General features: G+C 34.8%; 3 protein-coding genes across 4 annotated transcripts; 1 reads left to right on the top strand and 2 right to left on the bottom strand.

Annotated features, from left to right (window-relative positions):
* Positions 1-14622: 14622 nt before the first annotated feature.
* LOC121367927 (copine-8-like) lies at positions 14623-42984 on the bottom strand. The gene is made up of 20 exons (XM_041492383.1): positions 42908-42984; positions 36202-36289; positions 35184-35287; positions 34540-34579; positions 32504-32580; positions 31509-31540; positions 30742-30770; positions 29845-29948; positions 28577-28681; positions 26420-26461; positions 25879-25954; positions 23553-23606; positions 23180-23241; positions 22267-22419; positions 20926-20998; positions 20268-20395; positions 19485-19587; positions 17689-17746; positions 17068-17141; positions 14623-16320 (listed from the first exon to the last, which is right to left on the bottom strand). Exons 1-20 carry the CDS (start codon positions 42982-42984, stop codon positions 15967-15969), a joined length of 1833 nt encoding a protein of 610 aa, XP_041348317.1. The 3' UTR covers positions 14623-15966.
* Positions 42985-46755: 3771 nt separating this feature from the next.
* On the bottom strand, positions 46756-51022 carry LOC121389912 (collagen alpha-5(VI) chain-like). The gene is made up of 3 exons (XM_041521573.1): positions 50800-51022; positions 49794-50366; positions 46756-47747 (listed from the first exon to the last, which is right to left on the bottom strand). Exons 1-3 carry the CDS (start codon positions 50906-50908, stop codon positions 46840-46842), a joined length of 1590 nt encoding a protein of 529 aa, XP_041377507.1. The 5' UTR covers positions 50909-51022; the 3' UTR covers positions 46756-46839.
* An 8256-nt stretch (positions 51023-59278) lies between these two features.
* Positions 59279-67955, top strand: LOC121367926 (deleted in malignant brain tumors 1 protein-like). 2 transcript variants are annotated; one of them, XM_041492382.1, is made up of 8 exons: positions 59279-59525; positions 60228-60335; positions 61089-61267; positions 63070-63269; positions 63837-64025; positions 65107-65375; positions 66188-66720; positions 67286-67955. In XM_041492382.1, exons 1-7 carry the CDS (start codon positions 59318-59320, stop codon positions 66334-66336), a joined length of 1302 nt encoding a protein of 433 aa, XP_041348316.1. In that variant the 5' UTR covers positions 59279-59317; the 3' UTR covers positions 66337-66720; positions 67286-67955. The 2 variants fall into 2 exon arrangements, 1 of the variants encoding a protein (XP_041348316.1); XR_005957454.1 differs by lacking the exons at positions 59279-59525; positions 60228-60335; positions 61089-61267; ... (2 more) ...; positions 65107-65375; positions 66188-66720 and adding an exon at positions 66727-66923.
* The last annotated feature ends 1874 nt before the right edge of the window (positions 67956-69829 follow it).

The following is a 69829-nucleotide window of genomic DNA, read 5'->3' as shown; positions in this document are numbered from 1 at the left end:
TTGTATAGACATGAAATATTTACAGATGTCCATGATTATATAATATTATATATAATTCATTTCACGTTATTTTCGTGCTTATATCCAAATAAGGTTCTAGCACGCTGTCCTGGGCACACACCTCAGCTATCTGGGCTGTCTGTCTAGGACGATGGGTTAGTTGTTAATTGTTAGTGGTTAGTGAGAAAGAAGAGAGTGTAGTGGCTTAACACCTACTCATTGACTCGTTAAAATTCGCTCTGGGTGGGAGCCGGTAATGGGCTGCGAACTCTGTACCTACCAGCCTTATGTTCGATGGCTTAACCACGACGTCACCAAGGCCGGTATTTATTATATATAATACTCAGATGTTATGTTTGGGCTTGGACATTTTAAAGTGCTGATTCCGATTGCTTTTAGAACAACTGCACTATTTTCAGTGCTTAGTGCTCAACATACACATCATTGTTTGGCTGTCACATTTCTTTTATGGCAGTGAATTGTGGGACCTTCCTCTATTTTACATTTTAAATTTTGTTGTTGTTGTTGTTGTTGTTCTTCTATTAAATATTGTTATTCCTTTTTTTTTAAATGTTTAGTATGAATTCATCATCAACTGATATACATTTTGGACTAAAGTTTGTCATAAGGTGTCCTTATTACTCAACATTTGTGTAATTAATGACAAAAGATATTTTATTTTGTCACCCTAACCCTAACCCTAACCCTAACCCTAACCCTCATTGATTTATTTAGACAATCCTTTTACCTTTCATTGTGACTATATCGGTGTGACTGAAACTATTAACAGTAACATATTCCACTACTGGTATATGTTAAAATGACAATTTTACATCTCAACGAGGTGGAAGGTAACAAATTGATACAATTCAGGGGTGCAGATAAATATTTCTCACTAAAAACCTTACTATTCCTTCAGAATTTCTACTAGTCCATCAGCTTAATATTAGCTGTAATACAAACTTCAAATTATCATTCATTTCAACTACCGGTACATTCAAGCATGTTGAAATCTTTTTATTACAGATTTCATATTGATATAATTTACAATGGGTGAAACGAGAGTAATAAAGTACAAAGAAAAGTAACCAAAATAAAAATAAATGATTTGTTTAGTTAGTCCAGAAAAGGAGATCACCCATCAGACTGGTGTGACATCTTTTATCTTTCATCTGTCAAAAAAAAAAAAAAAAAAAAATCAGTCTCTGGTCAGACCAAAGTTCAAGAATTGATGCAGCTTCTTTTTTTTAAAGCATAGATTGCACAGAAAAGGTTGGTATATTTGATACCGAAATAAGGGGCATATTTAAATTAAAACCAGAATGCACGTCCATTTTGGCTCCAAATGCGGTTTTATGTCCTGCACACGCTGACCAGAGACCACACATTCATTTTGTTTGGCCTTACATGTGATATTTTGAATAGGACATGATGTACCTTTAAACATTTTGATTAATGACCTCATTCCGATTGTGTTTACTCTTCCATTTAGTTTAGGCAGCAGATCTATAATGGCTGTGTCTTTTGTGATTATATATTCCTTATAGATTTTCATTTTTCATTTAATATTTCTCCATTTAATAGTTCTCCATGTATATTACTAGTATTACATGAACATTTTGTGCCTATGTATTGACTGCTTAACTTTTTAGAATTTAGCTTTTAGTTTTTCATGATTTAGCTTTTAACTTTTTAGCCAAAATGGCATCCAATACTTGCAGTATTGACTGGAGAGTGTACATTGTATGTGTTCCAAACTCTCAAGTCAGTAATAACCACAACTATAACTGCATCAGGAAGATGGAACCTTTGACTGACTGCATTGTTGAATCTTGCCAATATATTCAGAATGATAAAAACTACAATGTTAACAGGCAATGAGAATGTTCAGTTTTATAAAAAATTTAAATAAAGTTTAATGTAAAAAACAACAATCCTGAACTTGGTTTGTGTAGGCAAATTCAAAGATGTCTGTGTTTAAAATATTCTTCCCGACTTAGACGTGCCTTCTTACATTCTAAATCTTATTCAACCAATGACCAATAATACATTTAATATATTTTCCAAAAGTTTTTTTTTTAAACTGAGTTCATTCTCACATGTCAAACATTATATACTAGACATTTAATTTATTACATTCATTATGGCATTTTTTATAGCATTGATTGACATATATAGTGGTTTTACAAATACTCATTTTCATTCAAACATACCGGTGTATAATTTGTGTTTTGAATTGAAGCTGATCTTTTCCACACAAAAATCATCCACAAAGTCTGTCAAGTAAATTATGCTGTTTAAAATTTCAGTTTAATACATAACATTTTATTACTGTGATTATTATATTTAAAGCATCAATGTAAAATCATCATTTGTTTCCTGGATGGTATTGCAATAACTGCCATCATTTTCATCAGTATGTCAACCTACAGTAGTCATGTGTCACTACCTATACCAGTAAAGCATGATTTTACATACATGTGGCTGATTGGTAAAGTAGAATTTAATTTTTTTTAATTACTGCAAAAAAAAGAGAAGCAAAACACTTTGTTTAATGACACCACTGGAGCACATTGATTTATTAATCATCGGCTATTGGATGTCAAACATTTGGTAATTTTGACATACGGTCTTATAGAGGAAACCCGCTACATTTTTCCATTAGTAGCAAGGGACTTTTATATGCACCATCCCACAGACAGGATTGCACATACCACAGCCGTTGATATACCAGTCGTGGTGCACTGGCTGGAACAAGAAATAGCCCAATGGGCCCACCGACGGGGATTGATCCCAAACCAACCACGCATCAAGCAAGCGCTTTACCACTGGACTACATCCTGCCCCTAATTACTGAAAATTCATGCATTAGATCTATGGATTGTCTTTCCCAGCTTCTTGCTGGAAATTCATGCATTAGATCTATGGATTGTCTTTCCCAGCTTGTTGCTGGAAATTCATGCATTAGATCTATGGATTGTCTTTCCCAGCTTCTTGCTGGAAATTCATGCATTAGATCTATGGATTCTTTCCCAGCTTCTTGCTGGAAATTCATGCATTAGATCTATGGATTGTCTTTCCCAGCTTCTTGCTGGAAATTCATGCATTAGATCTATGAATTGTCTTTCCCAGCTTCTTGCTGGAAATTCTCAGACATTTGTTGTGACAGTGCTAAATGTTCACAGGTGCATTGTTTCAACGGCTAAGAAACACTGGTACCACTTTTGACTACCTATCGAGCATCTGTGGAATATTCGTGGTAAGATAGCTGCAAATGGAGATCAGGTACCGAGTTTCCTCCCGGATCTTTAGTGATCCCTATATATGACAATCAAACCTCTCCTCATGAAATGTGCCGTCATCTGTTAACAAAAATTATGAATTTGTGTAAAAGAGATTGATCTTTAATGTTTTATCATTATCTTAAATAAATTGGAAAAAGAACAAAACATTTATTTAATTTAAAGATGTGTTGTATTTAAGTATATTATTTAAATATATATATACCCTTCAAAAAAAGAAGGGGAATTCTAGTAAGAATTTACATTTGCCAAAATTGTAAGGTATATTAGCTGTGGGGAATGGTTATATGATAATAGTGAATTAACTGGGCAAACATTACAACTGGTAGTTCAGTATTACAGTAGGTTTTATGACCACCAAAGATCTTGAAAGACGATTGGGGTCAGAAGTGAAATTTGAAAGCTGATGTTTTGTTTATTAGTAAATGGCAAATTCAAACAATAAAAAGGAAAAAAACCCAATAACAACTATGATCAACAGAATGAAACAGATTAGCCGTAATAATGTTCCACGGTGATTAATCGACCTTCCTGGAAATTGTCAAAATCGAGAATGACACCCCATGCATGTGTACGGGGCAACACTTACTATGTGATGCATGTACAAACTATGGAATATGTTTCGGTGTGTTGATAAACAGACCTGAATGTTCTTTACTAAGATGTCTGTGGTCAAAACGTATGTTCGGTCTAATAGTTGATATTAACATTAATATTTCAGGTTCCCCTACTTTTTTTGAAGAGTACAATGTATATATCATATTATGTTACTAGAAAGTACTTTTTGTTGTTTCCATACAATAAAATGTGTTCAGTCATTAATTTGGTATCAAAACTATTTCTCTTAATACATGTGTATAAGAAAACTTTTATTTTATGTGCAAGTAAATGCATAATTACAAACAATGTATATGTATATATAAATACATGTAAAAAATATATAAAAACCATTGCTGATAAAACTGAGGATTGATTTTTGTGGTTAGTGATGCTGATGATCTTTGAGAGGTCGGCACCAACCAGCAATGTCACATTTAATATCCCTCACAATCATGCATGTATCTTATCCCAAAATGTCATCTGTGAAAGTTGTCAGGTTTATGAAATAGATCGAGTGTCTTTGAGTGTCTTTTTGGTTGACTAAAGTTTATTATTTTATTTTACTTGGAAGACTTCACAACTGCATATTACTAACCCTTTAAGCCACTAATTAATACAGGTAAAAAAAAAGTGATGTCTTTTTTTTAAAACAATAATTTGGAGAAAACTATAATGATGTGCAATAACGGTGGCTGGTTGAAATGTTTCAGAAGATTGTGGTTCAGCCAGCATAACTTGTGGCCTTCCACTACAGAGGATGGTCAGTGGATAAGTCCAGGTTATGCATGTACAGTGGATATCGTCACACCAAAACATCTCGCAATGTTGCCAATATTAATTCCTTCTTCAAGCATTCCAACCGCTCTCGTGGTTATTTTAGGTCAACTATGGTGATATGGCTAAAATGAATGTTATTTGTTTTTAAAGTGTTCAATCCATTTTCAAGGAAAACAGTTGGGCTTATGTGCAGGAAAACATTCATTCCTAGCCTGGAAGTCATCAATTTACCCTTCTCCTGATCACCAGTTCAGCATTTCGACTCAACCATGCATGTGCAATATGTCCTCAGATGCGTTTTAGAGCACTGAGTTATAACAATATGTAGAAATACATTTTTCTAATATGTATACTTTCTTTTTGTTAAGAACATATATGATTTAATCTTTTAACAACACTCATTTTTTTGTAAGTTTCTTTAAATGTTTTTAGTAAGTGATATAAGCGGACAGGCTCCCATTTTTGTGTTTGTATGTGGGGGATGGGTGAGGGGAGGGGGGATGGGTGAGGGGAGGGTGCAGGCCGATTTTTGCCCAAATTAAATCAAAATCCCTGAATCTAAATAACATTTATTCACATTGGCATTACAAATGAATCACTTGGCATTTTTACAAGTAATATTGTGCATAAAATGATGGAAATACATGGTGCAAATTATGGTTTCAGGCCACTTGACCCACCCCTACCCTTTTTTCTATGACACAATGCCTACATTATATGATGGAATCTCCTTCATGCAAAAACCATCTTATAATATGACCATTTACATACTTGATAAAATTGCACAACCTTCGCCAGTAAATGTTAAGGTGTTTGTATCTTTTCGCAAGGACTAAAAGAACAACAAATACAGGTAAAACAAAAAGCAAAAACTAAAATTAAAACAATAAAATAACCAAAAAGCAAAAAAACGATAAAATTGTAAAAGTAATTTATTAAATTTTTAAAAACATATTGAATAAAAATGATTACTGTACATAAAAAAACCCAGTACTTAGATCTTGTATATATGAACCATGATAAAGATAAGGAATTTGTCCAAGTCATTTCATATCTCTCTCTAAAAACTGGTCTGTGTAAGTATATTTCAGTCTAACAAAATTTACAAAATATGTCAACCATAAATAAAACATTTCCTAAAACTTTTTTTATTTTTTGCTTTTTTAAAAAATATTTTTGATATTGCAGCATAAAGTACATTCATATTGTTTTTAACAACCAGTTACAGGTAAATGTACATTCCTTCCAACAAATATGGGCATCAGAGCCTAAAAAGGGAAATACTTTTTCTAAGCATCAACTGACTGAAAATATTTCAATAATTTAAGAATCTGTAAAACAAGAAATAATAATACAAGATAATAAGTCATGTTCCTTCTATTTAAAAGAAAATTATTGTTATTACAATTATAATAAAATGATAAACCCCCCCCCCCCCCCAAAAAAAAAAAAAAACCACACGTTTTATACATTATGATGCATTCAAAAATCCCAAAACTACATTTGGTTCCAACATGACACCATGTACCATATTTTTAAAGATTATGAAGGCCACATTTTGTTAGTTTTATTTTTAATATGTTTATGCATCATATTTTTTGTTTATTTTTAACTGCTATTAAATATATATTTAAAAATAGTTTAGTGATCTAGTTGTATGATGATCCTGCACCATTTTTTTTTTTTAAATTTGTCAAATACACCTTTAATGAATTGGCTTGTTTCTGCTAGCATCTTTTTGAATGATGGTGAAAAGTGACACCATGTCAACAATATATTTAGAAGCAGGTATACCACCATGTAGTGCAATCAGATTATCATCAACACAATATTTGCTTGAACTGTTAATTAAAACTGACCACTGCAGGCCAAGACTTCTATTTTTTTTTATCTACCATCAAAATAAATGTACTAGTTAAATATAGTCTTGGCTTGCCTAGAGGAGTTGGGGCTTTTTTTTTATGTGTTCAGTTTTTGATATAGTACAGACACATATGCAAATACTACTACTGATAACCACAGAACCATTTATTTTAAAGCATCTTTGTTTTTTTATGTGTTCAGTTTTTGATATAGTACAGGCACATATGGAAATACTACTACTGATAACCACAGAACCATTTATTTTAAAGCATCTTTGTTTTTTTATGTGTTCAGTTTTTGATATAGTACAGACACATATGGAAATACTACTACTGATAACCACAGAACCATTTATTTTAAAGCATCTTTGTTTTTTTATGTGTTCAGTTTTTGATATAGTACAGACACATATGGAAATACTACTACTGATAACCACAGAACCATTTATTTTAAAGCATCTTTGTTTTTCATCTTTTGCACAACTCCAAAAACTATTCATATGGAAAACAACACTTACAATAACAATACCAAAAAAGCCCAACAGGCTGCTATTTTACATATTACAAGCCGGTTATAAAAATGTAAGTTTAACCTATTAATTCATACATTTTTGTATGTATAAGAGTTTTTAAAAATGTCAGCATGAAGGATTAAAAGCACTTCGGAAATAAAATGAGTATTTTCTGACATATAAAACAATTTGAGCATTTTAAAAATTTTATTTTAGTTTTAAAAAGACACGTACAGTATGCTGTGTATTTTAACACGTACCAAAATGTATCTGAACTTGCAAATCTTGCAAGAATTGTACTACAGGGTTAACACCCAAAAATAGGGAGGTGGCTTTATGACTAACTAAATAGCAGTTTCATAAAACACAATTCGCTAACAACCAACCGAGCACAAAAACAACAGCATTGGATAACACACACACAATTTGTGTTAAAAGTCACAGTTAAATATAAATGAATAAAATTATCACAAAATACAACTCCTTAATTAAAGAGACTGTCCTGAGTGATGCCACTGAAATAGATTTTCAACCAATACAATCTTTTTGTCGACTAAAATTACATATTAAATAGATTTTCTTGTTTGTTTCAGTGTTTGTGTATTCAATGTGTAGTGTTTTCCCTAGCTTGTTTTAGCATGGTGCAGCACCATGCCTCACTAGTCTAGCATCATCTTGCCTTAATCAGCACCATGCTGCACTGAGATTAAAAAAACCTTTTTCAATAATTAATTCTAGAATTGCCTTGATAAAACACTAACAAAAATGTATTATTAATTAATAAAAGTATCTGTGTTATATATGTTGCCATTCATTTATTAAAGCAAGAACATTAATTACATTTATGTTTATTTCAATTAGTTTTTTTGTCTTGAATGCAAAAAAAGTGCCCTGAAAATGGTCAAAATTGCCACCAAAGTGTTTTGTCTACCATGCCTTGCCAAATTTCTAGGTAAAACACTAATGTTTTTTTTCTTTTTCATACTAATGTTTGTAGTAGCTCAAACTGGATTTTACCCACATAACATTTGGTGCATGCCGTAGTCCTAATAATTAAATCTTTCACAATTTGTTATTTATCCTAACTGACTGTATATTATAAAGTTGATTGATTGGTATAAACCAATTGTAGCCAATGATGAAATTCCAATCAATTCCTAACACAAAAAAAAACAGAGAGTAAAGTTTGTTTTATTTAACGACGCCACTAGAGCACACTGATTTTTTATCTTATCATCGGCTACTGGACGTCAAACATATGGTCATTCTGACACTGTTTTTTAGAGGAAACCTGCTGTCGCCACATAGGCTACTCTTTTTATGACAGGCAGCAAGGATCTTTTATTTGCGCTTCCCACAGGCAGGATAGCACAAACCATGGCCTTTGTTGAACCAGTTATGGATCACTGGTCGGTGCAAGTGATTTACACCTACCCACTGAGCCTTGCGGAGCACTCACTCAGGGTTTGGAGTCGGTATCTGGATTAAAAATCCCATGCCTCAATTGGGATCCGAACCCAGTACCTACCAGCCTGTAGACCCACGACACCACCGAGGCTGGTCCTAACACAAAAGGTCATAAACATGTCCAGACTAAAGTCACCAATAGGGAATTCATGCATAATGTCCTTTTAAGTAATTAACACATAAAAAAGTAAATTTTTGATACAGTGTCATGTAATTAAATAAAACAAAACAATATCTTTACTTTCTGCTTGTATCAGAATATTGTGAAAGACAGGAAAACATTTAGTATTAAATCCCAATTTTGCCAGGACAAAGGCAAAAATGATATTATTTCTTTTATTATTAAAAGCAGATGGAAGACACTGGGAGGGGGGATTGTGGGTAGGGAATGCACCTCTTACCCTACAACCTTTGATTTTGCCTGCCACCTCATGACATACTTAAAAAACAATCGAGTGCCCCTCCACAATATAAAATTCAGACTATGCCAGTGTATGAAATACAAAATTATCTCCTTTTTTTTTAACTTTGGCAGAGAGTTCTCAGAGACAGATATGTTAATGTTTGTTTTGTTTAACGACACCACTAGAGCACATTATCTATCAATCATCGGCTATTGGATTTCAAACACAAAGATGAAGATGAAGATGAAGTTTGACATACCTAACCAGTGTTAATGTGGTTTTATCAACGGTTTAAAAGAAATATGTCCCTCATATATTTGCATGACTACAGATCCTAAACTGATGGGTAACCTGGGTGAATCACTATTCCTGTAAAGACGGCAATTAATCACAATGTATCAATAATTATCATAATGTCCACGTGATTATGCCAATTTAAATTCTGAATAAAGTTTACTATGGATATTGCCCACGTCAAGACCATGATTATCACAAAGAGTTCTTGATAATGTTCATACACCAACTGATGCTCACATGGAGATGGAAATTGTTCTTAAAACACAGACCATGGTACATAGTGATATTCCCATTATTAATCCTACAAGTGACTTACCCATACATAATTCACATAACATCAGAGACACAGACTCTTACTTTACTTAACCTGGTCATGATAAAACTCTTGCAGACTGGCCAGAACATGGTGATCACTATTCCTATGTACATACATATAACCGAGTTGACAAAGTACATGACCATGTTAATGAATATATAACAGTAGATAATGAACTGGTTACTAACCTCTCCCCAAATGTATATACTGATACTTACCCCAATCATCACACTGATATAGGTACAGGTATACCTACACACAATGAGCCAATAAGTAACAACACTGCTAATACATTATCAGTGAGCAAATTTCAAACCCCTTTACATACTGATAACTACCTTATCCATTCTAGTTATCAAAACAATCTCACTAACGCTATATATGTTAGTAACTCACACCCTATTATAAGAACTGATACTTAACCAACTACATGTACCTATCACAGATGTAATAATGTACCTGAGGGTAATCCACAATACACTTTATGTAATGAAGCTTGCTTTAATTATTCACAAAATATAGTGAATATTGATACTGATATTGCCCATGACAAGTGTCAAAATACAGATATGTTATCTCAAGAGTTAATTATTAATAATAACAGTATTAATAATGAACTTCTTGTGAATATGTCACATAATCTTGTACATGTTGATACTCATCTTTATAATTACTCACAATATAGTAATAGAGATACAAATATGATCTCACATAATAAATTAACCATTAACTGTGATGCTAGTGACCTTGTGAATAAGTCAAACAATTCTGTACATATTGACACTTACCCTGGTAATTATTCACAAAATAGTGTACATGCTGATGCTGATATTACCTATAGCTACCATAATAGTCATGCAACTATGATTGCAGATAGTAATACTACTTATGATTGTCAAAATAGAGACAGATACCATTCCACATAATGATTTAATTTTTAACAGTTCTGCTACTGACCTATTTGTAAATAATTTACCAAATGTTGTACATACTGATGCTTACTTCCCTAGTTATTCACAAAATAGAGTACATGTTGATACTCCTTACAACCATATAGGTAAAGATAGTTCACATAATGAGTTAATAGACATTAATGCCTACACTAACTTACACCATTCTGAACAGACTGTGATTTCTGACCTCCATGTTAACAATCCAATTAGCATTTCAACTGTGAGTTACTCACAAAATCTTGTAAATACAGCTACTCACCAGAATCTTGGTTATGCAGAGCAAACTATCATATCTAACCAATCTAGTAGTATCACTTACCAAAATAATTTACCTTTCATTGTAAAGCAACCCCATACTAATAGTAATACTCACTGCAGAAATTTACGTCACACAGAAAATCAGCCCCAAGATAGTATTCAGAACAAGAAGACAGAACATTCTGTTGAAAATACACAAGTTACTGATGGGACAGAATACCCTGATATTAACACTGATTGTGTCAAGTTAAAAATTCTAAGTTTGAATGTCTGTGGGTTAAAAAGTAAACTAATTATACCTGACTTCTTATTCTTTATTTCAAAATATGACATTTTATGTTTCACTGAAAGTAAAACTGATGACTCTGACAGTATGCTAAAACTTATTCCAGGATACACAACTTATTTCAATAATAGAAAAGGTATAAGGTCATCCGGCGGCATTGTTATTGGTGTAAAAAATGAATTATCTAATATTGTCAAAGTCACCGAACAAATATCCTCTCAATATACATCTTGGTTTAGTATCACAGACATACAAACTCAGAAAGGTGATGGTAATTTCTTAACAGTAGGTGTTGTATATATCCCACCTACTGGATCACCATATTTTAAAGAAGACACTTTTGACATTATAGAAAATGAAATCTCTCAAAATGTAGAATCAGGAAAACCTTTGCTGTTATTGGGTGATTTCAATGCCAGAACCAAATGTTATCCTGATTATATTACTCTTGATGATGATATCTTTATTGATAATATTGATATGGAAAATTTCCTAAATGATATATCAAAGCTGGATAATATCGATATTCCTAGAGATAGGGCAAGCCAGGACAAGGGAAGGGTTAATGGACATGGGGCAAAACTTGTACAGCTGTGTAAAGTACATAATATATATATTCTAAACGGTAGATGTGGAAATGATAAAAACATAGGGAAAGTAACCAGCAAAGACTCAAGCCTGATCGATTACGCAATCGGTACCTACCATGTTTTTGAAAATGTAACTGATTTCGATATCTGTGATTTTGACCCACTTTTCTCAGATATTCATTGTGCATTAGCACTTACATATAAATGCAATACTTACTCAAGTACGCATGTTTATATTAGGAAGAATATAAGTGATGAAGTCGCGTCCAGTAACATTCGTAAGTGGATCCCAAGTAAACGAGAGGAATATATCAATAATATCGATAATAACTTAGTTCAAACAATCCTCTTAGTACTGGACGATGAATCTGTTGATATACAAACACGTGTTAACCAAGCAGCCGACACGCTGAAAAATCTATTTTTAGACTCTGCAGTCTCAACATTTGGTCAGGTGCATGCTTGCGCTAACAACCGTGATAAAAAGTCCACTGCTAATAAGAGACCCTGGTTTGGGGTAAGATGTCAATATTTGCGAAGGCAGTATCATGAATCAAAAACATTATACTCAAAACACAAAACAATAGAAAATAAAAAGAGGTTAATTAATGCCAGTAAGTCCTATAAGAAATGTATTTCTAACGCATACTCACAACACAGATTTAAAACTGAAAGAAAAGGAGAACATTATGACTAGACGATTCCAAGGGATTCTATAAAATATTAAAGGGACCATGCAAATCGGACATAAACATTCCCCCAGTAAATGAATTCTTCAATTTCTTCAGTAATTTAAACAAGGGCGAACCGAATGAGGATAATACACCCGAATTTAATATGGACGAAGCACTAAATGAAGTAAACAATGACAGTATTATTAATGGACAAATCAGTGGAGATGAAATTTTAAAAGGCATAAAACAACTTAAAAATGATAAAGCTGCTGGTATTGACAAAGTCGTTAACGAGTACATTAAATCAACCGCAACAATTCTCTTGCCAGTTTACGTTAAACTTTTTAACATACTCATCGAGCAAGGTGTTTTGCCGGAGGAATGGCTCAATGGTATCATCATACCAATTTTTAAAAATAAAGGAAACCGCCTATCGCCTGAAAACTACCGACCGATCACATTGCTTTGCTGTTGTTCTAAGTTATTTACATCTATACTCAATAACCGTTTAAATATATTTATTGAAGAAAATAATATCATGAGTGAAGTCCAGGCTGCTTTTCGTAAAGGCTACTCCACAACAGACCACATATTCACCTTACATAATTTGATAGATATCTTGAAAAAAAAGAAAAAAGAAGTTGTACTGCACGTTTGTTGATTTTCAGAAAGCTTTCGACATGGTTTCACGAACTAATCTATGGCAAAAGTTAGTATATAATAATATAAATGGCAAATTCTTTAGAATCATACACCAGATGTACCAAGGCCTTAAATCACTTATATATGTAAACAACCAACACTCCGGGCTATTTCCATGCAACAACGGTATCCGGCAAGGCGAAAATTTATCACCTGTTTTATTTTCTTTATATTTAAATGATTTAGAAGACTACTTATTCAATCATGGATGTGAAGGGCTTTCCCCTATCCCAGATAATCCCGAAAACCCAACTGACGTTGGTCTTCAACTTATCTGTCTGCTATATGCTGATGATACAGCCCTCTTAGCAACAACTGCATGTGACCTACAGCATACGTTAAACACTTTTTATGAATATTGCAAGACATGGAAACTTAAAATTAATATCACTAAAACGAAGGTAATTATTTTTAACGGTACAGCTAAAGACTACAGACATATTTTCAAGATAGGAAACACTGCTTTAGAAAACATTAAAGAGTATAAATATCTAGGAATTACATTTACTAATAAAAATAACTTCCGAATTACAAAGATGAGACTTAAACAACAAGCTACCAAAGCAATGTATTTTGTACTTGCAAAAGCCAAAGAACATTTTCTGTCAGTCGACTGTAAACTTAAAATGTTTGACTCGATGATCCTTCCAGTTTTACTACATGGGTGCGAAATTTCGGGACATGAGAAAACTGATATCTTAAACACTGTCCAAATAAAAAATTTCAGACATATTTTACCAGTAAAAAAATCGACACCACTATTTATGTTATATGGAGAGCTGGGGAGAATGCCTATCGAGCTAACTATATATATACAGACGAATGGTCTGTTATTGGGCACGAATTGTATCGGGGAAACAATCTAAACTATCTTTCTTATTATATAGAGCAATGTTATTAGACCATCTTAGCAATAATACCAATTATAACTGGATCACTACAGTAAAAAATATCCTGAATAATTTAGGAATGAGCGATGTCTGGCTTTCCCAATCTTTTGTATCAGTTAAGGTCCTCTCTCAACAAATAAAAAATAGACAATATGACCAATATTTACAAACATGGAGTAACGAAATAGAACTCTCATCGAAAGGCACTACATACAGATATTACAAAGAACACCTCAGTCTAGAAAAATATTTTACTATTATCCCTGAAAAGATGTGGACAATTATTTTGAAATTCAGATTATCTAATCACTATTTGCCTCTTGAAACTGGACGCTGGAATAACATACCTAAGAAAGACAGGCTATGTAACCTATGTGATGAAATAGACATTGGTGACGAATACCATTATATTTTCGTCTGTAAATTTTTCATGATTTCAGGGTCCAGTTTCTACATCCATATTATTATACACGACCAAATACTTTCAAATTCAAACAACTCATGAACAGTAAACGAATCAGTGTATTAAAGAATTTATCAAAATTAATAAATGTTATTACTAATATCTTTAAACGCTCAAAATGCACCCAAACTAACAGTATTTAAGGATTGTACTGTTTATACTGGAAAATAACTTATTTACTGCATATATTGTCAACCACCATCTTGTCATGTGTATATTGTGAAGTGAATGTGTGTACATATATACATTTATATTGTAAATCCCAAATTCTTCATGTATATATATATATATATATATGTTCCTTTATATTATGTAGCCCTCCTATGCTGTTGCTGAACGGCCAGAGTGTAAATAAATTCTGTTCTGTTCTGTTCTGTAATATAATCTTGAACTAAACTGATCAACAAAGATCTAAACCGAGTGACTGCCACCCCATGTTGACCATGATTATTAATAAGTGTTCTTGGTATACACAACGATGATGAACATACAGAGATGGACTAGGCATGGTTAGATATTTATGGTCCCTGGGTAGACTAGTTATTCATTACATGTAAGTACCTTTAATGATAACAGCATTAAAATGATGGACAAAGCAGAAATTCATCATGTCCCTAAGGAGACTATGATTACCCATGATGTTCCTGATGATGCATTCACGTTCCTGATGATGTATTCACATTCTTGGTGATGTATTCACGTTCTTGGTGATCTATTCACGTTCTTGGTGATGTATTCATGTTCTTGGTGATGTATTAATGTTCTTGGTGATCTATTCACATTCTTGGTGATGTATTCATGTTCTTGGTGATGTGTTCATGTTCTTGGTGATCTATTCATGTTCTTGGTGATGTATACATGTTCTTGGTGACATACATGCCCATGGGACTAAAATGATGTACAAGGCTTAGTAGAGTAAGTGGTTACCGGTACCTCTTAACAATACCAGAAGTAACATCTGAACACACTTTGATGTGGTCATACTAAGCTCACAGCAAAATCTAATCGGAAATAGTGAATGTATGCCACATATCACTACAAGACACAAGCACCTGCTGTAGTTGGAGAGACAAGGACTGGTTTGTGGGGGAACAGCAAACCAGCTGCAAGATAAAAGACTTGCTAGACTGGGAAGAAATGATATGGATTTCAGAGAGGAAAAAAGGAAAGAAAACAAAATTAACAAGGAATATCTGGACCTTGTCCTACACATCCACGAACATACATAGCAACTTTGATCCAGTCTGTATCTCTGTGGACAAAATTGACAGGTACTGGAGCAATGGACCTTGCTCCAAGGAAGACCATGATACTCCATGGTGTTCTTGATCCCCACAAGACTTAACCTGATCCCAACAAGACTTAAACTGATCCCCACAAGTCTTAACATGATCCCAACAAGACTTAACCTGATCCCCACAAGACTTAACCTGATCCCCACAAGACTTAAACTGATCCCAACAAGACTTAACCGTATCCCAACAAGACTTAAACTGATCCTCACAAGACTTAACCTGATCTCCACAAGACTTAAACTGATCCCCACAAGACTTAAACTGATCCTCACAAGATTTAAACTGATCCCCACAAGACTTAACGTGATCCCACAAGTCTTAACGTCCAGGGTAAGGTGGAGGAGGCCCTCCTTGTTGAGGATAAGGAGGTGCTGCTTGCTGTGAATATGGAGGTGCTCCTTGTTGAGGATATGGAGGTGCTCCTTGTTGAGGATATGGAGGTGCTCCTTGCTGTGAATATGGAGGTGCTGCTTGTTGAGTTTGTGACGGTGCTGCTACGCTGGCTGCACTGACCGTGCTGTCTTGTGGTATGAGTGGCGGCCTGGGTTTGATGTTGAACTTCTTCATGTAGGACAGCACCTGGTCGGGGATTTCGGCCAGAACCTCCTTGGCCAGGTGAGCCTGGCTAATCTGCTGGTTGCTGCTGTTCAGGAAATCACGGAACGGAACAAACTGGAAAGGAAAGAAAGGAATGCTTTCGTTATAACGAAGAAGAAGTAGTTTGTTTTGTTTAACGACACCACTAGAGCACATTGATTTGTTAATCATCGGCTATTGGATGTCAAACATATGGTAATTTTGACAGTCATAGAGATGAAACCTGCTACATTTTTCCATTAGTAGCAAGGGATCTTTTATATGCAACAGCCCACAGACAGGACAGCACATACCACTGCATTTGATATACCAGTCGTGGTGCACTGGCTAGAGCGAGAAATAGCCCAATAGGCCCACTGACGGGGGATCAATCCTAGACGGACCTCGCATCAAGCGAGCGGTTTCCCACTGGGCTACGTCCTGTCCTTTGTTATAACAAAACATCAGCACGTTTTAAAACCATGCCTACTTGGAAACTGGAAAGGAAAGGAATGTTTAACGAGTTAAAATTAGTTTAACGACACCACTAGAGCACATTGATTTATTCATCATCAGCTATTGGATGTCAAACATTTGGTAATTTGACAGTCATTGAACCATTCACACTTGTTTATTCTGGATGTGTTCCAAATGGTCTTGCCCTCTATTTTTGGAAAAAATTGAGGACTGACTTTGAATATTGAAGGCACCCTTTTTAAAATGCTGCTTCCCTCATAAATACTGTAGGTGTCCTTTTCCTCCCTGGAAAAATTCTGATTCTGCCCCTATATCCGATTGCAGATTTTTTTTTTAACATCTATGAAGTATTAACAATACCTGTACCTGCACTATATCACGTTCAGCGTATTTCCCATTATATGATAGCCTGACATCATCTCCATCAAGCATGTTCATAGCTAAAACAAACAGACGGAGTAGGTGAGAAAACATATTTTCAAAGGTATACATGTACATGTAGCTAGCTGTAAATCACAAGAGACTATTTATGCAGTTACATCAGTAAAGGCTCATTATACTTGGAAAGACAACAAATATTCTAATTTACCAATTCATTGTTATTGTAATCTTCATTATAAACACCATGCCAATTAGTTTTTGTTTTTCACATAACAATACTTTATTTTGACCTCATATATAAAAAAAAATTGCAATTACACACAAAAATTATAATCTGTTATACATGCATATTATTTATTTTGGTTTACACCATTTACAAAAGTTTATCTTTGACATACATGTCGTTACAGTAACTGTCTGCCAAAAATGTCTTAATCTGCTATGGTTATCGTCATAGAATATTCAAATATAAACTTTAAAAAGTCACTTTTTATTTAGTAAAAACTTTTTAAAAACCCCAAAACAATCAGACTGGAAAAATTTAAAAGTCAATTTGCATTTAATTTAGTTTGTGTAATTGAAATGTACACTATTACAATGGTTTACCTTCAAAATCAGCATCACCTACACCCACAATGATGATAGACAGTGGCAAGGTAGAAGCCTGGGAATGGAAACAAATATTGTAAATCTGTCTGTATATAAACCTCACCATTACAGGTTAATAATGTATATCCCCCTCCCCAGTCTGAGAAGTAAAACTGTTTTCTTAACATACAGAGGTTATTCAGGTCAATATGAATATAATTTAATCCAGTAAGTTACAAGTCATTAAAACAATCTGATTTGCAAACAACATACAGCATTAACATTCACTGATATCTTTGTGTCATTTAACTACTATAATTACAGTAGTTTTCTGATTTCATTTTTAACCCACCATCTCTTCTCCTACTGATAACGTTAGTCCAATTTCTTACTTTCACATAGCCTGCCAGTAGTCAGCAATATTCTAAATGATAAAACTGTTTGACTCCTTTCTTTCGAAGTGTAGCCCAGCCCATGAAGTGGCGACAGAGGGTTTCCTCTCTCTACATCTGTGTGGTCCTTAACCATATGTCTGACGCCATATAATCGTAAATAAAATGTGTTGAGTGCGTCGTTAAATAAAACATTTCCTTCCATCCTTCCCAAGTATGATCCCAAATTCCCAAGCAACATTGTAGCTCTTATTTCATGCTAACACAAGCTACATGTATGATTCTGACTGCACTGTCTTGTTTTAAGCCAGTCACAGATCCATTGCAGCAATGCTCAATATATGCATACTTAGGGTCTTCATGAGTACTCGAGTACGGGCCGAGTCTAGCAAGACTCGAGTCTGTTCACAGGACTCGAGTACCCATGCAATGAAGAGAACTCTCATTTAATTATATTGTTTTATGTTATTTTGCCATACGCTTGTCGCCGGTTACATTATAGAGCTATGAGACATGGAGGGAAAACAAAAGTTGAATGTGTGGAATGCAATACAATGATGTGCTTTGGCATTCACGTTCAGCATTGGAATTAACCTTCTGACTACTGCTGGCGAGATATTTTGCTCGATGTCACGCCAGTCGACATACTGTACACTGTAAACAGTGCATTCCCCAATTCATATTTCCCGCCGTTTTGCACACGACACTCACCAAAAAGACTTGTATAAATGGAAACAGAAGTCAATCCAGCTTCCTGTATCTTTATTTGGTGTTTTTTCTTTGGAAAATAACTTGTAATTTTGGTTTTCGACAACTATTTTCACTTGACAATAATGGCAGCATGTCGCGGTAATTTTTAGGGATCGATAGCCGATCGTGACAGCTAATTTGATAATAAATTTGATCATTTTACCAACAATGAAAATCAGCAAATATTGGGATATGAATCGTAGTTCGTTTCTTTAAAAAAAATCTGGTCAGAAAACCACTGTTATCGGGAATAATAGACATAAATACTGGACAGCTGGCCACAAATTACGGTAAGTAAATGCGACTTTTTAGATTTTTTGCCTAATTTTAGTCAATATTAACTGATCTAAAATATCATAAAAATTATAAAAACCCATGAAAATAATACTTACCAATTCATATATGAACTTTATTTTATGTATTTATAAATTATTTAAGTGAATATATGTGAGTAAAAATTATAAACTCGTACCCACTCAGCGTGGTTTTTGTCAAATATTAATCCAGTAGTCTAAAGGTTAAGATGCATAGGCTAAATTAATGCTATTTTACTTTATTCTTTTAGTCTCATTATCATCTATCGGGTACTCGGGTCTGGGTCGAGTCTGATCCTCGACTACTCGAGTCCAATATTTTGGCCCTAATATGCAGGTAAGTAAACAGTATACTCACATTAACTACAGCCTGCACGGTCTGCGGCATGTCTGTGATGATGCCGTCAGTGATGATGAGGAGAACAAAATACTGTGAGCCGTCTCGAACTGCTGCAGCAAACCTATGACGATTACATCACTAGAGTCTCAAGAAGAATTATCCAGTAGAATAAATAATCAAAATAAGCTTCTAATCAAATTGGGTTTTTTCACTGCGTTCCAATTAATAATTATATAATTAAAATGTTTTTGTGATTTTACAAACAACTGGATTCTGAATGATGTCTCTGAAAAATGAAATGTTATCCTTTAATAAACAGGGATGTGAGAGGGGCTGGATCAAAAAAGCTTACTGCAGGCGGGGTCCAGGGGCTGCTCAAGGGCCCCTGAAGGAAAATTGGTGCTTGCAACTCCTGGAACTGCCAAAAATTGCATTCATGCTAACAAAGCTAAACTGGTTATAACTTATAATATAAGGCAACACATCATAAACTTGAAAGCGTGAAAACATGCAAATGAACCTCGCGTGGTCAACAGTATTGAACATCATATTTGTGTTTGTTTTAGACGAAATGGAAAAGCACATTTACGTGTAGCTCTCACATACCTGTATAAAATGCCAACAATTATGGATCACAATTATGATACAAGAAAATTGACGTATATTTTTTACTATATTATTTATAATGTCAGTAATTATAATAATTATTGCCAGAAAAGTAACACCTACATGTACATGTGTATCTTGACTTTTATAACAATGAAACAGAAGGTCATTTAATACCAAATCAGTATCTCTCACCTTGCAACATGGTTAATGACCGGAGCGAAATTAGTTGGTCCATACAACTGGACATTCTGAAGACAACTGTAGTAGGCCTGCAAGACACCTTGGATGCCTTGACAGTAAGGGTTCGAAATGTTAAAATTCTGTAAAAATAAAGAAAAATTACTGCCCTAATAAAATTACATACATAGTAAAAACTGCAAAAAACCCCAGATATAAGAAGTCACCAGCACCATTCCCCCAAAACCTGTAATATAGTACAAATAAAACTACAATGAAACCAATATATAAACTGGACCCTGAACAAACCGGCCAAGTTTTAAGATCCCAAATGTTCTAAATTCTAAAACGCAACCCTCTAATCATTGGATCCTGTCTAAATCAGATAAATATTAGGTCTCTGAGGTGATCTGGTTTAGACAGGTTTCACTGTATGTGACAACTTTCTATTCCAACGCTATCTTAAGCAGATATTTCACACAAATTACAGTGTACATGCAGGGCCTATAGAACTGGGGCCTAATTCACTAAACTCTTGCATATTTGCCATCTCGCAGTGCAGTGCAAAAAGACTTGCAAAGAGGATGCTTTGTTGTCTAGCAGAGCCAAAGAGAGCTTTGTGAATTAGGCTCCTGAATTACAGGAATAACTTCACCAGCAACAGAATATTTACCAGAGCAAATTCATGGGACACGGTTTGATCCCTCAAACGAGCACCAAAGCCAAGAGCAGGAAACAGCTTGTCACTGAAAAAAATATATATTGTTGCTCAATGGACAACACATACAGTTGTGAACATGATTTCAGAAAATAAAGAAATGAAAAGAAAACCGACTTAAAAGTTTGTTTCGTTTAACACCACCACAAGAGCACACTGTCTAAGTAATCATCGGCTACATATACACAGCATTCGAAATTAGCACTTGTCTGTTTGTCCTGACAAGTAAAAATCTGCTCGAACAAACAAAAGGCACCTCTGTGGTTGTCCAGTGGACAAGTAAAAAATGTTCAATGCAGTTTAATTTTGCGTAATCAAAACCATGAAACCATATATTTGGACAAGTGGAAATACTGGCAGACAAGTAGACTTCTAGATGTATTTGTCTGGTGGACAAGTAAAAAATTCTGCTTATTTCCATCACTGCATGTACAATGTACCGTAGTCTTCAGAGGAAACACTTTTCCGTAAGAATCTTTTATATCCACATTCCCACAAACAGAACAGCACAAGCCCATCCTTTGATATACTGGCTGGGATGAAAAATAAAACTCAGTGGGTCCACTAAGGAGGTTAGATCCTACGACCCAAGCGAGCACTCTACTGACTGAGCTAAATCCATTCCCAACATAAAGTTATGACTTGGGGATCTCTCACTGCTGACATTTCCAGCCTGCCGAGAGAAGTGGGATGTACCCTTGTGGTAGGCCTGAAGTGTTCACATGCAGTTCTCTCCACAAACATTTCTGTATAATTAGAAATCCACACCATAACAGGCGCGAATGCAGAATTTCTGAAGGTGTGTTTGTGTGTGTGTGTGTGTGTGTGTGTGTGTGTGTGTGTGTGTTTCCAAATGTGATGACTGATATCTCCTTTTAAACAGGACACTTAATATAATCACATTTCCCCTTAAAGGTTATGGTTGGTTTTCAAAAAGGTGGGGGTCCAGACCCCCCTGGATCCGCTCCGGCATAAAAAAAATTGCAGAGAGACATTGTTTTTTTGGAAAAGTTAAAAAGTACTTTAAACATCCTGTCGGCTTTGCAAAGAGTCAGCGACATACAGCTGTGAAACAGTCTTCAGTCATCATTTTTCACCAAGTATGCAACATCTATCGCTAAAAGAAGAGGTAATGCTTTTTCATAATCAAGAAGGAAAAAACCTACCCATGCATAATCATAGAACTACCCTTCCAAATATTCCTGTAAAAATCCTGCTCTTGGGTGAACCCATCCAGATCCCTCTCCTCCACCCCCACCCCCAATTCCAGCACAACTAATTATTAATATATAATACCTGTCATAATCCTGTATTATTTCTCCCACAGCTGTTAGTGCCGAAGCGTACTGGTTCAGCTGGTATGGGTTTATGTAGTGTAAAGATGTCGGGGTCTGTGGGTTGCCATTGGATGCAGTGAAATCAATCGCAACTGTAAAGTTCATCTGCATTCTGAAGCAAAACAATAAATATAACTGCTGTTAAAATCATGATCATTCAGGATTCTTATCAAACCTTCAACTTTGAGTAACAGGACACTGTCTTATCAAACTTTCAATTTTGAATAAAATAGTAATATCTTATCACACCTTCAATTTCGAGTAACAGTAGAACAATATCTTATTAAACTTTCATTTTTTGAGTAACAGCAGTACAGTAGGTCGAATCAAACCTCCAACAAGTACCAGTAAATACACAGAACTTCACATACGTTGTTTCTGCTTCCTATTTACAGCACAAGTTTATTTTGAGCAAGAATATATACCACGAGACTGCATAGCAGTAGAGTGGTATGTTTTTTCACAAAATAAACAAGTGCAATAAATAGGAAGTGAAAACAATGTATGTGAAGTTCTGTATTTATTACATACTTTCTTTTATGTTTTACAAAAAACGGTTTTTAATTTAACATCATAACACTTTGTTAAATCTATGATCAAAACACCTTTTATGGATTCATTGAACATTAAGAATCATATTTAGCAGCAGCCTTGTGTAATGTTTCAAATACGATATGACGTCATTTGTATATCATATATGACGTCAGTAAATAAAAGGCGCTAACTGCAGTAAAAAGAACAAGGGAATTCCCCATTTAAAAGTTCCGATACAAAATAAATTTATCACGCAGTTTCAAAATGCCTTTATCACTATGGGTATGTAACAAAACACTTTTTAATAAATAACGATACAAGTCACATTCACAACTCACCCTCCCTTAATGTAGTCGAGGAATGAATGCTGTTTTTCTATTCTGCAGTTCATCAACAATACCTAGCCAAACAGAAAACAAAACCCTGAACATGTACACCTAACAATGTATAAAAACATCTAACTCTCACTATTTGTTCTGAGATGTATTCTTTATTTTTAAATGAAAGGAAGTTACTGTAAAAGCATCATTCAGAGTTAAAGAAAAAGATTGAAGCTGGAAATATATTTATTCCTAAGTTAGTACAAATGATTATTACTGAATTACCATTAAAATAAATATTATAAATGGTCTGATATTCCAGAAATTATCTATATATAAAGAGTTTCTCTAATGTTTTAGTCTTTGTTATTTACAGAAAACACATACTTACCATCCCAGAATGTTTATAACCTTTCTTCTTTTGCTTTTTATGTGGGTTTATCACCTGAAAGAAAGCAAAAAAAAAAGAGAAAAAGAGTCAAATTAAATATTTAATAGAAATTAATTACAATAGCACTCTTCAGAAATGAAGAAATATGCTAAAAATAGATTCATTCCCAAGATGCAACATGCAGTGCTGACATTATTTATGTTGAAACATTGGAGGAACCATCAAGTACATGTATGTCTGTAAAAGTTGCTGTTAAAACAAAACAAAAAGTTGCAACTGAACACTGCATATGGGACATGCACAGATGATTTGATGTGTCTGGAGAGACCAACAATGGAAGATGTTTTCTTTCGGAGGTTCCCAAATCCAGTAGAAAGAAAGAAAGAAAGAAATGTTTTATTTAACAACGCACTCAAAACATTGTATTTACGGTTATATGTGTTCAGACATATCGTTAATGACCACACAGATATTGAGAGAGGAAACCCGCTGTCACCACTTCATGGGCTACTCTTTTCGATTAGCAGCAAGGGATCTTTTATATGCACCATCCCACATACAGGGAGGTACATACCACGGCCTTTGATATACCAGTCGTGGTGCATTGGCTGGACCAAATCCAATAGAGTCCAAAATCCTTACCTGTGCTCCACAGCAGGACTAGCTCTGGGTCAGCAGAAAATTTCGCCAAATTATCTATTAAACTTCAAATATAGCAAAAACCCAGTTGTTTTGTATTAAAATATAAATTACTACATAAACTTATTTCGCCAAATTATCTATTAAACTTCAAATATAGCAAAAACCCAGTTGTTTTGTATTAAAATATAAATTACTACATAAACTTATTTCACCAAATTATCTATTAAACTTCAAATATAGCAAAACCCCAGTTGTTTTGTATTAAAATATAAATTACTACATAAACTTATTTCGCCAAATTATCTATTAAACTTCAAATATAACAAAACCCCAGTTGTTTTGTATTAAAATATAAATTACTACATAAACTTATTTCACCAAATTATCTATTAAACTTCAAATATAACAAAAACCCAGTTGTTTTGTATTAAAATATAAATTACTACATAAACTTATTTCACCAAATTATCTATTAAACTTCAAATATAGCAAAAACCCCAGTTGTTTTGTATTAAAATATAAATTACTACATAAACTTATTTCACCAAATTATCTATTAAACTTCAAATATAGCAAAAACCCAGTTGTTTTGTATTAAAATATAAATTACTACATAAACTTATTTCGCCAAATTAAAATAAAATTTGCCAGTTGTTTTTCAAATTTGCAACTGGCGAATTTGGCGAACGCCAGGGCTAGCCCAGCACAGGAGGGTCAATACATGCATGCTGAGAACAGTAGCCAGTCAGGTCAATTGTGGATTGACACTACATGAGAATATGTTTGACAGGTTTCAAAACTGACACATACCGGTATGACAATATATATAATAAATACACCAGAAAATAAAATTATAATAAAGGTCCATGTTCCAGCCACCAACCCACAATGTATTATGATATTCCAGAGTTAGCTCTGGCACTCGCCAGATTCGCCAATTACAAATTTTAAAAGCAGATGGGGAAGTTTATTTTAATTTGGTGAAAAAATTTCATGTAATAACAGACATTTTGTTAGAAAATAACTGGGTTAGTTTTCTGCAATTTTTGAAGTTTCATAAATTCTTTGACAAAACCTTTTGCTCACCCAGAGCTAGCCTCAACCTTGTTTGACACCCAATAGCCAATCTCTATTTTTGTGCTGGGGGTCATTAAACATTCAATAATTCCCTGAGCTAGCCATATATAGTCTTAGAGAGGAAATCCACTACATTTCCCCCATTAGTAGCTCATACCACAGCCTTCGATATACAAGTCGTGGTCCACTGGCTGGAACGAGAAATAGTCCAGTGGGTCCACCAACTGGGATCGATCGTTTTAGTAATGATACCACTAGAGCAAATCGATTCATTAATCATCGGCTATCGCATGTCAAACATTTGATAATTCTTACACATCAGAGGAAACCCACTTCATTTTGTTAATGCAGCAAGGGTTCTCTTGTATGCACTTTCCCACAGACAGGAAAGCACATACCACAGTCTTTGACCAGTTGTGGTGCACTGGTTGGAACGAGAAAAACCTCAATCAGTTGAATGGATCCATCGAGGTGGTTCGATCCTGCCATGCAAGCACTTAAAGCAAGCACTCAATCGACTAACTAAATCCCACCCCTCTTTTTTGAAGAGTGCTATTAACATCACAAGACAGAGAAATTGAATGAAAACATTCCAGGACTAACATACCTCATACTGATTTTCTGAACCCGGGCCTTTGGACAGAGTCCGCAGGTTTGTCGTGAATTCTCCAATCAGATCATGGCTATAATAAAAAATGGTTAGAACATTTTGCTTTGTACTTTTTCTCCCTTTTCAAAAAATAAAACAAAAAGCAAAACAATATTTATTTAATAAATAAAGAACATGTTTTATCCATATTTTCTTCTATCCATATTTTTCCGTAGACAGATAGTACATACCACAGCCTTTGATGTATCAATCTTGGACAGCTGGTTGGGATGAAGAAAAAAAACCCAGAAGGTGTCCAAAGATGGCCATTGATTCTGTAACCTATGACACCTCAGCAAGCATTCTACCCACCAGGCAAACTATTCACAGTTAAACCATTAAATGGACCAATAAAATTTTATATGAAAATATATACGTTTACTTTATTACAAAAAATACTTTATATAACCAGCCATACAGTTGTCATATCCCATTTGTTATAGATATGGCAATGTGAGAAAAAAACTAAAAAACACTGTTCATTTTGGCCAACACTTACCTGCCATCACTATTCCAGTCATAACATTCAACTTTTATAGATCTGTAACAAAGAAAGAAATGTTTTATTTAACAACACATTTTTATTTATAGATCTGTAACAAAGAAAGAAATGTTTTATTTAACAACACATTTTTATTTATAGATCTGTAACAAAGAAAGAAATGTTTTATTTAACAACACATTTTTATTTATAGATCTGTAACAAAGAAAGAAATGTTTTATTTAACAACACATTTTTATTTATAGATCTGTAACAAAGAAAGAAATGTTTTATTTAACAACACATTTTTATTTATAGATCTGTAACAAAGAAAGAAATGTTTTATTTAACAACACATTTTTATTTATAGATCTGTTACAAAGAAAGAAATGTTTTATTTAACAACACATTTTTATTTATAGATCTGTTACAAAGAAAGAAATGTTTTATTTAACAACACATTTTTATTTATAGATCTGTTACAAAGAAAGAAATGTTTTATTTAACAACACATTTTTATTTATAGATCTGTTACAAAGAAAGAAATGTTTTATTTAACAACACATTTTTATTTATAGATCTGTTACAAAGAAAGAAATGTTTTATTTAACAACACATTTTTATTTATAGATCTGTTACAAAGAAAGAAATGTTTTATTTAACAACACATTTTTATTTATAGATCTGTAACAAAGAAAGAAATGTTTTATTTAACAACACATTTTATTTATAGTTATATGTAAATAGATGGAAGGAAGGAAATGTTCTGTTTAACGTTGCACTCAACACATTTTATTTATGGTTATATGGCATTGGACATATAGTTAAGGACCACACAGATATTAAGAGAGGAAACCTGCTGTCGCCACTTCATGGGCTACTCTTTTCGATTAGCAGCAAGGGATCTTTTATATGCACCATCTCACAGACAGGACAGTACATACCATGGCCTTTGTTACATTAGTTGTAGAGCACTGGCTGGAACAAGAAATAGCCCAATAGGCCCACCGACAGGGATCAGGCAGATCAAGCAAGCGCATTACCACTGGGCTACGTCCCGCCCCATACACAAATGGTGTCATATACATGTATGTTAAAGAGCACACCGACGAGAGAGAAAACCCCCTGCTGCCACTTCATGTAATACTCCCGCCCCACACACAAATGGTGTCATATACATGTATGTTAAAGAGCACACCGACGAGAGAGAAAACCCCCTGCTGCCACTTCATGTAATACTCCCGCCCCACACACAAATGGTGTCATATACATGTATGTTAAAGAGCACACCGACGAGAGAGAAAACCCCCTGCTGCCACTTCATGTAATACTCCCGCCCCACACACAAATGGTGTCATATACATGTATGTTAAAGAGCACACCGACGAGAGAGAGAAAACCCCCTGCTGCCACTTCATGTAATACTCCCGCCCCACACACAAATGGTGTCATATACATGTATGTTAAAGAGCACACCGACGAGAGAGAAAACCCCCTGCTGCCACTTCATGTAATACTCCCGCCCCACACACAAATGGTGTCATATACATGTATGTTAAAGAGCACACCGACGAGAGAGAAAACCCCCTGCTGCCACTTCATGTAATACTCTTTTCGATTTAGCAGCAATGGATCTTTTATATCAAACACAGACAGAACAGTACATACCACAGCCTTTGTTACACCAGTTGCGGAGAAATAGCCCGATGGGCCCACTAATGGGGATCAATCCTAGATCAATTGTGCATCAAAGGTTAAAGTTAAAGTTTGTTTTGTTTAATGAAACTACTAGAGCACATTGATTTATTAATCATCAGCTATTGGATGTCAAACAGTTGGTAATTGTTTTGACATATAGTCTTAGAGAGGAAACCCACTACATTTCCTCCATTAGTAGCACATACCACAGCCTTTGACATACAAGTCGTGGTCCACTGGCTGGAACGAGAAATAGTTCAGTGGGTTCACCAACTGGGATCGATCCCAGATCGACCTAGCATCACTATGTCCCGCCCAACTTTGTATTCACTTGGAGTTACTGTTTGGGCCATTTTTAATATCTGCGTTTTTTTATGCAGTATGTGCCTGTTACCAAAAACTGTCACCACAGAATAGATGCGTTCCAAAATGTCCCTTACACAGGGTTTGTAAATGAAGTGTGACTGTAAACCTTACCTGTCATAGTCTCCATTACACAGAGACCTCACAGGGATTGTAAATGGCTGCCATGTTGGATTCAGAGTATTCTTGATTACTTCAGTTCTGTGAACCAGTGTAAAGCTGTAAAATATTAAACAGACATTTTTAGGATTTGGTTTCTTTGAAATTTAAACAGAGACTTTTTAAAAAACAAAATTAACATTTGAGTGTTATGTTTCAAAAATAGTTTTAGGGATTTATTTTTCAGTTAAACACAATCATATCATCAGGGTGTGTGTGTGTGTGTGTGGGAGGGGGGGGGGGGGACCACACTGTCTATCAATCATGTTATGGGGCTACAGGATAGAATAAAAGGTTGTAGGGAAAACAAAAGAAAGTAATTGCAGGGGCTATGACCCCTTTTCCATCCTCCGGCATTAGACTTAGCTATTTTGGACATTTTAACAATGGATTTCATATTATGTTAATTACATTATGGAGTACAGCACACTACAAAATGTTTTTGGTAGAACTTCATCTACTCTAAAACAATCTTGTTATATTTAAAGGGACAGAGTTTGCTGCAATTTTAAACATGTTATCGACTAACAGAGACATTTTAACGATTGTAATTGCATATCAAATATATTTTTCTGCATAAAATATTAGTGGCTGTATATTAAACGTGTTTCTGAACATTGTAATATTTGTACTAGGTTCAATTTTTTTTATTTTTTTTTTGTACATACAAAATTATTTGAAGACAAAATCCAGTTTTGGATTCTTACAAATGTTAAGACAAATGTTAAGACAACCAGAAACATACTGAATATACAGACACTGATGTTCTAATATGTAAGTCTAATCGTAGAAATATTTTATTAGTCGGAAACATCTTACAATGCTGCAAACTCAGGAATGTCCTTTTAAAAGCAGACCAAAAAAAATTAAAAATTCAAACGCTGTATATATCTTCTTTTGCATACTAATTTATGTGTAACTGTTTTTATTTTGGGTAATAACAATAACAGGGCTATAGCTCTGCTACTCGCCAAATTTGCCAATTGCGAATTTTAAGAACAGCCTTTTAATTTGATGAATAAAAATGTGTGATAATTGATATTTGTTGGGAAATAGCTTTAGGCTTTGCTTTTTTTAGATACTTTGGCTAGCCCTGAATAAATAGTTAAAAGTACATTTTAACAGTACATGTAGCACCAGCATCTGACAATTTAATCAAATTGAAATCAAATAGTGTACAATAGAAATGTGGCAACTACCACAATCAAATTGTGTTTCCTTGCCTTCCATCTTCGTTGGCTCGGTAGAACCAGAGGGTGGGGTCAGACTTGCCGAACCAGTCCATCTTGTCTAGTTTCGTGGCCTTCAGCTGAAGGTGACAGACTTCCTGTAAAACAGATATCAGCCAGCTCGTCTGTCAGCAGTTTTATAAAGACTGACAACAACAATTCATATTATCGATATATTTCTATAAAATAATGTACTAAATTAAAAGTTACAGTTTGTTTTATATAAAAACACCACCACTGGAGCAAACTGATTTATATAAAATATTTAATAATTCTAACACATAGTTTTAGAGAAAACCCACTACATTTTGTCATTAGCAGGAAGGGATCTGTTTGCAGCCCAGTAGCGGCTCTCACCCAGAGCGAGTTTTAATGACTCAGTGGGTAGGTGTAAGACCACTACACCCTGTTCTCTCTCACTAACAACTATAACCCACTGTCCTGGACAGACAGCCCAGATAGCTGAGGTTCCCAAAAGATGCCTCCACATTGGAAATTGTAGCTAAGTGTTTGCAAGGTATGCATATAGAAGGAAGGAAGGAAATATTTTATTTAACGATGCTCTTAACACATTTCAATTACGGTTATATGGCGGCAGACATACGGTCAAGGACCACACAAATATTGAGAGAGGAAACACGCTGTCACCACTTCATGGGCTATTCTTTTCAATTAGCAGCAAGGGATCTTTTATATGCACCATCCCACAGACAGGATAGTATATACCACGGCCTTTGTTACACCAGTTGTGGAGCACGGGCTGGAACGAGAAATAGCCCAATGGGTCCACCAACGAGGATCGATCCTAGACTGACCATGCATCAAGCATGCGTTTTATCACTGGGCTACATCCCACCCCGTGTGCATATGGTGTTGATCACTAAGACTTACTTTTGAAACTCCAAGTTCTTCCACACGTACTGAAAATTCAAAATAATATATCTGTGACGATAATATACATGTATTTTCCAAAATTAATGAAAATATAGTTATGACATAAGCTTTGACATTAAAATACTAGTACAAAATAATTTATTTAAGTAATATTTTCAATATATAAGAGTACCAGGTATGTACTGCAAAAGCAATACATGTATATGTCCCCAACAAGGCCAATATGTTTCCATATCGCCTACATGTTTAAGTTCAAGGGCCATAAGGTATAACCGTGTCAAAAGGAAATGGTTTATTTAACGACTCACTCAACACATTTTATTTATGGTTATATGGCATCAGACATATGGTTAAGGACCACACAGATATTGAGAGAGGTAACCCGCTGTCGCTACTTCATGGCCTACTCTTTTTGATGAGCAGCAAAGGATCTTTTATATGCACCATCCCATACAGGATAGCACATACCACAGCTTTTGATGTACCAGTCGTGGTGCACTGGCTGAATAACTGTGTCAAAAATGCAAATACCCATTAAAGTCTGTCATTCTATATAATAATTCTATATAAAATATTTCAGCTCAGTATCTTAAGACACTGAGAAAATAAGTCTGGAAAACTATATGTGCGACAGACGGACAGATGGACAGACAGAACCTATAGTCCCTGTTTTTGGACTGGTAGTGGACTAAAAAGCCAAACTCTAAATGAACTATTAATTTAAAAGCTACATTATTTATTAAAATTCTGACAAGCGTACTTACATGTTATTGATCCACTGTTTACAAAATTTCGTCTAAAAATAAAACAATATAGAATTTACCATTATTATGTAGGGCAACCTTAATGAAATACAGTCTTTCGTAAACAATGAACTGAAAAAATTTATTGCCAGACTTATATTTGTTTTTAATACAATAATGACAAAAGTAACCATTATTAAAACTGTTTTGTTGTTAAACTCCTTGGTAATATATAATATATTTTTTTTAAAGAACAAAATGTGACAAAAAATTCTGAAAAACAAATTGATTGTGTATAATAAATTAGATTGGTGGATAAAATTATTTATTTTTGTTTTTAATTCCATTATTAACTGTATGCAGTAACAAAACAAAAATCAATTTATTAATTTTTTTTCCATCATAATCAAGATGAACATCCACAGGAGTAAATATGCCCCACATTTCATTGATCTAGGGCTTATAGTCTGAGAGTTAAAATGCCCAAACTTAACGAAATTAGCTTCATGCCAAAGTTGACATTATCATCAGAAAAATAACTTTCATTTCACATTCCAAATTCATTAAGGTGAAACATAAATGTAAAATATGTAAACAAATCACTAGTAATTTGAAAATTATATCTAAATTTGTTTATAAAAAGAAAGTACAGTACAGACATCATGAAAAGACTGAATTTAGAAACAACTAGTATAAATATAATTAAAACGTTCAAGCATGTGATGACACATACCAAATATATACAAGCTACTGAAAAACGTAATCTCACAATGCACGCCTCTGAAAACTGCGAGAACGATCATTTCATATGTGTAGCTCACGCAAATATAATTTTACATAACATATTTTTGTTCCGACATCAAATTTAGGACATCATTTACATGGGTGACCTGTACTTTCTTTTGTGAAACCATAAATGGGTAATGGGAATTTTCTATTTTTTGAGACCTGAAGATGTCAATATCACCTGACTATTAATGCCTCACAGCAATAAAAGATAGTGTGAAATATCTTACGTTAGTGGTTTTGTGGTCTTTCCTCCCGGTGCTCCCACCAGCTCTCCAAGTGTACACTCAAGGGAACCCAGGAAGTCCTGTAGTAAAAGAAAAAATCATTATTCATATACATGTACATGTAGGTTAATACAAGCATTATGAGAGTACTGCTAAAGCAACACGTCCCCTACCAAACCCAATAATTTTAGCTCAAGACCTTCTGAAAAAAAAAAAGTCCGGAAAACAAATTTTCACATCTCCTAAGTTCAAGGGCCATAACTCCATCAAAAATGGGTAATTGGCAATGAAAGTCAAACTTGATCTGTAACAGTACAGTATAAAGCTACATGCAGAATTTCAGGTCAATATCCCAAGGACTTCTAAAAAAAAATCATCCGGAAAACTATATGTGGGACAGACAGACGGACGGAGATGAAACCTACATGTATAGTCCCCTCCAGTTTGACTGGTAGGGGACTAACAAGCATTCTGAGAGTACACGAACTACTAGAGCAATACATGTCCCCTACCAGACCTAACAAATTTTCTCATCTCCTATGTTCAAGGACAATAACTGTCAATAAGAGTACCGGTGAGGTACATGATACGCCCATCTATATTAATTAATATGTTACGGGTATGATTCAATACTAATTAAGTGAAATTTTTGCAATGGGATGGATGAACAGTTTGTTTTGGACCAACTACCATCCCATGTTGTTCCTACAGGTACATGTGCTTTGATGGTCCTGTATGCATGTGTAATCAAGATATGATCTGGACATGGATTCACTGTTATTTGCAGTAGACGGTGAAAAGTAGGTCACAGTTACCTAGTAATAGAACGTGACATACCACCAACCAAAGTGGTTCCTACATGTGACGTTTGATGGTCCTGTATGCATCTGTATACAAGATATAGTCCAGACAAGAAAAAGTTAACAGACAGACGTATGGACGGATGGATGTACGTACGGATATGATAAAGCTACACACAGAATTACAGCATGTGAAACAGAAATTCAAATGCTAACATCACCCCCCAAAAAAAACCCCACAGGTCATTTCCAAGAGACAATGTACACACAATTATCTTGTATTATTTAGCTTGTGATTTTCTTATATTTTAATACCATAATGCTCTAAAAATATATCTCAGAATTCCTAATTCCTCAAACACCATCCGAAATCCTACCCTCAACCTGTGCTGTCTTATTTCCAGCAGGCCATATTTTTTCTTAGCATAACATACTATTTCTTTTAGCCTGCTACTTGAAAACTCCCCACAAAAACAACAGCCCATATTTTACTTCATATTTTGAGTCTTGTATAATGATTTGTAACACAATATTGAACAAAACATTTCCTGAAATGGGAATCATTCAGCTCGACATCATTTCAACAATGGACCCATTAGTTTATAGTCTAAAAGTACAGGGATATTACCCTTCACTTTTTTTTTATTAAAGGGACATTCCTGAGTTTGCAGCCACTGTAACATATTTTCGACTAACAGAGCATTTTTAACAACTCAAGTACATATTAAATACAATGTTCATGTTTAAAATGTCAGTGTCTGTGTATACAATGTGTTTCTTGTTATCCTAATGTTTGTAGTTGCCCAAACTGTATTTCACCTCCTAATAATTTCTGATGTACAAAAAAAACCCCATTATATTAGGAAATACAGTGAAATCTGAGCTACTACAAACATGACGACCAGAAACACTTTAGATATACAGAAAGTGATATTCTTAACAATAAATTGTATTCAAGATGTAATGTTAGTTGTTAAATAGAGAATAATACAGGAGTGGACATTTGATACCATTTATCTCATGAGTTGTTTTATGAGTAGCAGCCAGTCGTATGTCTTGAAATTGTTAACACAAAGACATGTGTAAACAATCATGTGTTATCAAAAATAACGCATGGTGTTCTCACCAACAGGTGTGTAAGAAAAAGGATTTATTATTAGGAAATATGTGACAAACAGTTGCAAACTCAGGATAGTTGTTTTAAATTCATCAAAAAGGAAAAAAGCTGAAAATACACACATGCTGGCTCAGGTTGTGACTGGTAGAGTCGATATCATACCTGAAACAAACAAAAATAAATAATTCAAGCACTGACCATTTAAAAATAATGCAACATCAATGAACATAAAATATGTAGTAATATTACCAATTATAGCTAACAAACGGCTCAATCATCAAATATTATTCACAATGAAAACCCTATCAGTGTTTCACCACACAATCTTCAGATAATATTCACAATCAAAACCCCAGCACCTTTAGAAGAATTGAATTTACAGGAACATAAAATCTTATTCAAATTTAGTCACTACTTTAAAATTTTTAGCTGGCTACATTTTTAAAGCATATTTTGGAACCAATCTGTTTCAGGTTACATTAAAAAGTTACAAGTAGGCCTATTAGTTATTTTAGTTAACTTATTTAGGAACATGAAATTACCAAAATAATTTCCTCAAGATCTGCACCTGCTGAAAGCTGACTGAATCAAATAACACATTTTGATGCCATGGCTATAACCTGGCTATTGACAGAACAAGATGCATTCCTACCCTCAATAACCCAAGTTAAACAAAACATACTCGTGCAAATGAAGCCATCATAGCCCAGAGAAATGTATGAGATTTTATTACAAATCATTACCAGAAAAATGAAAGCAGACTAACAATTCAAACCGTAGTTTCTGTGATTCTTCAAAGTAGTAGTCTATGACAAAACGTTTCACAAACTGTGGATTTAGATTGTCCTGTATAGTTTCTGTTCGTCCAAACTAGATCAGAAAGAAAAGACAAAAGAATAATAATTAGATTATTATTATAAAAAGAAAGAAAGAAAGACAATAAAAGTTAGCATATAATATATAAATAAAATATAAACATGAAAAAGAAACATTTAACATTTCATTTTCTAACTAGAATAAATATTAATGGCATACAGGAAAACTGGAGATATGCCAACAATAATATATGTGTGGTGCAATACGTCAGTTTCAAAGAGAGATAATATCTTCAGACACATTTGTGCAAGTCACATCATCATGCATTATATTGACAGTCCTCATTTAGATTTCAGATAGTGAAATTTAATGCAACCCAAGTTGAGTAATAATAAATTAAAGCACAGTATTCAGTTTGCAAGAAGGAAGAAATGTTTTATTTAACAAAAACATTTGCTTTGTTCAACGACACCACCATGCCAAACATTTGACAATTTTAACATATATACTCTTACATCTTTCCATTAGTAGCAAGGGATCTTTTATATGCACCATTCCACAGATAGGATAGCACATACCATGGCCATTGGTACACCAGTCGTAGAGCACTGGTTGTAATGAGAAATAGTCCAATGGGACACCTGAATGGGATCGAACACAGATCAATTGTGCATATCATCAGGCAAGCACTTTTACAACTGGGCTACATCCTAGCCCCAACCTGTATGAACAAGTGTACTTATACATTCTACATATACAGTGGCATAGGAAGGTGCCAAAAAGTGGAGTGGTGGCACACACACACACACACACACACACACACACACACACACACATATATAAAAACCTTATATATAAGCTGCTATTGGATCAAGAAAAGTGAGGGGCACATACCCCCCTTGTCCCCTCACTTCCTACACCAGTGATATACTTATACTGGTACATGTATACAAAGCATACAAACTCACTTCGAAAAATTTGTTTGCTTTGACATCTTTTGTAAAAAGAACACACATGGGATCAGACTTTGAAAAGGTGTCACAATCACATAGATTTCTGAAAGGTAAAAAAACAATTGTCAACAATATTCTAATAATTATACATGCAACTGGTTATTAGACTGCCGTTTAAATTAAAAATACTAACTAATAAGTAGGGTCTCCACAAGTACTATTATTATTTATATTATTATTTTATTTCATTTTTTTTGCCAGCATTTTAAACCATTCAAACAAACTAATCAGAATGATGACGAAATACACAACAATACATGTACTGCATTGACAACTTCAGAGTTCTGAACTGTGCAAGTGCGACATTCCTATAAATGGTTTGAATACATTGAAAAGTATGTTGTTGGTGTGTTGTTAAATACGTGTGGGATGTAACTAGAATTTTGTAAGAATTATTATAATATTGTTAAACAATTATGTCCTATAGGCAGGCAGACTAGTAGAAATTCTGGTGAGCTAGTACATATTAGTTGGTTCTAGTCTGGCGAGCTGGTGAAATATTTTTCATTTCTGCACCCCTGCAGACATATATGAAAACTTAATAGTAAGCACACTACTAGCGGTAAAGTCGATGACAGTCATTTTTCGGACCTTTGTTTTGGCTTCGTACACAATAAATAAAACATATCCAATGGTAATTTTTTGATATGATATATTTGACAAAAGGTACTTTTTATTTCTTTCGTCTTTTAAAACTTAAAATTAATATTTTGTCCAGAATTATGAAAAAAAAAAAAAAAATACTGACCTGTTAGTAGGCCAGTTTTTATTTTAATGTGGCGAAACATTGTAATAATGCAGCTAATTTTGAATTTGAATGATGTCAGTATTCCAATCTGTTTTGAGAATGCTGGAAAAATCCCAATACAAAATTGCTATTGAAAATGTTTTGTTTGAGCATTATTAATGCACCATGAATGCGTTTGAAAAACATCTTGTGTTTAAAAAATTGTACTTTTTATGAAATATGGATTTCAAGTGAAATTACGGTAAGTACTAAGATATGCTATATTTATTGTGTACAAAGCCAAAACAAGGGTGCGAAAAGTGACTGTCGTTGACCTTAAGTGTTTTACTTAAAATTAACCTTTTTTTTCTACTAACATTACATTGTGGTGAACATACACACATGTAGGCTATGTAGCTGAAACTATATATAAAATAAGTTTCAATGATCTAGGACTTATAGTTTGAGAAACTGGCCTAAAGACAAAAACGTAACTTTGAAGCTAAACATTAATACAGTAGTTGCCACCCTCAGAAAAGTAATACCTATATCTTACCATCTGACTTCGTTAAGACAAGACAATAAGCACCATTTTTGTTGGCTCTTATAATCTACTCACATTAAAATATTAGAGGTACAGAGGTAAGTTCTGTCTGCCATTTGTCGCCAACCATTGCTAGACGGGCTACAGATTTTCAAACCTATCTTACTGCTACTATGTCACTATGTAGGCTATGATGTCAATATGACACTTGGGTGACTTGCCATAGCCTATGATGGTTTTATGATATTATTGTCCTAAGACAGCTTCGAAAATATGGACCTATGTTTTAACCCTAGACATTAAACTGAATGACCACTTAGGGAATCAATCAAAATAGCTTGCAAACTATTTAGCGGAAAGCAGCTGGGTGAACACTCAAAACTGCCCTTATCCCGAGTACTCTAACTGTAAGAGAGCTAGACGGACATTTGGATATAAAAATGCTCTTATTACAGTCAGAGATCAAGCTATGTAATTTTGGCATTCGCTACCCATCACATGGTAGTCAAAGATTTCAATTCTAATACCACAACTATCCTATGTTTGACGTCAAATACCTTTACATTTTCAAGTTAACTGATTTTTTAAAAATCCCCACATTAATCACTAATACACAAACTACAGAAAGAAATCCGACAGCATCCACATTCAGCTAAACTTTGTGATACTCCATCGCAAGAATTACAAAGCTTGCTGACCTACATGTATATCGTGATGTAGGTCACGTGATCGCCCACTGGGTGATTCCGCCTTGCGCAAAAGTTAAAGGGGTGAACTTGGATTTAAACCAAAACATCATTAAACCAAAACAATTAAAGATTATTGATTCCATTTTGAATTTGAAGGATATATTTGGGGTGTTATCGACAGGATACGGCAAAAGTATGTGCTACATATTGCCACCTCTTATGAAAGATATTAGATAAAGTAAGAAGTAAATTAATTTGATTATTTTATTTTTATGAATTAATCACTAGTACATTAGTAGAATGTGTGTGTGTGTGCATGTACACACTGAGGAGCTGTTCAACAATTACATAATGCTCTTGAGAGGGATGGGGTATCATAAAATGAATTCCGAAGGGTGAAGGGGAAGGATGGCGATGTTTGTTGATGCAAAATCAAAATAATCCTATTCTGAATCACTGCATAGCTCATTCAATCTTTATAACTTATCTTGCAAAATAATTATATTTGTTTTGTTATTCTGATCAAACTAAGAAATATTGAAATTTGTTTTGTTTAACGACACCACTAGAGCACATTGATTTATTAATCACTAGCTATTGGATGTCAAACATTTAGTAACTCTGACATGAGTCTTAGAGAAGAAACCTGCTACATTAACAATGGATCTTTTATATGTACTTTCCCAGACTGGACAGCACATAACATGGCCACTGACCAGTTCTAGTGCACAGGCTGAAATGAGAAAAAATTCAATCAATAGAATGGATCCACTGAGGTTGTTCGATCCTGTCACGTGAGCACTCAAATCACTGAGCTGAAACCTGCCCCTAAAGAAATATGCGGAAATCTGAAACCGTGGTTTAAAATCTCATTAAAAAGCAAGAAAAAATGCACTAGGATACAAGTAAACTAAGTAATAAAGTAGTTCATTTTTGTTTTGGGTTGGTTGTAAGTTTTCTGTTTACTTAATAACTAATTTTATATGAACGATCTTTTGATCCAAACAAATGTAATTTAAAATCGGGTAGTTAATAATTATTGGCAATGCATTAACCTATGTAGAACACAGCCTAATTGTTTTTTAACAACTGGACAAAGACCAATTTTGTAACACAATATAATCAATGACCAGCTGTAGACAGGAGTTGCGTCATAGTAGACAAGCTGACGCCTAGGGACCGATGGCGATGAGATTCACCGTATGTATGTATGCATGGCCACAAATGACTGCCAGGTCAGATGTCGGGAATTAACTTGCTTATATCAATTTCATGTTCAAGCACGCTCGTTGCTACCACTATTTCTGTCCAGGGCCAGAAACTGTACTCAGAACAAGAGGGGGCATTAGCCAACTCTACCATGTTGTAACGTCGCTTGGTATGAGATGGCCCCTGTAACTTTTGCGAAATCACCCAATGGGCGATCACGTGACCTACGTCACGATATAGGTCAGCGAGCTTTGTAAATCTTGCGACACAGTGTCACAAAGTTTAATTGAATGTGGGTGCTGTCGGATTTCTTTCTGTAGTGTGTGTATTTTTTAAATCAATTAACTCGAAAATGATCGATGTAAAGGTATTTGACGTCAAACATAGGATTGTTGTGGTATTAGAGCGGAAATCTTTGACTACCGTGTGGTGGGCAGCAATTGCCAAAAAATTACATAGCTTGGTCATGGACTGTAATAAGAGTGTATTTATGTCCAAATGTCCATCTAGCTCTCTTACAGTCAGAGTACTCGGACTACAATGCCCTGTACACAGTCGACCCCGATGTGAAACATGAGACACTACAGCAACACTTTTATCAAGTTTATTTGGGCCATTCCATGGTAATGATTTAAGCCAGGATGTGACATTCTGACTCTTAAGATCTCCTTCACTAAAACTCCTTTTTTAAAATGGAAATGCAGTTTTATCATTTATAGACTTACTACATATAGTAGTATAAGCCATCTTCATAAATCAAGGCTAATATTCGTTCCTCGTATTCAGCCTTGATACATGTAGTCAAGATTACTAATATCCACTGCTAGCGCCCTCTATTGGAAGAAAATTTGTAACACCGATTATGTCCCTTACACGATGACACTGCCGACCAATCACAGCATCTGTAACATGTGACAATCTTGAAAGCAATATCAAAAATTAACCGCCAGACGCTGACATCTTTGTTTACAATAACAAGGGAATCTATAAGGAGCGTTGCGATTCGTTGCAATCAGATCTCATCGCATCCAATGAAATTTAAGCATTTTGTGGCACGATTTTTTGACGACATGTATCAAGGTTGAATATGAGGAACAAATATTAGCCTTGATTTATGAAGATGAGTATAAGCATGTCAGGCCTAATTTTGTTTTTGTAAAATGTGCCAGGACATGACGAAAATGGACATCACTTTTTTAACACTGCAGTAAATTCCAAAACTCTGCTTTCCTGATAGAATGTTTGCTAGAGGGGATGATTTTCCGCGATCACGGAAAAACGGACAGAATCGCGGAATTTAGTACCGGTAACTGAAACGGAATTTGCAATTTTTTAAAAATAACCTTCAAAAGTTGTATTTCTAGTTCAAGCACCATAATAAATATTTTTAGTAGTTTTAAGATTCAATATTGATAATATACGCATAGTGTTTTGGTATGCGAACTTTCATGAAGTGTACTGTGTGCCTAAATATTTTCAGAACCGTTAATTCTCGGAAGTTACACTTAATTGCCTTAAGCTTGCAACAAAGCATGTGACTGTTTACCCGTGTCACTTTACATAGTGAATTTTAACTTGAAATATAAAAATAAACATTTACTAATACAATTTTAGAATGTTGATTATATAATAAGATTTCTAGTACATTCAGTTTCGATATTTTTCAATAATACTTATTACGATTCAAAAGCATAGCCAATTTACACAACGCTTTCGCCAGAAAACGTAATTTCGTATAACTTCGGGCATATTCGTTAATTTGTATGGAAACATTTCACATTTATAGTCCGTCCCACGGGGAACGCCTTTTTTCATGCTACGGAATTTACTACATGTTATTTATTTCTGAACCGATTGCTTTCTAAATTGCACACAAAAATAGCATTTTACTTTTCTTCTCACCGGTTTATTATTGTAACACATGTAGCACGTGCTACAGACCCTGCGGATCAGGGGGTCCCGCGGTGAGGCATTGTCATCATTGTGTACATTTTCCCCGTCTCCCCGAGGGGGTTGCAAAATATATAACTTGGAAATTGGACTGTTATTTGTGCTACAGGCTCTGAATATATAATTCTAGGCAAATATATATATATATATATATATAAACGATCGACAGAACAGTGCTTAGTTTCGGTTCACTACCACTGGCCTATATCCAGATTGACCCGACCTCGTTTGAATATGTTAGGTTACAGAGAAACATACATGTGTAATCGAGTGAGTACTAAAATAGTAATTCTTACGTGTGCCCCCCCCCCCCTTTTTTTTTGTTTTTGATTCAAGCTTTGTAATCATACTGGAACTAATAAAATGTTCTCATGTATTTATTTATTTATACATATTTTTTGGCAACTAATATAAGATTACGAACAATACATTACCAAAGTTCTTGTTCATATTTTCGTGAAAATAGCGGGGTTTGTCAACGGTGTGTTTTGGTTATAAATGAAACTTACCCATAATCCATCAGATGAAATGAAACTGAAAGCCACACAATCAACAATTATTTATTGTTTGAATTTAAGGGAGAATGGATCTCATTATTATTATTAAATACAAACAATAATTAACCGTAATTAAGTTCGTGGCTTTGTTTTAACCGCGGCTTATTTAAAGGTGCGGTTTATTTACGGATGAAGGTGGGAACCAAGTGGTGCGGTCTATACACTTTTTTTTTTTTTTAAAGTTTGTTTCAAAAATTATTTTTACAGGTATTTAAAAAAATAGCAATAGCAAACCAGCTCAGAGCTGGAACAATATAACAAATGTATATAGTTTATAACAATAAAACATGACACTAATTGAACACAAAAACAGAAAAAAAACGGAATTTGCAAAAATCTGAAACGGAAAATCATCCCCTCTATGTTTGCTTATTGAAATACACCGTTTAACGCAATATCCAGTCTATTTCTAAATGCTGTATAGCAATTTACTAACAAAATATTCTTTATAATGTAACATTTACTTTTTAAAATTTCAGGAGCCAGGACATGACGAGCCAGGACATGACTTTTTGTCCAGTTCACTTATACAACTAATAAATTATATGTATATCAAATACTAGTAATAAAACACTGTTCATTTATGAAATCAATGCTATTTACTTGTTTTAAGTGTTTTTATCATCAAAATAAGTGCATAAAATCCTGATTAATTGAACTGTCATTGTGCAAAAAAAAGTTCTCATACAAGTATTCATATAATATACTTTTATAACCAGTGACAATACTGTCAACAGCATTTTTTATCCTGATGTTGCTAAGGTTTTAACCTAGTTAATATTAAAAACTTAGTTTGACAGATCATTTTTAAATTTTCACACCCATTGACCAAATACCACGGAATGGCCTATTTCAAAATTGAGTATTTCCGGGTTTAGAAAATAAAACTTGCATCACAACTACAGTAGTAACACATACAATGTATGATAAATAAGAATGACCAGAATAGTCTTAATAACAATCAATACGAGAAATGAGTTGACACCTGCAGGTAACACTGATTTCAACTTGAGATGCTGGAATTGCAGCTGTGCCTGCTTGAAAACCTCCCAACGACGCCATTCGTTTTCTTCTGTTGTTTATTTTTAATCGTTCTGATAAAAGCACCAGTGGTGTTGTGTGCTAGTGCACGTTTGGGTTGGGTACGGTCAGGTCATACGGTTTAAAGTGCACATTCAGAGCAATCTGTTGTAGCACACGTCTGTGATTGGCGCAGGTGTCGGCTTACGCTGGCTCGTCCGTCTAGGTAGCAGTGAAGTAAATCATAACACACTGTCCACCATATTAACATAAATTAAAAAAGAATAAAAGAAGATAATTTCCCCAGTGAATCACACATGTAGTGATGATAGCCAGTCCTTGTTTTGTGCAGCGAGAATATCTGAACTAGATGATCTTACAGATTTGGAAGCACCCCCCCCCCCCCAATTTGCCATTTCACGGCTGCTAGGAAGTCACTCCACCCGACCATGTATTCATACTTGGTATGTACAAATAACTTATGGAAGTGAGATCTCATTCAACGCATTATAAATGTAGGTGCAATTCCTATCAACGATCCAATTTCTTACTTACCTGTTTTCAAACTCATAAATTATTTTATTCCAAAATGGGGTGCATTTTAAAAGCTGATTGGTCAATTTATTTATTTGCTTCCTCTAGGCCAGACATAATCCAGCGGATATGTGACAAAACTGTGCCTTTGATGACAAATGCATGCAACTTTTCACGGTGCTAGGACGTACCCTGGGGAAAAAAAGAAAAGATATAAGGACATTGCAGATTTGTCCTCTGGGAGCCATGGCGGCCATTTTTCAAATTGTCCACTATGGCTACCACAAGATCCAATGCTGGTGTCTGAATTTACCATATTTTGTATTCGTTTCAGAACTAATTACACTGATTTATAGATCTACCCATTTTACATTATGTAGGGGTGATGTTTTATACAAATTTCTGGGACAGTTCCAGAATATAGCCTAAGCTAATCGACATTATTTTTATTCTCCCCATTCTTACTTGTGCAGTCATTCAGGGACTCAATGTGTCCACTAAACCTTGAAATACTTACAATGCCTCCCACATCCTTTTCTACAACCACATCTAATGAGTTCTCTACATGACCATGGCGGCCATTTTTTAAATCTGCAAAGCCCCTATATCTAAAAATAACTATTTTGGTATGCTCTTATTTCATGCCAAGTTTCATGCTTTTATCATCAAAAGGACAATTCTTCTATAATTTTTACCAATCCGTTGCACTAAAAAGGGGTTAGGAGTGGGGAGGGGACCACCCACGATTGGCATGTGTAAGCGAGCACAAGCAGCCCGACCAGGGTTCGTAGCGGGTGGGGGTGTTTGTGGTGCTTTTGGATTTTGAAAATGTCACTTAGGATCGAGTCCAAAGATGAAAATACATGTAGTTTGCGCAATTTCGTGAGGTGATTTTGGCTCATAATTTGGAACTGTTCGCCGAAACACAAGTTTGGGGCTATTTAAGTGATTTGACGTTTGGATCCTTCTTGTCCGTTTCATTAAGGCACTCTACGCGTCCACATGACGTAACTCAAGAAGTGGCGCGATCTCGTCGTAGGCCCTACGACTGAATCGTCTCAGTGGACTCATTGTTCCCCCTCCCGTCCCAACCAATGCCTCATGATTCGTATATCAAAGACCGTGGTATGTGCTGACCTGTCTGCTGAAAGCGAGTTTCCTCTAAGATTGCGTTTCAACTGTTTGACACCCAATATAATGGACCATAATTAATAAAATCAACGTGCAAACTAGTGGCGTCGTTAAACACAACGTTAGTATATTATTGTTGTTTCATTTAACTTGTACTTACTTGTGATATAAGTTCTGTAATTCCCCGATACTGTGTAAAGTTACATTATTGGGGTTGAAGGGTGGCGGTGGCGCATGTTGATCAACTAAAATGCATCAAGCCCATAGGAAGGGAGAGAGCGGCACGACCTCACCAAATGAAGGTCACAAGTGTATGGGTGTTGTTGTTTTGTTTTGTTTTTTGTCCTGATAGTTTCTATATAAATAGAATAAAAATTTGGCTTGTTATGTACCCCATCCCTTTTAACTTCAGATCAGTTCTCCGGCCTGTGTAGTGAGAAAGTAAATGCGAATACAGTGTATATAACGTGTCAAGTGCCTATGAGTGGCAGCATATCAAACGACTGGTCTGTGCCCACGACACATACATCAAAGACCGTGCTATGCAGAGGCGGATCGGGGGGGGGGGGGGGGGCAGTGGCCCGCCCCCTAAATTTTGCGACAGTTATAATTTTATTATATATATTAGTTTTTTCGTTTTCGTTTTACGATCCCCCTCCAAACCTCCCTCAAAGTTCCCATGACATTCCGCCTCATGTCATTGGGGCCCCCTAAATAAATTTTCTGGATTCGCCACTGCTATGTGCTATCGTGTCGGCGGGAAAGTACATATAAAAGACCCCTTGCTGCTAATGGGAACATGTAGCGTGTTTCCTCTGAGGGCTACATGTCAGAATTACCAAATGTACTCTATTCCGTTTGTGTCAAAATCGAACCAATGAATTGTCATGTAACAACATAATTAATGATTCCAAAACTCATATAAAACATATTATGAAAAATTAAACCCATACCAACTCTCAAAAACATTTTATTTGGAAAACAAAAATGTAAATTAAAAAATATATATTCTAAAGACAAATATACTAAGTCCATTGAAAAGCAACTCGATGTTCAGTTATTGTTGCTATTGCATATTTGAAGTTGCTATATACAAGTATACACGGTTTGCCAATCCATTTCTTTTGTGAAATAAATATTGTTTAAACCACACTAGTATACGACACACAGTAACCCTAACCATTGTATAAAATATTGGGGTTATTTATTGACAATCCTGGGGCGGGACGTAGCTCGGTGGTACAGCGCTCGCCTAATGCGCGATCAGTTGGGCAATTTCTCGTTCCAGCCAGTGCTCCACAACTGGTGTAACAAAGACTGTGGTATGTACTATCCTGTCTGTGGGATGATGCATATAAAAGATCCATTGCTGTTAATCGAAAAAAAAGGAGTAGCCCATGAAGTGGCGACAGCGGGTTTCCTCTCTCAATATCTATGTGGTCCTTAACTATATGTCCGACACCATATAACCGTAAATAAAATGTGTCGAGTGCGTCGTTGAATAAAACATTTCCTTCTTATATCCTTTTTAGTTACAAATCTGTCTGGTGCGTCTTTAATGGAGTTCAGTATAGCACAGTAACACTATGGCTTGAAATCAGCTGTACGGGACTTCAGGCAATAGTTATAGACCAGTGAAACGGATTTCAATCAGATTACCAGGATACGAAGGTTCTGTACCGATTTGCACATACTGTAAGGGTAGAGTGACCTTCCGTTTTCGCAGAGGATATTCCGGTCCAAAAAAGGCATGGAAAGAAATTAAAATATTAAATGTTATTAAATGAACCTGTGTAAACTATGTGACGCCAAAGGGTAAACTCACAAATACATTCTACAAATCTACCAGCACCTGGCAGAACCCCGCTATAAAGTGTGGATGCCAAACTCTGAAGACCAGTTGACGAAATGGCATATTTGTTTTGTGGCACAACCAAAAAAAATTGACCGCACAAGACACATATTGGTATTTACCGTATCTATATCTTCAACACAACGGTGATACACATATCCTTGACGACATTCAAGTTTTTATTCCAAAATTTGAAAAATAAAGGTTGACCCAAAGTCGCTGAACATTAAACATATCTCCTAGTTTTAATTGGGGAAAAAAGATAAGGGGAGAACCAACCAAAAACTAAAAAATAATTAAAAGTGATCATGTTTCTTTATTAAATTTAACTTAAAAATATTTTACACTGGCTTAAATGTGAGTTGCAAATGTTCATGTAACTATACAGTTTCCAGACCTGGTTTCTTTCTTCTTGATTTTAATCTCTGCTTGCGAGTTGCAATAATAATCACAATGGAAATAAGAACAAGTCCGACGAAGATGGCGGTTGTGTAAAATATAATATTCAAACTACGCTGCATTTTAGTGGATAATCCATGTTTGCTTTTAGAGTCTAAATAATGTCCACCCTTTCGCAAGGATGTATCATCTGGATCCTTATGCCGTCCCGATGAATCAGCAAAGGTTGTGATTTGCGTGCTTGTAGGTATACGGATTTCTGTAGTCGAGTCCAAGCGTCTCATTTCTGTTAACAATTCGGAACGGTCATTTTCTGTTGTCGTTATTATCGAGAATTGCTCCTTGAAGTTTAGTGTAGTTAAATCAGATTGTTCAGTTCCTGTAACGAATCTGTCATGTTCATACTGATGTGTCGAAGTCCCTGACATCACGGTTGGTCGTTTAGTTGCAGATTTGGTATTTGCAACCGCAAGTGTTCTTTGGTTATTGTGATTGCTAGTTGGTGAAAATGGTATCGTGGAATTATCTTTTAGTGTATGCTTTTCGGGTTCAACGGTTGTAAGTACGCGTGAAATAGTCTCCATTCTCTTGCCCAAAGCAGTGGTTTCAACTGTATTTGGTTTTGATGACGTCAAACCAGAGGTTTGTTGATTTTTCGTTACATAACTAGCTCCAGTAATAAAACTCTGCCAAGACTGTAATCGAACTTTGGACGATGAATCTGTTTGCGACGACACTGGTTTATTTGTTAGATGTTGTGTGGTTTTACTAAGTAATAACAGTCTCGTAGATGCCGTCTGGATCTCAGTTGAAGTGTCCAACCAAACCGGATCAGTCGTGTACTGTTTTGTTGACTGGCCATCCTCTAGATCTGATACGTTATTTGATGCTAAAAAACAAGAAAGGTAATGTTAAATATCAAATAATTATTAACGACAGCTAGTAACTTGCTATAGATAAGATGGGGTGGAAGGGGATGGCATGGGATTTTTAGTTTATGGTGAAGGGAGAGCGGTGAAAGGGAGGGATTATATGGTGAAGAATGTGATGGGATTGGATGATTAGATGATAACATGGGATGGGTGTATGTATGTATGTATGTATGTATGTATGTATGTATGTGTGTGTGTGTATGTATGTATGTATGTATGTATGTATTGATGTATTGATGTATGAATATCTATATATAGTATGTATGTCGAGGTTGACTGTTACATACATAGATATTAACGCACTGGTGCAGGGGATAATCAAATCCTTTCTGGCCTCACAAATTATCCCATGCCGTTGGTGGGACTCGAACCTGTGGCACCGAATCGCCCGCAAGGCTAACCACGATGCGCTCTGAGCTATTGAGGCATCCATAAAAAGGATGCTCTTTAACTCAACCACATGCATGGGGCCTACAATCTACGCAGTCGATCCCACTTACGTGCATGAAACAGCGGGCAGACCTGGCACTGGCTAGTATCATATGTATTGATGTATGAATATCTATATATTGTATGGATGTCGAGGTTGACTGTTACATACATAGATGTTAACGCACTGGCGCTGGGGATAATTGCCCGCAAATTGCAAGGTTAACCACGATGCACTCTGAGCTATTGATGTATGTATATATGTATGTATGTATGTATGTATGTATTTATGTATGTATGTATGTATACATGTATGTGTGGATGGATTGACTGACAGATGGATGGATGGATGGATGGAATGATGAAGAGGAAGGGTTTTAATAGGATAGAGAGAATGGATACATTTAGTTTTCAAAATTATATGACATTCATGTTACATGCATGGACACAAAACATCACCTCGACATTTAATGGATCATAACTTGAGCACTAATTTAGAATTAAGCTAATTAACACAACAAAGTAAAGTGCAATTTGTAATATTGATCCTGTAAGATACACTATAACGAACTGGTCTTAATCGATTCCTGTGACGTCATATTGTTGCTCTACCTATGGATTATTTTTACTTAATCTATAACTGTTAACAAAGCCATCTGAACTTTTTGTACCTTTAAGTCAGGGATTTGAAGCCACCACTAACTGAACTTGTGCCTTGAAGCAACTACAACACTTTTGCCAACGAGGAAATAAATCTGCATTGTGAATTGAGTACGTTGTACATATATATAGTTACACGTTTGGCTGGAAGAAATGTTTAGGTTACACCCGAAGGGATCCTGTCGTCTTGGGGTGTTAATTTTGTAAATATCTCTTGCCATTTTAACCATTTTTTAAATATAAAAAATAGTAATTAATTTGGCAGTTAAGTAATCAATACTGAATTAAGATAGAGAATGCACTCCAAAGTGTGAATTCATGAGAAATAGTTCACTGCAGTGATCGTGAATTATTTTCATGAATCCACACTTCATCATACATTATCCACTAGATAAGTTACTGGTACTTAATCCGTTCATAATAACACCAAAGTCCACACGTTTAGAGTGATATATAGATTAAGCATATTTGAAAACAAATATTACCAAATGTATATATACCCATCATTACAATGGCAGTTAAAGGGACATACTAGTACCCTAGTTTTTAAACACTAAGGCATATTTGTTACTATTAGAGCCGTTTTTTAATAACTGAAATCATACTTTACATAGATTTTATTGGTTAAATTATCTATTTCCGTACATTCGAAGTGTTTTTGGTCATCCTGTTTTGTTTTAATATCACAAAATGAATTTCTCATATTTTTTAAAAACACACGTGCGTCTGAGTGGTCACAGTTATGGAGTCGAGTTTTAGTCTATTTTTAGGGGGTATTTCACCATTTCAAAGTTACAGATTCTTATTTCACTCAGTTGTAACTTTATCCAAATGTGTTACAGGTTTGTAGATTAACTAAACTTAGTGTTAATTTCCATGGGCTGAAACTAGGGTTTGTCTCTTTAAGTACTTACTTTTATCACACGTAACACCAAAAAGCGACGATTGTATAGCAAACAGAGCTTTGTAGTTTTCCACCGTAAAGGACAACCTGTCCTCTGATGCCATGAAATCCAGTTCCGTCTTCTTCACCATCGAGCCCACTCCGATAGCAGCAATAACAACTCCCATCTCGTGCAGCGTGGACACCTCTCGAGTCAGCTTCGAGGGCAGCGAGGTCGACGAGCCATCAGTGATTATTATGATGATGTTTTCAGCATCTTTTCGATCACCGCGAGAACTTCTCATCAGTTTTGTTCTGAGGAACTCCAGGGCCTCTGCAGTGTTGGTGCTTCCACCGGTGTATCGAATGTTGGCCACGGCAGATATCAGATTCTGCTTCGTGTAATACGAGTTGAGGCTGGCGTACCGCTTGGGTGCGGAAGAAAACCGAATGATGGCAACGTGTGTGTTGCTGACCCCTATTGGTAAGCGGCTGACGAATCCAGCAATGAACGCTTTGGCCGTTTGGAAGTTTCTGTAGCCAACGCTGCCCGAAGAATCCAGTAAAAAGAAAATGTCTTTTTTAACTTCGTCCAGCTGACAGTCTGAAACAAAAAAGAGCATCAGGATAGAGATTTGTTTTCAATGAGATTACACTGCATTTGGTTAAGGTTGAATTAATCAAGTTAATATTGTTTGAAGAGTTACTGTATAAATAGCGTTCTCATGTTTGTCGCCATCTTAGAGGCAGAAAAGTCCAGTGGCACCTTTTCTGAATTCTTTGCTGTAACTTCAAAACACAAGCTCCTGCTGCAGAATGTGAAATTTACAACTGTTAACGCATTAAGAATTCTTATTTTAATGATAGCATCTTCTTTTGAACTGCAAAGATTTAAAAGTAAAGTAAAAACGGGAAGACAGATTGATCAATCGTTAAATAATAATACATTCCCATCCTGAAAATCTTACCCAAAGGATATATATTTCAAAATGAACTAATACATCTTTATACGTTACAAGTATTGAATTAATACTTACGTTCTTTCATTTGACAAATCTGAAATAACATAAACAGGGCGAGTAGTTTTAAAGTAACCTTTTCTTGCATAATGGCAACTGATAGTTGTTCCCATGAGACTAGTAGCATTATAGGAAGTTGCGTGATTTTAAACACTTAGCGTGTCAACAAGCCTATTTGAAGGCACTTCAATAGTTCGCGAATAGAGGAAGGATATACATGTACACGTTGTTATCTCGACTGCGCAGTCTACCATTTCAACTAAAGCATCCTGATTTTATACAATCATATTAATGACCCGTGTCAGCATGTAAATCACTCCAGAGATACAAATTACGTCCGATTTGTCACCATAGGAAACTAGATGTTCAATTATGTCTTAATATCCGTCCATCCATTTATATATATGTAATTATTGTAATATAGTATCATCGTATTAACAAGCCGATTTAATTAAGCCAGTCAGTATAAGCAGGTACTGATAAACAATTAAAACAACCCACCAAAAGTCCTTCGAAATCTCAACAATAAAAATGCAAAACCAAACCAAAACAAAACCCCTACAAAGCCCCCAATCAAACAACAAAAACAAACAATATCAACAACACACACACAAAACAAAACCAAGCAAAAATAAAACAAAACCAACACATAAACAAACAACAAAAGAACACACCCCCCCACCCCCCCAAAAAAATAAAAAAACCCCACACACAACAAAACAAATAAACAAAGTCACACACATACAACCAACATTTAAAAACATTTCACCCCCTCCTCAAACAAAAAACATTTACATACAGAACACACTTAAATAAACAAAACAAGCATGAATATGCAATGGCAGTAACATAAAAAAAAGAATCCTCAACGAAATCCACAAAACAAACAGAAATAACTAATATGAAGTGAATATAAAAGTACAGAACAAACTGTACATAGAAAGAAAGAGACATAAAAACAGAGTAGCTGTTACAGAAATCAATAAAAACAAACTGAAAGGAACAGAAAAGTTCACACAAACAACAATGATAATAACATCAAACAACAACAACGAACAGTAAATCAATAAATCAATACTAACAAACACAGAATTCGATAAAAAAGAAGAAGAGCAATAACGGTAACATTAACAACAAATACCTACCGTGTATAGTCTTCTTCATTATTACCAAATGTATATATAGAAAGTAAGTGAACAGATAAAAACTAAACAAAAACAAATGATAGAACTCAATTAAAGAAAACTAACACACACACACACACACACATACACACACACACACACACACACACACACACACACACACCAAAAAAGCCCACACAAAACCAAGCACAACAAACTAAAACAAACAAAACAAAACAAACAAAAAACAAAAACACACACAAAAAAACACACACACAAAATTAACAAGACAAACAAGATAAAATGAACTATACATGAACAGAAATAACTGAGAACAGAATTGATGGGAAGAAACCTCCCAACAAAAAATAGACTGGAACAGTAATCAAAATCAATTATGACATTAGATCACAAAAACAAAACAAAACAAAACAAAACAAAACAAACAAACAAACAAACAAAACAAACAAAACAAAACAAGACAAAACGAAACGAAAAACAAAACACAAAAACAAAACAAAACAAAACAAACAAACAAAACAAGACAAAACAAAACACAAAAAACACACACACAAAAAACAACAACCAAAAACAACAACAAACAAACAAAACAAAACAAACAGTACAAACAAACAAAACAAACAAACATAAATAAATAATGAAAACCAAAGAGAATAAAGTATCACGAAAATCAATGATGAGAAAATAAGGAAACAGCGAATAGACCAACAAATCGAACAGTGAAATGTAACAAAAATAATGAAAACAAAATAGAATAAACTATCCCGAAAATTAATGAGAAAGAAACAAAACAAAACAAACAATAAAAAAAAAAAAAAATGGAGAAGCAACCAAAATGTTACACATTTCAAAAATAAGAATTAACAAGACAAACAAGACAAAATGAACTATGCATGAAAGAAATAACTGAGAACAGAATAGATGGGAAGAAACCTCCCAATACAAAATAAACCGGAACAGTAATCAAAATCAACAATGAGATTAGATCACAAAAACAAAACAAAAACAAACAAAACAAAACAAACAAAAACAAAACACAAACACACAAAAACAACAAACAAAAACAACAAACAAACAAACAAAACAAACAGTACAAACAAACAAACAAAACAAACAGTACAAACAAAACAGTATAAACTAACAAACATAAATAATGAAAACTAAAGAGAATAAAGTATCACGAAAATCAATGATGAGAAAATAAGGAAACAGCGAATAGACCAACAAATTGAACAGTGAAATGTAACAAAAATAATGAAAACAAAATAGAATAAACTATCACGAAAATTAATGAGAAAATAAAGGGAACAGAATGCAGGAAAACAACAGTAGGCCTAAACAATCAACAATAATGGAACATCAGAAAACCCCCAGCTGGAACAGACAAACAAACAAAACAAACAAACAAACAACCAACCAATCAACCAAACGAACAAACAAAAAGAAAAGAAAAACAAACAAACAAAACAAAACAAAAGAAACAAAGAAAACAAAGCAAAACAAACAATAAAAAAATAAAAAAATGGAGAAGCAACCAAAATGGTACACATTTCAACAATGAGAATTAACAAGACAAGCCAAAATGAACTATGCATGAAGACAAAAAACTAAGAACAGAATAGATGGCAAGAAACCTCCCAACATAAAATAAACCGGAACAGTAATCAATAATGAGATTAGATCACAAAAACAAAACAAAACAAAACAAAAGCACAAAAACAAAAACAAAACAAACAAAAACAGACAAAACAAAACAAACAAACAAAACAAAAAACAACAATAAACAAAACAAAAAACCCAAAACAACAAACAAAACGAAACAAAACAAAACGTACAAATAAACAAAACAAACAGTACAAACAAAACAGTAAAACTAACAAAAATAAATAATGAAAACTAAACAGATTAAACTATCACGAAAATCAATGATGAGAAATTACAAAACAGAGGATGTAATTTTATTTAGATGAAATTAGCTGGTGCACTTAATTCGGGCATGCATTTAAAGCACAGTATATCGAAAATACCGCTCTATATCGCATACCGAATACTGTACCGATACCGAGGTAAATCGCCCCCAAAATGCCGATACCGATACCGATACCGATACCAAACCTGAAATTTCAATACCGCCCAGCTCTAGTTTCCATCCAGTTACCTTGCTGTATTTAATTTTTTTTTTTTTTAAATTTAATTTGTTGGAAACGTAATGCAGGCACGGCGGAGCAGAGGGGCTAGAGGGGCTCTAGCCCCCTCAATAATTCTGATAGTAAATCTTAAGGCAGAGATGAATTTTACGTGTAGAATGCAGCTAATTGCATTTCAAGACATCTAATTTTCAAAATTTATTTTACGGGTGAGAATACCCCCATACCCCTAGAAACTTTGCTTTGCATCCTCGATCTCAGTCAGACACCCCCCCCCCCCCCTCCCCCCGATGTCAACTTTCTTTCGCCGTGCCTGTAATGTTATTAAAATGTTAGCAAATTGCAAGGATAACAGTATGGAGGTACTTGCTAAAACATGACCAAATTGATACACCGTGAAAGTTTGCTATTTCAGACAGAAATCCCCCATTGCTGAAAAAGCGTAAAGTTATTAAAATTAACACTTGGGTTTCCGGCGAAAGAGGCCGTGAACGGTCGGTCGTTGCTTCCAAATCTGCTCCAAGTACTTGCAACAGTTGCACAATTGCATGTCGAGGCATCCGAGATCTTAATACATGTACATAGGTTGTTTAATACGTCTAATTGCATGGTTCTGTCGCGAAAAACACATGCATTTTGGGAACACATTTTGAAATTTGGGATATATTATGGAGGTAATAGTAGTACATTTATCTAAAGATATTTAAAATGAGTCCTGTTTACAAGATCCTAATTTGTAATTTCCTTGAGACTAAAAACACCTGTAGACCTATATTTCTTTATTTTTAAAACAAGCGAGCATATATTTTATACCATAGGCTACGTATGCCTACTACTACTACTACTAATACTACTACTGCTGCTGCTGCTACTGCTATTGCTACTGCTACTGCTGCTGCTGCTACTGCTACTGCTACTGCTACTGCTACTGCTGCTGCTGCTGCTACTACTACTACTACTACTACTACTACTACTACTACTACTACTACTACTACTACTACTACTACTACTACTACTACTACTACTACTACTACTACTACTACTACTACTACTACTACTACTACTACTGTTACTACTACTACTACTACTACTACTACTACTACTACTGCTGCTGCTACTACTACTACTACTACTATTACTAATACTACTACTATTACTACTACTACTACTGTTACTACTACTACTACTACTACTGCTGCGCTGCTACTACTACTACTGCTGCGCTGCTACTACTACTACTATTACTACTACTACTACTACTACTACTACTATTACTACGACTACTATTACTACTACTACTACTACTACTACTACTACTACTACTACTACAGAACAGATATAGTGCCGCACTCACGTAGTTATCTGTCTACTAGGAGTACGTACATGAACCACCAGATGTGATATATCCCACGAGGTCAGAAGATACTGACCATGGACCTAATTCTGAACGGTTGTCTGTTTTGGATACTAACTTCAGTGGTGCATTGTTTGGTAAATCACTATTATTTACATATCAGTGTATCACATACGGTAGATAGCTAACTGTACTATATATAGTGTTTTCAAAACCTGTGCTGGTATTTAAAATAAGTACTCAGTTCTAAATATATAGTCACTGTCTTGTATGTGTCAGAGAGAAATCGTGGTTCGTGGTACTTTATCGCTTTCTAGGCACTTTATCTCGCTCTCCATTAAAAACCTTCGATATCTTTATAATGCCTGTCTGCCTACATGTCTACCAGTCTGATCGGCCACAACTCATTGTGTTTATTTGTCTGTCCGTCTGCCTATCTTCCGTTTAACGCAAGCCCGCTGGTTCACCTTATTCCATAGAGAACTGCATCCCTGTTTGTTTTCACCCTCTACACCTTTTGAATTCTTTGTTTGACCACCTACCAAATTAAGATAGAAAGAGAAAAGAAGAGTTACTGGTGTATGACTGACAATTTTTAGCCATTAATACATGTTATGAACGTGTCACACAACAAGCGAGTATTTCGACCTGTTGATAATAATTCGCGAGACTCCAGCGTATGAAGCAATAATCACATTATATGTTGCAATGAAGTTAAAACGGAAATGATGAAATAGTCAACGCAATGCATTTATATGAATCACACAGTAGCATAAGAGAAGAAGATAGCTTTCAGGCGCGTATGCAGGGGGAGGGTTTTGGGGGGTCAGTCTCACCCCCACCCCCGATCAAACAATGTTTTTTATGACTTGTTTATTTTGTATATGTATTATGCACACGGTAAGGGCCATTCACTGTTTTGGCGTTGTCGACAGGTGAACAGGTAACAATATAGGTTATCTGTCTTGCCAATACTCCTAAGTGTCAGTACCGGCCTCCGTGGTGTAGTTCCTAATTCTGGTAGGTACTGGGTTCGTACAGTTTGACCGGCCCAATGGGTTTATGTGTGGCCACTATAACAACTTTTGTCTCGCTAACAACTAACCCCTAACCTCTGTCCTGGACAGACAGCTCAGATAACTAATATGTATGTCCAGGACTGCGTGCTTGAACCTCAATTCAATCACGAAAAATAAATTGAATCCAATGAATGAATGAGTGAATAGAAATGAATAAATTGAAACCAAAGAATGAATGAGTGAATACAAATGGATGAATATATGAATGAATAAGTGTCAGTCATAAAATAATGACTATCAATGATATAATACCTAACTAATTAAGATGAATATAGTACGTAACTAATTATGATCAATATAATACCTAAATAATTAAGATGAATATAGTACGTAACTAATTATGATCAATATAATACCTAACTAATTAAGATGAATATAGTACGTAACTAATTATGATCAATATAATACCTAACTAATTAAGATCAATATAGTTCGTAACTAATTAAGATCTATATAATACCTAACTAATTAAGATCAATATAGTACGTAACTAATTAAGATGAATATAATACCTAAATAATTAAGATGAATATAGTACGTAACTAATTATGATCAATATAATACCTAACTAATTAAGATGAATATAGTACGTAACTAATTATGATCAATATAATACCTAACTAATTAAGATGAATATAGTACGTAACTAATTAAGATGAATATAATACCTAAATAATTAAGATGAATATAGTACGTAACTAATTATGATCAATATAATACCTAACTAATTAAGATGAATATAGTACGTAACTAATTATGATCAATATAATACCTAACTAATTAAGATGAATATAGTACGTCACTAATTAAGATCAATATAATACCTAACTAATTAAGATCAATATAGTACGTAACTAATTATGATCAATATAATACCTAATTAAGATCAATATAGTACGTCACTAATTATGATCAATATAATACCTAACTAATTAAGATCAATATAGTACGTAACTAATTATGATCAATATAATACCTAACTAATTAAGATCAATATAGTACGTCACTAATTAAGATCAATATAATACCTAACTAATTAAGATCAATATAGTACGTCACTAATTATGATCAATATAATACCTAACTAATTAAGATCAATATAGTACGTCACTAATTATGATCAATATAATACCTAACTAATTAAGATCAATATAGTACGTAACTAATTATGATCAATATAATACCTAACTAATTAAGATGAATATAGTACGTCACTAATTAAGATCAATATAATACCTAACTAATTAATATCAGTATAGTACGTAACTAATTATGATCAATATAATACCTAACTAATTAATATCAGTATAGTACGTCACTAATTAAGATCAATATAATACCTAACTAATTAAGATCAATATAGTACGTAACTAATTATGATCAATATAATACCTAACTAATTAAGATCAATATAGTACGTAACTAATTATGATCAATATAATACCTAACTAATTAATATCAGTATAATACCGTCAGCACAGTACTGGTTTGATTTATTTTCAGGCCCGTAGGAACAGGAAGGGGGCGGAGGGGCAATAGTGAGCCTTTTTTTGTTTTTATCACATTAATGTTTGCCATTGTAACCAAAATCTAATATAGAGTTTGTACGCGATCCGTTAGTCCTTATATAATTGTTCATATTTTTAAAACATATTATAAACAGATCTGTTTAAATTGCAGACTGACGGGGCAGTGACACTAATTTTAGGACCGGGACCCTACAAAGGCTTAGTACAAATCACACATGCTGGAAGGTTGGTAAACTGCGAATTCTTTTCTTGTTTCATTTTCACCGGTTTGTGCGATATTATACATTTAGTCAAGTGAAGAAGGGCCGGCGTAACCTTGTGGTAAAGCGCTCGTCCGATGCGTGGTCAGTTTAGGATCGATTTCATCGGTGAGGTTATTTCTCGTTCCAGCCAGTGCACCACGACTGGCATATCAAATGCTTGGTATGTTCTTTCCTGTCTGTGGGATGTTGCATATAATAAATCCCTTTCTACAAATGAAAAATGTAGCATTTTTCCCTCTCTTCGACTATATTTTGCCCGAAGACTGCTAGTGTCGGTAAAATCCGCCTAGCATTGTGAATGTGCTCAATTTTTCAATATTTTGTTCTACTATTAAATTAAATGATTTAGTTGTACTTTTTTATGTGTTTATTGTTCACGGTATATTGCTTACATTTCAAAGTAAAAGTAATAACTAATTTTGGTGGAAGTCGCCATTATGAAATTGTAAGTATTACGTTCATGTTTGCTCATCACTAATTGTTTCAATGTTATATTTTTGGAGTTGGAAATATATAATTTAATTAATTAATTAAATTAGCATACAATATTAAAGGCTCCACCAGATCAAAAATAGTCATTGCCAGTAATGTTAACAGTACAGCATTCCACACAGGTAGTACACACATAGAAAATGTGGTACCGTACATTATTACTACCAATCAGAGCTGCAGTTGATTTTACTCCGTAAATAATGAGTCACGCCCCATCCTCAACCAAAAAAAAAAAAAAAAAAAAAAAAAAAAAAAAAAAAAAAAAAAAAAAAAAAAAAAAAAATTTAATTAAAATAAAGTGAAATAAAATAAATAAACATTAGCATGTAACTAGAAAGGGCATCTAGCACCTTTGAGTAAATACAGCTTTTGTCCTACTCATATAAATGTCCACTACTTACCACGGTACTGTATGGCAATGAGACAGCAGAAGACGTCACACTTGTTTATTTATTAATTTATTACTGTTTTTGCTTTCTTGTAGAACTGGGCTTGTTTGTGATGACTCTTTCGACGTGTCGGCAGCCATGGTGGTTTGTCGTCAAATCGGCTACCCGACAACAACCCCCAGATTACTGACCTCCTCCAGGTTTAGGTCTTTGCCGAGTGGTATGACTTTCATTCTCGATGACGTGCATTGCACTGGACATGAAGCGAGACTGACGGAGTGCGGACACACTCCGTGGTTCAACCACGATTGCAAAGCTACTGAAACAGTTGCTGTTATTTGTGATGGTAATATATTGAAACCAAAAAAAAGGTTTATTCATTTGATAAGTATGCTTTTAAAATAAAAATAAAAACTCCTGACGTTTACAGTGAAATCAGACACTGGATTTAATGATGCATCATTTTAACAGTAAAAATAACAGAAGATATTCAAAACAAAATGAAATGCTTAACTACATGCATTAATTTACCTTTGTTTGACACCCAATAGCCGATTTATTTATTTATTTGCTGCGTTTTCGGTAAACATTCATTCATTCATTCATTCATTCATTCATTCATGCATTCATCCATTCATCCATCCATTCTTTCATTCATACATCAATTCATTCATCCATTCATCAATGCATTCATTAATTCATTCATCCATCCATCCATTCAGTCAGTCAGTCAGTCAGTCAGTCATTGGTGTAGCTTGGGGGTTTGTGTTATAATAACGCGCATACGAACACTAGTAGTTGAGATTTAAAAACTATTATTATTTAATAATAGTTCAAAATATTCGCATTGATGTTCTAATAAAGCGTTTTATATCTTTTGGAGAAATACAAGTATTTATTTGGAAGCTGAAACCACCTGTACAATATAAATTATGCCAAAATGTTTTATATAATTTTACAGATCTGATATTTTGTTTTTTTTAAATATCTGCCGTCCCTATGTTGTCATTTCGAGGACAGCCATTACCAGTGGTTTATTATATTGTAGATAACTGTCTGTCTAGTCCTTGTCAAAACGGTGGAACGTGCACCACGTTAGAATCAACCTACAACTGCACATGCGCGAATGACTGGGTCGGTCACAGCTGTGAAAGAGGTAAGAAAGATTTTCCAATATTGCCACCCAAGTTGCAGATATATCGCACATGTACGACGACGATGACGATGTTAAAAGGAAGTTGTATGTAGCAGATAGTTTAAATCGTGGTATAAGATAAACACAACAAAGCAAAACAGGCAAATGCAGAAGGTGGAAGGGGCAAAATGTGCTTGGGTGTATGGCCCCCATGGTTCTCCCTGTGGCATTTCCGATGCACCACGCTTATCTCCTGGATTATATAAATTTGCCCGGTAAACAAAATTAGCACCTCTTCAGCCTACGCCCCACAAAATATCGTAATCTTAGTTTTGCACGTAAACGACTAAACCACAATTTTTATCACTATTATAATACAACAAATATAGTTAAAAGCACACGTATTTCTTTTGTCGTTAAAATGTTATGATGTAAAAAATTCTTCGTGAAATAGATGCCAAACACTTATAAATGTATGCCCAGTGTAACTGCTAATCGCAGACGTAAACTTATGATGTTTTGTGAAATAGGCCCCTAAACAGTTATGTACACAATTCAATTCGTATTTAGTTGTTGCTGTTTGCAAATTAATAATCCGGTTTTTTTACTTTACAGGTGCGTTCATTTGAGCTATTTTTGCAGGGGAAGGAGTTCAAATTAGGCATTTGCTGGCATTTATGTAAGATTGTTTTCAAATTATAAATCTGTGTGTTTTACTTTTCAGGTGTATTCATGTATGTTGTAATTTAAAGGTTGATATTTTTTTATTGATAGTTGCGGGAGAGACGCTTACGTGTACGTCGCAGCATATGACAATCAGTTTCAATCGAGGTAAATTCCCAAGTCTACATGAACAGTACATGACGCTGAGAGACAGCACGTGCCACGCTACCGGAAACCAAACTCACGTCACGCTAGTGTCTCCACTCAACGGATGCGGAACAACGTCTCGTGTAACTAATGGTTTCTTCAAGTTGCTTTGTCTTTTTTTACAACTCCACTTAAAACATAGTATAATACAATATTCAGTAGCAGATGCATGGCGTTTCTAGGGGCATTTAAACACGGCGCTATCAGTAAGCAACTGGTAACCCTTATGAAGAGTGCCTACTGTATTGAAAAGTACACTAAACTTGCGTTATGTAGACAAATACTACACGAGTGGCTTTTAAATACTATACAAGTAAGATAAATGGTATTTTTCGGACTCGGGTGAAGTATTGCTTTTTACATATCCAAAAAACCCAGTTCGAAAAGAAATTTAGACATCTTTTCCAACTAAAAACGTATATACAGCGCTTGCGTCAATTTCAGTTTAACGTATACGTGCACGTCACAGAGAAATCAAGTTTGGTCGTGCTCAATTCATTGGATAGCATGACTATGGCAACAACTACAACCAAGGCGATCAAGATATTACAACTTCCTCATTACTAAAAGAAGAAATAAATCGATTGTATCAATTTGATAAACACTGTATCTTTTCCATTTCAATTGGCCTACATCAGACCTTTGCGTGAAAACGACTTAGGGGAGTGATTATAAATTACCATATTGATACCATATACAGTGTTCTAGCTAGGATTGGAGAAGGGCAGGGTGCTCACTTATTATTAGGGCACTATCTGCGGGAATAATTGTTTATGAAGGCAGTAATTTATATATCATAACCGAAAACCCCCCAACCCAAAACAAAATGTGAAAATAATAGATTTAATGTTAATTAATAATATAGAGTTTATAAATAATACAACAGTTGTATGGATGCACTGCTGGACATACACTGGTCAGGTTCATAGTTAACATCATTGGGGTTTTACATACACAAAAAATTAACAAAATTATGAGGTATTTATAGACAACTTAGCACCTTGCAAAATCAACAGGGACACACAACTGATCAGTTTATTTCACAGATTGCAACATCTTCTGTTTTTCACACTTAGGAACTTCTCTGTTGTCTTATTTAGCAGTGTTTCAACGTAAATAAATTCCCAGTTAAGTTTAATATGGAGTAACTTGCTTACAGTTGGAACATTGAGTTTGCTCCTTCTGTCTGTTTTTATCATTTTCAACTGCGAAAACACTCATTCACACTCAGCACTGCTCAAAGGCAGAGTCAGTGCTACAGATACCAGCTTGGTTAGCAGTGGATACATTGCCTGTAGTCCACTTTTACCAGGGCCCAAAAGCACTTTTCCAATCCCTGGGAGAGTCTTATCAAATGTGCTGGATGACAACAAGGAAAGAAAATTTGTATTATAAATTCACATGCTATGGGGAGCGAAAACATGCCCTCATTGAGATAGTCTAGTCTCAGGAAAGTGTTGGCGAGCAAAATAGATAGCTTCCCTTCAATGGCTTCCAATCCTGGTCAGACCAAAGACACTGTTAGTCATTATGAATTTGTAAAAGTGTCCCGCTTCTAAGCTCTTTAGTTTTACAATGTATCAGAAATGGCAACGAACCTTGTAGCTAGACTACTAGTATGTTGCACGTAGGCAGTTGTGAATATCCGTTAAACAAACGCGAGCTTGTTATTAAATTGTAATCGTGTGTATGTTTCTTCGCTTCTGTAGACGATGTTTTATATGAAGATATCTGAAACTATTCGGCTTAAAAAGTCATAGCTATTCTCTGATTGATTCTGCTGGACAAACAGTTAAATTTATAATGCCATCAATATAATATTATTTTCTCTTAAGAATTTGAGATTAATTTTTTACATAACAGAAATCAACTTTGTTATTTACAGAAAGTTGGCAATACCATGATTTATGAGAACGTCGTAAAGTCGCAGGAAGTAGTTGTTGAAGGTGTCATATCGCGCGTGCGTGAGATCTCCGTGCCGTTCGAGTGTGTAGTCCCCGTCACCACCAACCTGGAGATTCCGATAGATGTTCAGTATTCTAATCTCCATTTCGCTGCTGAGGCCCAAGGAGTTTTCGACATAAGGTGTGAAACGTAATAGTATTTTATTACATAGTATGTCCTCTGTAGAGCCATGCAGTCTAAACAAACCAACACACACACACACACACACACACACACACACACACACACACACACACACACATATATAGTGGGTGAGGGCGCTAAAAAGAATTAGAGCATAGTAATATAGTATGTTTTTCTCCGGGTAGAATAAATGAGCACTTGCAACTCACTGCATTCCAACTGGTTACAGTTCTGCTATACATATTTATATTTTAAAAAATACTGTAATTTGATTACAAAACTAATACAAATTGCCTATGCATATTCCTTAAATTCATAATGTAATAAAACAAATGTTTTTAACACAAGGACATCCATTTCAAATACACCATATTCAGTTGCTCTACCGAAGTCCGTAAAATACGGGTATGTAATATCTTTGCACCGTTTGTATTGTTACCTCTTTTTTTTTTTTTTTAATTAAAAATTGCAAAGACCGAAGCGTATAACTATTGTTTTTCTTCTTCTCAATATCGTTAGATTATTTGCCATTAATGAATCAAAACAGTACCAATTTGTTTGCAGGCTGGAGTTGTTTCACGACGAACACTTTAACAAAACACCAGAAGATCCATTTTACATCACTCCGGGAGAGAGCTTCTACGTACAGCTGAATATGAAGACGGACACAAGACTCTCACCGTTCGCTATGATGTGTGATGCCACGCCCGTCAGATCCAGATCCAGTAACATCTACCCCATCATACAGCACGGGTAGGCATGTCATAACAACTTTATAACATACACTGGAATTCTGACACTTCAAGACGGTATTTGTAGATGCCAGTTATTCTAAAGTCGATTTTTTTCCTCTGCCCAATAAGGGATTCTAATATATACATAGCTATACTTTTATTTAGTTATTTAGTGATGTTGATCAGGGTAATAACCACAAGCATGTACTACACGTATGTATACTTAGACGCATATAATAATAAGGGATTCTATTGATATCCAAAAGGGTGGTACGTGTTAACGTGTCATTCACAATTAACTAGACAATACCCTTAACTTTAAATGGAAATAGCGGTAGATACTAGTTTCTCTGCCAAGATGACCGTTTAAATAGGCGACAGAACGATTACAGCAGTTCTGTAAGAAAATTTTGGATCCTTCACTCTCGGTTTTGAATGACCACCTATCAAATCAAAACAGGTTACCAGGGCACCAAATCACGTTGTCTCCAGTTAGATCCACTAACGGAAACCTCCAATGCGGATTGTTAGCAAGATCAGTATCGTGTTTAGGGGACGAGAGCACACGGATGCTAGGTATTAATTAGGTGCAATGTATATGAAATTGACAGCAAACGCATGTCCTCCTGAACATGTTATTGAATTCAGTCAAATTGGGAGACACATCTAATGATTTATCTAAAGCCTGGTTCCCATCAAATCTCTTACATGCCACAGATCGTCGCAGACCAGTGATAATCTTTATATTGACAATCGTAGATGGTCTGATGGAAGGTTGTTTTCTTTAATGACACCCTAGAACCACATTGATTAATTAATCATCGGCTATAGCTTATTGGATGTCAAACATTTGGTAATTTTGACATAATATAGTCTGATTGAGGAAACCCACTACATTTCCATTAGTAGCAACGGATCTTTTATATGGCACCATCCTGTACTGATTGACAGATAGTGTATACCACGGCCTTTGATATACCAGTCGTCGTGGGTCTGTGATGAATGAGGACACATGATGTCTACGTCTCATCTGCGGTAATCTGCGACGATTTACATAGTTTATGAGAAGTGCAAAAAAAACCCACGTCTTTTTATTTCAGATGTGCGAAGGATGACTCTGTTAGATTTCTACCTAATCCAAGTCATAACGTTCAGAGATTCTCCATGGAGGCTTTCAAGTATATCGACAACTCGCCGGCCGTGTATCTCCATTGTGACGTCATCGTCTGTAACGGGTCAGACAACTCCTCCCGCTGCGCTTCCGGTTGCTTGACGACAAACCCTGGACGACGAGCGGCGCGAGACGTTGCACGTGCAGCCATGTCCGGGGGTTTCCGACTTGAAGGCAGATATCTAAACAGTAAACGGAGTGCGTTGACTTATTTGTTGCTGTTATTTTGTGCCTGCAGGCTGGTTGTAAAAAGTAATAATAATAACAATAATCAAAGAATGTGGTGATGATGATGATTATGATGATGACGACGATGAAGCAGAAGAAAAAATAGTAGTGATAATGGCAGTAGTTTTTTAGTAGTAGTAGTAGTAGTAGTAGTAGTAGTTTTAGTAGTAGCAGTAGTAGTAGTAGTAGTAATAGTAGTAGTACCGTAGTAATAGTAGTAGTAGAAAAAGAAGAGTGATAACCGTGGATGGACATATAACTTTTAAAAAGTTTAAATATAAATTTAACGCCTTCAGTTATAGATATCGGTGCCTTTGTAGTGGTATGTAGTTATAGAGCTCTCGTGACTGCAAAAGGGTGATCCACGACACCAAATGTCAGCAATATCAAATATTGCTCACACCCTTCGACTGTTTTGTCCATACAATACATTTAACTGGAACCGATACATTTACTAAACGGATACCTTTAGTTTTATGCATCCAATTTCATGTTATTAAACATGCACGTCTGTTCTGAAAATATTGCACATTGTGATTTTAAAAGATTTTCCTCCACATATCTCTTGCAATCGATATTAGTTTTCTATTTGTAAGTGTTTACAGTACATATATTGTGCTTATTCCTAGTGCCCCAACCCGAATCGTGTCTCCAGTGTACTTATGTTGTAAAAACAATGCACGTGGCTGTATTTCAAGGATTTTTCTCTTCATATTTTACGCAACCAAAAAAGGTTTTTTTCCCCTTTTTTACATGTTTACATATATTATGCTTATTTCCAGTGCCCCAACCCGAATCGTGGTCTCCTGTGAACTTGGTGATCTTCTGGAGCGGACTAACGGCGGTGTGTGGAGCCGCCATCCTCCTGATCGTCGCCATCATCTACAACTACCGCCTGGTGTTTGTCAAGAAACGACCAGTGTTTTATTAGGATTGTTGTGTGGGATTGGTTGTATTCATAACTACATATTAAAGAAAATGTTCATACGTTGTCTTGTTTGTGGAATACAAAAGAATGGTTGTTTAATGAATCCTTAAGCTTTTTATAATCTTGAAACATATTGTTAATAGTATTAAAGACGAGACTAGCTAAATTTCGGTTTGTTTAACGACACCACTAGAGAACACTGGTTTATTAGTCATTGTCACAAGTCAAGGGAAATCTGATTTTAATTGTATGAAAGAGAATATGTGGTTATATATTTTATAACATTTTTTATCATTTATACGGTATTTTAATTTATACGAATGAGAGAAGCATGAAGTATGAGTCATAGCTTGTATCTCACACGTGAAGCTGTCTTTAATTAGCAAGGTAGCAATTTGTATTATTGTAGAGTGTGGTATGGGTGAGTGATAGATGAGTGATAAGCTGACTGGGTGAATATAGTGTGGAACTGGGCTACTGAGTGGATGATTTGTCATTAATCGCTGAGAGAGAATCATTGAACATTCAGTTTGGGAAAGACTTGGTAGAAGTGTAAGAGACTTTGTGGAAGTTCGGGTTATTGTTTAACCGTAAGTAAATTAAATATTTTACACATGTATTGTGTTACAGAGGTGTGACATTTGAATGTTATTTTGGTCTGTATTTAGTTTGCTATATTAAATGTATATATTTAGCAAATGCTCAGTGTAACTTGTGAAATGCGGACATTGTGTAAAGTAATGAAATTGTTTGCTATATGTATGTATGTGTTTATTAAATGTATAATGTGAATTGAATTATGCACATGAAGTAAGTTGTACGTGTTATTAACGTATACGTTGTGAAACCTGTATAATGTGGACATGTGTGAAATGATGAAAATGATTGATGTATGAAGGGTATTTAATATTGAGGTTTTGCATGATAGTAATGGAGTGTATATTGTTTACAGCAGCTTGTGTGGTATCTGTTGAGACCAACAACGGGATGAGCAGCGAGGGGCAATGTTAGAGTTTGACCAGGTGATTGGGCTGCGGAAGTATGTGAAGAAGGGACGAGGAAACTGACGTTGATGTTAATTCATGGAAGTTGGGTACAGCTGAAGTGGAAATTGAAGTTCCACATGTGGGCTACTTATTAGCCATGATGTGTGGTGGTGAATAACAAGTGTATTGTTATCGTGCAGCATCTCGGTGAATAACAAGTGTATTGTTATTGTGCAGCAGAAACATATTGTGTAAATATGGCTGTAGTATTTAGAGCTGATCTGAAATGGAGGGTGCTAACTAATGTTAGTACATAATTTAGTTAGAACAATATATGTATATAAAAGTTGATCACGAGGAAGTGAATCATAAGGATTGTGTTATGAACTGAAACATTGTATATTGAACTGTGTGGTTTTAGTATATTATTTTGTGTGTTGTGATACGTGATATTTTTATATGAAATTATGTGTAAAGTGGTGATAATGTATGTTTATTATATATGAGAAGTGTGAGTGTTGAGGGAGTGCTGGTGATTAGTGGTGTGTGAGAGGGATATAATTAGGGTTAGTAAGTAGGAGTGGAGAATGAATGTGATTGTTATTTGTGTGCTGTAAATAAATGTAATATAATTTATTTGGATTAGTGTTGTTTCTTTTAGTTATTCAATCACTTGTGACAGTCATCGACTATTGAATGTCAAATATTTGGTAATTTTGACATGCAGTCATACTGAGGAAACCCGCTACATTTGTTTTCATTAGTAGGAAAGGATCTTTTATATGCACCATGCTACAGACAGGATAGCACATATCTTTTGATATATCAGTTGTGGTGTACTGGCTGGGACGACAAATAGGTCAATAGGACCACGGAACAACTGGTGTAACCGGTTTTGGTGAGTATTCTGTAGTCCCTCTAATACATACAGGACCTACTAGGGTGGGGTTATGGGTTGAGGGGTGTTGCCCTCTACCTTATAAAAGCTTGGCTACGTCAGTACAATAAACAGTGTTGTAGATACATGATCAACTCGTAGGATGTGGCAATCACTCTTTCAGTGTCCAAGCTTGTAAATTCTGGCCTTCAAAAGAGGTCATGACACTTCCTTACCCCTATATCTCCCTATTAGTTATCATGCTGTCTATGCAAAATACAGTCGCAAGCATATAACTAGTATCTCCTCCAAGCAGCAACAGTGACTGGCAGACAGGAAACAATATTAAATAACTCCATCAAACAAACATAACCTACACCTACGGATTAACAACCACATGAGACTAAATCACAAATTGTATTTTTAACACATTATTTAATATCCTAGTATTATTCAAGTTACTTCTTGACATTTGGATATTTTGTTAAAGAGACGGTCTTTGCATATTAATTGCTGTGCAGTCTAGAACACAGACATATTCAGAAATGTCTTGTAAACACGCATATTTTTTATTCAATGTAGTTTATATCTCTGCGGAGATATACAAATTTCACGAAATCTTGGAAACGTGTGTAGTGTTTGTTTTTTGCAGCGAATTAAAAACAACAAAACAACAAACAACGAAACATGTTTTTCATTTAGATTTGTAGCAACTGAATATGTTCTTTTATTTCTATCATTCTGTGTTCAGTATTATCATACAGTATCGTATTTAAAGTTTGTCTGCAGAATCTTATTTTACATACCTGAGGACATATATCAAAAAAAGAATATTTTAATTGTTTGAAGTCCATGTAAAAAAAAAACACACCTTAATCTTATGAAACCCTAATGACTATAACATGCCTGCACATTAATCCACCATTTCATTAATTACTGTAAATTTAATTTTAGGAAAACATTTTTTAATCTCTGCAAACAAAATTAGAAATACTAAAAAAACTAAATTATTACAATTAAAACAAAAAAGTATAGCAGTACATTAAGAAGACTCGTAAACCCTGTACATAAATGATTTATTTGATTTCTATCACCATAGCAAACTAGCCGTTCATTTGAGCCTTGATATCTGTCGACACGATATGTAATTATTCGAATAAACCAACCAAGACCCCATTAATAAAAAAGCAAAACAAAACTACCAACCAAAACATATATCTAATTTTGTAATTCACATAAACAACAACAACAACAAGGAACAGTTAGTTAAACAATAAAGCAATACTAACTGACGAAGATTAAGGCAAAACAGTAACATTTATAACGGATACCATGTTTCATCTTTACTACTACCATTAAATCCAAATTCATATATAAAAGATAAGTGGACAAATATTAAACAAAAACAAATGATAAAAATCAATACGAAACCAACAACAATAACAACAAAACCCACACGAAACAAAACAAAACAAAAACAAAACAAATAGCATAAACTAACAAAAATAAATCATGAACACTAAACAGTATAAACTATCACGAAAATCAATGATGAGAAAATAATGAAACAGAAGATGATGAGACGGAACACGCAGTAGGAGAAACCAATAATTGAATAGAAAATAACAAACAC

The sequence above is a fragment of the Gigantopelta aegis genome, chromosome 3 (genome assembly GCF_016097555.1).
Source record: "Gigantopelta aegis isolate Gae_Host chromosome 3, Gae_host_genome, whole genome shotgun sequence".
Classification (NCBI taxonomy): Eukaryota; Metazoa; Mollusca; class Gastropoda; order Neomphalida; family Peltospiridae; genus Gigantopelta; species Gigantopelta aegis.
This window is presented reverse-complemented; position numbering and strand designations above follow the sequence as displayed.

Excerpts from the sequence above, each read along its gene's own strand:
- LOC121367927 (XM_041492383.1), bottom strand. The coding sequence starts at position 42,984 with ATGGCGTCGTTGGGAGGTTTTCAAGCAGGCACAGCTGCAATTCCAGCA. Across the intron at positions 23,607-25,878 it reads GTTCAGAAAATCAGTATGAG|GTGATAAACCCACATAAAAA; the intron begins GTATGTTAGTCC and ends GCTTTCTTTCAG. Across the intron at positions 17,747-19,484 it reads CCGTGCAGGCTGTAGTTAAT|GCTTCTACCTTGCCACTGTC; the intron begins GTGAGTATACTG and ends TTCCATTCCCAG.
- LOC121389912 (XM_041521573.1), bottom strand. The coding sequence starts at position 50,908 with ATGCTACTAGTCTCATGGGAACAACTATCAGTTGCCATTATGCAAGAA. Across the intron at positions 50,367-50,799 it reads GATTTGTCAAATGAAAGAAC|ACTGTCAGCTGGACGAAGTT; the intron begins GTAAGTATTAAT and ends TTTTTGTTTCAG. Across the intron at positions 47,748-49,793 it reads TGGTGTTACGTGTGATAAAA|CATCAAATAACGTATCAGAT; the intron begins GTAAGTACTTAA and ends CTTGTTTTTTAG.
- LOC121367926 (XM_041492382.1), top strand. The coding sequence starts at position 59,318 with ATGGTGGTTTGTCGTCAAATCGGCTACCCGACAACAACCCCCAGATTA. Across the intron at positions 60,336-61,088 it reads CGGTCACAGCTGTGAAAGAG|TTGCGGGAGAGACGCTTACG; the intron begins GTAAGAAAGATT and ends TTTTATTGATAG. Across the intron at positions 64,026-65,106 it reads TACCCCATCATACAGCACGG|ATGTGCGAAGGATGACTCTG; the intron begins GTAGGCATGTCA and ends TTTTTATTTCAG.